This window comes from Dermacentor silvarum, chromosome 1, assembly GCF_013339745.2.
Source record: "Dermacentor silvarum isolate Dsil-2018 chromosome 1, BIME_Dsil_1.4, whole genome shotgun sequence".
In the NCBI taxonomy this organism is placed as follows: domain Eukaryota; kingdom Metazoa; phylum Arthropoda; class Arachnida; order Ixodida; family Ixodidae; genus Dermacentor; species Dermacentor silvarum.
Window position 1 is genome coordinate 217475856 of NC_051154.1, and position 72089 is coordinate 217547944.

The 72089-nt window shown below is 44.7% G+C and overlaps 1 protein-coding gene and 1 long non-coding RNA gene across 2 annotated transcripts; one reads left to right on the plus strand and one right to left on the minus strand.

The window, feature by feature from the left end:
- Positions 1 to 6636: 6636 nt before the first annotated feature.
- LOC119437002 (mediator of RNA polymerase II transcription subunit 27-like) lies at positions 6637 to 44647 on the plus strand (the record flags this gene model as incomplete). Its single annotated transcript, XM_049660069.1, has 7 exons — positions 6637 to 6735; positions 8962 to 9207; positions 13189 to 13295; positions 16764 to 16848; positions 41780 to 41821; positions 43487 to 43564; positions 44119 to 44647. Coding segments are annotated over 7 exons (726 nt in total), but the record flags the coding sequence as incomplete, so codon positions are not given.
- Positions 44648 to 48383: 3736 nt separating this feature from the next.
- LOC125942070 (uncharacterized) lies at positions 48384 to 53557 on the minus strand. The gene is made up of 4 exons (XR_007464768.1): positions 51441 to 53557; positions 50105 to 50179; positions 49916 to 49981; positions 48384 to 49722 (listed from the first exon to the last, which is right to left on the minus strand). It is a non-coding gene; the product is annotated as an uncharacterized LOC125942070 (long non-coding RNA).
- Between the last annotated feature and the right edge of the window lie 18532 nt (positions 53558 to 72089).

The following is a 72089-nucleotide window of genomic DNA, read 5'->3' on the forward strand; positions in this document are numbered from 1 at the left end:
ATTCCTTTTGACCTCTGACCAGTCTCTGGACATGCTCGACCTGTTCCGTCACCGTCGCACTTACGTAGCAGTCACTGCCTATTCGCGACAATTGCACAGTGTCCGGTATACTACGAAGAAAACTTAGTGGGTCCCCAAAGCCAAACCTTGTGTATGGCAACTCGTGCCCCTCGCTATCCTTAAATGCAAACAGGAAACTCCTCACCGTCAGCTGTCGCTTATCGGCATAAGCAGAGCGCGGATGACAGCCTTCGTTGTCTCCAGTTCATCCCCTAGTTCAGACATGCTGGCCGCTCTACAAGGCGCCAAGCCGCCGCATCTAACGCCAAGATGACTGACAATGCGCGAATGAAAAAAAAAGAAAAAAAAAGGGAAAAAAACAAACAAACAAACAAACTGCTCGCCAGAAAATGGAGCAGTCCAAAAGGAACAGGCAAAATTACGTCCTTTGTCCTACACGTCCCGTTGCCGAATGACACTCGATGGTCTGTGCCGCACGTGCCAGCACGGTGCCACCACCTGGACCATCATTGAAAATGACGTTCCATTATTCCTGATCTTTTATCCAAGCGCTGCGCTTCGGATGACTGTGTATAGAGAAAGTACTCTGCACGAACTATTCTATGGGCACAATAAATTAAACAGTGTTACAAAAAACTGAAAAGCTAGAAGGTGTCAGTCGAAAAACGCGCGAGCACTTCTTGCCACTTTGGAAACGCACACCAGCTTGACAGCAACACAGCAAACTTTCGGGCATTGTTTCGATTTCAAACACAAATGACAGACGCGCTAACACGCGGACATGCGTTTCACCACTAGTTTCCGATATGATTTAAGCCGTAGCTACCGTAGCGTAAACGGAAGTGTTGCCGTATAAAACTACGCTCGCTCTACGGCCTTAATTCAAATCAAATCTCCAAAAATAATTACGATCATTATTTTCTAATTCACCTAATATTACAAAATAGTTATTACTGTGGTGTCATAAGGGTCAAACACGGTAGTAGAGTGTACTAGAACATGGAGAGTGCCCGTAACGGCTGCATTTTCAATGCATTGAAAGTAGAGTGTACTAGACCCATGGAGGTAAATAATACTAAATACTAATAATAATAATAATAAATCAAAGTTTTTTTCCTTCCTTCATGACTAGACCATTGTCTTGTACACTCTAATTGCAAGTGAAGCCAAACGACCGTAACGCCGCTTGGGGCGCTGCGATCGGTAGCACACATTATTTTGCTTTATTTTGCGGCTTTTTTGGGGGGACCCAGAGCCCTAAGACCACCAGTGTAGACGAAGACGGACCCAGAGAGGCTCCCAAGATTCAAGAAACGTAGAATCGGTAGAAGAAATAGACGTAAGCACCAGGGGCAAGGTATTCTGACATAGGGTACATTAACATGCAAGGTGGCAGGAATAGGCTGAAGTGGGAGGAGATAGACGAGCAACTAAGGCAGGAAAAGCCGATGGTATACGGGTTTGTGGCGACACATCTTAGTGACATAGAGCAACCACCCTGTAATCCTGACTATGCATGGGAATATTGCAATAGAACAGAGGGAAGCAGAAAAGGGGGTGGAACAGGGGCTGCTCATAATTGCCAATTCATACTCATAAAAGTATGAATTGGCAAAGGGTCAAACAGGAATGCAAGGAGCATTTATGGCTAAAAGGGAAAGTGGCAGGAGAGCAGACACTCCCTGGCTTTGTATACCTGTGGACAGGAGCAAATGCCAAAAAGGAAAACAAACAAATGCTGGAATGCATATCAAGTGACATTAATGAGCTAGGAGGAGGGTGCGAGATTATTTTACTAGGAGACATGAACGCACACATAGAAGACATGGACGGGTACACAGACTCAGCAAGCAACATGATGCTGGATATGAGTGAAAGGCATGACTTAGTTGTATGCAACAGTACTGAGAAGCGTGAAGGGCACATAACATGGGAGGTAGGGAGCCTGCAGTTGATGATAGATTATGCACTAATGCCACATAGGATGCATGATAGGCTAAAGGTAATGAACATAGATGAATATGGCTGCAGAAGTCTAGGTAGTGATCACAAACGTATTAAGGTGAGATTTCGAAGAGAAATGAAAGTAGGTTGAAAGCAAGATGAACAACCAGGTGGGATATTTTACTCGAAAAAGCAGCTGGAAATAGCAACCCAACAAATTGAGGAAGTAGTTTCAAAGGATACTAAAACAGAATGGACATATGCAAATTTAACAGGGCTATTTGAGCTAGAGCTTGCTAAGGTATGAGTCAGGCTCAAAGGGAACAGAAGACGTAAACCCAAGAGCTGGTGAGATGAGGAGGTTAAGAAGGCCATAAAGAAACATTGGGAAACATAGAGGGACCACAGATATTCAAAGCAGAGGGGTGAACCAGAAGCTGATGTAGACAGAAAATGGGATAACTTCTTAAACTGTAGAAGGGAAGCATCCCATTTGATCAATGAGAAGATTAAAAGAAAGGGGACCCAATGGTTGTCAGAAGTAAACAAAAAGGATTGAAAAGCAGCGAAGAAATTTTGGAAACATCTCAACTCCTTGAGTAATAAGACTAGCCTAGAGCAGAGGTTTATAGTTACAGCTCAAGGTGTTCGGCTAGAAGGAGGTGAGGCAATGGAACATATAAGAACAATGTTGGCAGAAAAATTTTAAGAATGAAACATAGCATGTGCTCAATCAGGTGAGGATAGACTGGTTAGTGCAGTGGCTCCACTTGAACAAAGCGAGTGGGAAAGGGCAGAGAAGAGGGTTCCTAGTAGCACGTCAACAGGTCCTGATGGCATCTCAATTATGTTAACAAAGACATTGGGCCCAAAATCTAAGAAAGCATTAAGAGAGGCAGTGAGCAAAATGATAATGGAAGGTAAAGCCCCCGACGGGTGGAGACTGAGCAGGATGAGCATGATATATAAGGGAAAGGGGGACAAAGCCGACATAAACAACTACCGTCCCATACCAGTGACGTCAGTGGTTTAATTACAGGGTGGTGATGCAGATTATAAAGGACAGACTGCGGGCATGGGTGGAGGGCGAGGAGGTGCTGGGGGAACTACAAATGGGTTCCAGAAACAAAGAAGGTTAGAAAATCTGTTCTCATTGACGCAGTGTATTGAAATGCCAGAAAAGGAACACAGGTCCCTATGGCTCGCATTTCTGGATATCAAGGGAGCCTATGACAGTGTAATCCAAAAGGATTTGTGGGACCTACTGGGCACTCTAGATGTGGAAGATGGAGTAAGTAATCTTTTAAAAGATATCTATAAAAGTAACAAGGTACTTATAAAATGGGGAAACAAGGTATCTGAGCCTATAGAGGTACAGCAGGGGCTTAGGCAGGGGTGCCCTCTGTCAACTTTGTTGTTCATGCTGTATTTATTTACAATTAAGGATTAGAGAAAAAATTAGAGAGGAGCGAACTTGGCTTCAACCTTTCCTTTTTCAAGCAAGGAGAATGGATTAAACAGTCATTACCAGGACTGATGTATGCAGATGACATTGTACTTATGGCTGACAGCAAGGAAGACTTGCAGGGATTAATGGACATCTGTGGTAAAGAGGGAGATAGCTTAGGTTTGAAGTTTAGTAAAGAAAAATTGGCAGTCATGATTTTTAATGATAATCAGGGCAGCGAGCATAGGATACAGGAGATTACGCTGGAGGTAGTGGATAAGTACAAATTATCTTGGAGTGTGGATTAACAATGGGGCTGAGTACCTAACAGAACATGAAAAATATGTAACGACTAAAGGTAGCAGGAATGCAGCTGTGATGAAAAATAGGACACTGTGGAATTACAATAGGTACGAAGTGGTGATAGGGATTTGGAAAGGCATGATGGTCCCTAGTTTGACTTTCGGCAATGTGGACCTGTGCATGAGATCAGAGGTTCGAGCAAGGTTGGAAGTTAAGCAGCGAGGGGTAGGTAGGCTTGCTTTGGGAGCACACGGAAATGCACCAAATCAGGGGGTACAGGGTCACATGGGATGGACGTCATTCAAGGGCAGGGAAGCTAGCACTAAGATAGAATTTGAGGAGATTGAGAAAAACGGCAGAAAAGCGGTGGGCAAGGAGAGTTTTCAGTTATTTGTACATGAGGAATGTTGACACAAAATGGAGGAAGCTGACCAGAAAATTGTCAATAAATTTTTGGACTGCAGGAGGGGTGCAAACCAGGAAACAGTGGTTAAGAAAAAGGTTAAAGAAACAGAGAGGGCTCTATGGAAAACAGGGATGCAGACGAAATCAGCACTGGGAACATATACAGAACTTTCAAGCAAGAAACTGCCAAAGAAAATATCTATGATAATTCTAGGGGAAGCTCTTTGTTGTTTGAATCCAGGACGGGAGTATTGAGGAAAAAGATGTACCGAGTCAAGTACCAAGGTATAGACACGTTGTGTGGTGCGTGTGCAGAGGAAGAGGAAACGGCGGTACGGTGGCTAGATGGGCGTGATGGGATCTAGCCACCGTAACGGCGGAGCACCTCATACTTTTCTGTAAAGGGCCAACGCCTCCTTTACTAGGATGCCTGGCACGTCAGCGCCGAAGCCCCCGCTCAAACCTCTCCTGTTTACGCGCGCCGCTGCCGCGCAGCGGCGCTGTGTTCTGACACTATCGTGCGCCCCACCGGCACCGCTACGCCCGCGCAGTCTCGGTGGTAGCCCATTCGGAGTCAGTATTAACGTTCTAGGTCTTAGTTTTTCTCGGCGCCCGACGTGCTACTATTTATCGTGTGTCTTGCCGCTTCATTTCTCGGCCTAATAACCGCAGTTGAAGCCCAGCCACACGGTATTGCTGCGTGGCCTTTTGCATGTCAAGCCAGCGCGAGAAGCTCCCTGGCTTTTCTGTCTTGGTATATCTCGCGTAGTTCACGAAAAAAAAAAAAAAAAAAATGCGCGTGAGAACTGTGTGGCTTTAGTTAAGAAGGCAAAGAGAAACTCTGCTATGGATGGGTTGCTTTCCCACCAAGATAGGGGTGGCCTCTACTACCCGACAGTAGAACTCATTAGTTCTTTGTGGTCTGAAGAAATATGTGGAATGCTATCAAACCGAAAATCTCTCCTGAAACCTATGGATCAGTGTTTGTAGCGTAGCGTGAGTGTAATCGCAGTCTTGCCTGTGTTGAAATGTGAAAGCTCCAACGATGACCACGGCAGGCTTTTGTACAGCTCATATGAATAAAAATTCATGAAGCCGATATCTGCATCTAATAACATCGATATTGAAACTGCATATAATAACTGTAGACTTTGATGTTCTTTGTTTGTTTAGTGAAGTGATTTTATCGGACTGCAGGCATGATAAACTGTGATAACAGCGTTATGAATTGGGGAACCTTTCTTTCCTATTCCTTGCTTTCAATAATTGTTGGCTTCCTTCATATGTATGGCATAACGAACACCCTCATTTCCCTACCCTTAATTGTTTGTGATAGCAAAGCCATTTCCTGTTTTGCACGTCCATTAACTGTCAAAAATCTTTTTCATTTTTCTTCATAGCTGGGACTGCTGCTAATATGCATTAAACAGTCTCATACTTATTCCTGCCATAAGATGTTTACATAATCTTTTTTTCTTCTTTGTTCATAATTTCCGTAGCATTATGTGCATGAACCCATATTTGATCTTGCTTTGCATTCATGCTTTTTGTCTTTTTTCATATTGCATCAATTATTACCGTTCTGTGATAATGCGTTAATATCTGCAACATGCCCTTTTAGCAAAGAATATTTAGCCTGCACTTCTGCTGCAGTAAATAAACAGTTATTTTTATTTTACTTCATTTACTTTCTCGTTTCGTCTTCAAAACTACATAATTTCACTCTGCTGAGCTTTGCAAATCTTGAAGAACAAAATTTTTTCACAGTTCAGCGTTGCAAACCTTCGGAGAGGGACTGGAGCAGTGACTTTCTATTGCGGAGCAAGCGGTGCGTAGTGTCAGAAGTTAGCGCCACCTCGTGGAAAGCCGGAGAAACACAGCGGTCCCGGACGAACAATAGGAGCGCGGCCGACGTGCCAGGCATCTCAGAGTAGAGGAGGCGCTGAAAGGGCTTAACCCTACAGTGCAAAGAAACGGGGCTGATTTTTCAAAGCATTAGGGTTTAGGGACAGTGGAGGCAAAATAGACTTTAAGCGGGTAGAAATAACCATACGGAGGTTATCTGATTGGTGGCTAAAATCAAGGCAGGGGTGAATTTCACCCTCCACAAAGTCAGACAAAGTACAAAATGTGGTAATAGTCACGGCTAGGTGGCGTGTGCCACCGCCCGATTTAAAGGATTTAGCGTCATCCATTCATCCATCCATTATACGCCCCCTCGGCGACCGCGCACGAATACAAAACCATTACCGCGGTTTGCTGAGGTTTCTCCTCACTGTCCTATGTTACCGCTCCTACCTTGCTTCTGTGCGATCAGCTGTCGGAAATGCAACTGAGTTTTCGCTAACGCACTGTGCTCCAATCACGCTCGATTGAATCATGTGGATTGAAGATGTGTGCAGTAGTTGGCCGCAAAAATAGTGACTTGCATATTAAGGAACGTAATGAATATGTGGGCCCAAGTTCGCGGACAGTTGTTGCAACTGTCCCTACATGTTTCTGGCATTTTGACATGAACGGCTTTCCTCGAGGATACACAAATTTGCTCATCCGCCAGCGTTGTATCGCTAACCGTCAAAGAAAGGGCTTCAGCCTCGGTACGTACGTCGGCAAGAGTGAGTACTGTTCGTTAAAGAGGGCCGCTTCCTGTCGTAGTTAGGTTTCGCGCACAGTATCTGCACACTTTCTACCCCAACCAGCGCGGAAACTCACGCCCACTCATTTGCCTACGTGTCAAGAATAAGTGAATTGGCGCACACTTGAATACATGCGCACTATATACGCACAATAAGTGAAGGTAATACACCGATAGCGCACGAATGGTCGAAGCTGAATGTTTCGTGACGAGTTACTAGCGATAATACGCATTTGCTGCAAGGTATTACAATGTGCAGAACAGCTACGTTTCAAGATTTGGCGCAGCAAGAAGAAATCTAATGGAACTGAGAACAAATCTAACGGAACTGAGCACGAGCGATTAGGCAGAAAATGATCAGATAGTGACCGCACCTAGGAACCTTACTGAGTCAGAAACGTGACTAGCCGATGCTTCAAAATATTTGCTAGATAAAAAACGAAGACCTAAATGAGCGGAAAGTTTGGATAGCTTCGAATACATATTTAGCCCCGCTTTTAGAGCAAGCCATATACGCTGCTCGCGCCGTTTGGACCCAGCTTAATCAGCTCCGAAAGCGCTTTTGCAACTTCTCTGAAGCTGTGCCCAGTCAAAAAAAGCAGTTGACTCCAATTGGGAAATTTCCAATTGGTACCAATTGGAAAATTTCCATCGTAAATTAGTACATAACTGGGTCAATTGAACCAACTGGAACGTGACCAATTGGTTTTTGTCAGAAAAAGGTTTGCTATATAGCCTTAGTATTCCATGCATATATAGCTGTAACTCATTCCAGTTTCCTTGAATGGGTTCATAAACTGAACGTATGATTTCCCAGTTGGTTTGTTCTAGCTAGTTTATTCCTATTGGTGGTCTAATTAGACGCAGTTGGGAATGTAAGGTGCGCCTAGTTGGTTCAAACTGACAAGTCCAATTGGACTCGATTGGTTCCATCCCTGACTCAGTGGTAACCAATTGGAGGTAAGGATTTCCCAATGTGCCCAGTTGATTCCAATTAGCAAGTCCAATCGGCCCTAAATGGTTTCACTTTAACTCAATCGTAACCAGTTGGAACTAGCTAGGGATTTTCCAATCGGTTCCAATTGGGTCCAGTTCATTTCAATTGACAACTCCGATTGGTTTCTCCTCTGATCCAATCGTAACCAGTTGAAAGTAAGCATTTTCCAATTGGGTTCATATTGGCCCCAGTTGATTCCAATTGGAAAAGCTAATTGGAGTCAATTGTTTTTTTTTGACTGGGTCATATAAAGTGCGGAGATATAACTAGACAAAGTGAAAGAAATGACGGCTACTGGATGGGTTAATCAGTCAAGGTGCTATCATTCCTTTAGTTAAGTATATTGTATAGTCTTTCCAATTCTCAAATCAAAAAGAAAGTGAGAACTGACTCTGGAGTTATTAAATTAGACCATGAGATTTATTGGTGGCATTGAACTTAATGTAAACTACTACCATGAACAGATGATAGCAGTAATGCATACAAAAACCAAATAAATATGATGCCAATATGGCGCTATAGGTTTTGTGCAGCCAAAGTTGGGGGACACTAGGTGCTGGGCATACAAAAGAATGGAAAAATATATTTTTAAAAATGCAAGAGGAGTACAAGAGAATGCAAGCAGGGCATGGGGCTTTGATTGCGCAAAGATGCTTGGGCGCGCTATATTTAAAGCTCCCTATTGTCGTTTGTCTGACTGCTTACTAGGCAAAATAAGGAGAAGTGTTAGATGCAAAACTCTCATAGTGCACTTTTCTTTTGTCTGGGTGTGGTGTGAGGCCCTGAGCTGGAAGGCAGGGGGATACTCTTATTAAGGTAATCATTTTAATTTGATGTGGCCAGCAAAATGCTGCACTTGAATGCACCGCTGTTAAGTTGCACTGTCGTCTTTATGTACTCCTAGAGCTCTCCAGCTGACTGATAGTGTTATGAGTGCTGTAAAACAAGTTGAAACTACAAGGCTGTTTGTTGCGTGGTATTTTCTCCATTGTCTGTTTTAATCTGATCGGCATTTGCCACGCATAGAGAATTTTAGAATAGGGTATACAAATGGTCTGTAATTAAGTTGCGTACAGAAGCAGCTTGGGTTCCAGCAAGATTAAGCAGAGTTCGGCTTCTTACCTCGTGCATCCCCTAATCTAAAACGATTTAGATATGGCTGTATTGAATTTGCCCCAATTACATGTATTTTCGATTTGTTGCAGAAAGTTGGAGACCGCAGTTACGCTGCTTAGTTCCCCTATCGCACCACTGAATCTTGGAAGCACTGGCCACTTGTGTCAAGATCCTACTTTGGACAGGACATCCTTGTATACAGACATGGTTAAGTCATATCGGTGGTTTGACAAAGTACGTAAGAACTTGCTATTTTCACAGCCAATGTGGCTGAGAATATACCAGTGCAAAAATTCAAAGGCACTGTGTTTGCATCAAGGGACGAGTGGTAAAAATTTAGTTTTATAGCCAATCTGTTGAGGGGGTAGAAAGTAACTCCCATAGCTCATGTGTTGTACTTGGCTGTGCAGTTGTTCATTTTGAAAGCTGCCGTGGTAGCTCTGTGGCTATGGCATTACACTGCTGAGCATGAGGTCGCAGGTTTCGGTCCCGGCTGCAGTGGCCGCATTCCGATGGGGGCGGAACGCAGAAAAACGATTGTGTGCCGTGCATTGGGTGCATGTTAAAAAACCCCAGGTAGAGAAATTTAGTCCGGAGCGCCCCACTATGCCATGCCTCACAATCAGATTTTGGTTTTGGCATGCAACACCCCAGAATTAATTTTTTTTTTGCATTTTTGGATGTACGGGAAAGTAAAGTAAGTACACAGATGAATAAAAGTAGGTTGATGCAGGCTTTTCTACGTGATGAGCCAACATAAAAAAAGAAAAGAAAAATGTAAAATCGTTTAATTCTTCCAGTGCTAACCTGTGGGGCCTAGTTTGGGGATGACAAAAAGAAACCTGAGAAGAAGCAACTAGTGATGGAAAGAAAAATGATAGGCGTAACACTAAAAAATAAGATGATTACAGCATGGATTAGAGAGCAAACACGGGTAGCTGACATTTTAGTTAAAAGTAAGAGCAAGTAGTGGATTTAGTTGGCGGCAGCTCATGTGATGTGTAGAAGAGATAACAGATGGTTTGTTACAGTAACAGACTCGGTGCTATAAGAAGGAAAACACAGTCAGGGGCAACAGAGCTTTGTGTGGAGCGATGAGATTCTAAGGATCGGACACAGTTAAATGACTCGGGAAAGGGAAGCCGGAGACTGCCTGGAGAGGCATTCATCCTGTAGTGGACACATCAGGACAACATTTGAGATCTCATCCGTCTGCTGGCCCCTTAAAAAGGGGGCTCTTTATATTCCAAAACTGGGTTCAGTAACCATTGGCTCTGTTCTGCAAAATTCGCAGGGCTGTCTTGTTTGTGTAATGTTACACAGATACGCATTTACAATTATAGAACAAAGCCTGGAAAAGTCTGAAAAGCTTCAAGATCGAATGCATTGCAGTCGTTAACTTGGGGCTGCCGTGTCACTGTCCTCTTTTTTCCTGCCTTTTCCTCTTGACCATCCTCTGAAAACTGGTCTTTCCTTATAGGGTCCCTTATAGAGTATTTTCACGGAATGTTCTCACAATGATTTTATGACAGTACACTATGTATTTAAAAAGCTACAAGTGTTTAAACGTTACTCTCCTCTTAAGTTGCAGCTTTCCTGCTTAACTCGTATTCCATCAGCCATGCCTTGGTTGCCACACCAGCCGATTTATTGGTTGGAACTCGGCTAATGTAAAGTGAGAAGCGAAGAACGATGTCGAGGGGCATTGCCTAGGTGCATTGGAGGTATAAATGATTTTCCTCATTGACCTGGCAGTCATGCTGTCTTGAGCCAGGGATGACTGCGATGAACGATGATGAAGAGGCACGCTGTTCATTGTTTAACTTGCCGTTGTATGCTTTAAGGTATAATATAAAAAAAATAAAGAAGAAAGAAATACAGTCGAACCCAGATATATCGTACCCACATATATCGAATTATTATCTATATTGAAGAGCTGTAAAATCCCCTTGAAAATCCCATGCAAATGTATAGGGCTGGTGCACGCTTATATAGAATGCCCGTTCACCAGCACATTCGTTATATCGAACGCGGCACCATGCCAAAGACCTCAAAGTGCACTACCATGTGCACTTTGTGGTCTTCTGGCGTCTGGTATCTGGAGGTGGAGAAGAGAATCGCACGCCGGAGAAAGTACATAGGAGCGCACTGAGCTTGTGGCAAAGCAACACCACCTAGAGGAAACTCTAGGTGGCGTTGAGTGAAGAAGGGAAGGAGAAACGTGGCGATGCGTCAGCCGCGTCACTTGCGTTCAGGAATTGAAACATCACTCACTTTTTTTGGGGGGAGCTTCTTGCGCACCTCGTGTGTGCAGTCAGTTCAGCCCCATTGAGCTGTTCGGCCAGCCTACGTGCCGACTCGCATCATTTACCGGTCTGGCCATAAACAGACCGACGCGCATGCCCTCTCTCGGTCACCTACACCAAGTGACATGACTTTGTGGGGTCTCACACATGCTCTTGGGACAAAAGAACGACAACACAGTAGTGCAAACAATCAAAAGGGCATTTATTGCACCTTTCATACACTAATGCACGCTAGCCAAATTACTATGCATAGAACATTCACATGGGCGCGCGACAAATCAAGGAAGTCCGACTCACCGCGGCCGGATGGCAAGCGAATATATTCGCCCCATGCTATGACACAATCGCCTAGTCGTTCACGTGCACGGTCACGCGAACGGTGGCGCGTTCGAACGATCCGTGTTAGTCCATACCGGTGCCCTCCTCCTAGCCACACGAGACGGTCTCGCGAAGCGTGGATCGGCGCACGCGCGGGACGTCCGCATCGCTCACCGATCCCAACCCGAAGAGGAAGCGCCTTCGACCTCTTGCTCCCAAGCCACCCCGCTGTTCGGTGGCGCTAGCATCGAGACACTTGCGCCATCTCTCGCAATGCGCCGCAACCACCACAACCGCCGCCGAACTATAGGAGACGTGAGCCATGCGGGGAAAACAACATCAGGGGACGCGTGAGTCGCGCATTCCCACAACTTGCATTTCAGTTATCGAATCGGCGTTTTCGTCACCTGTGCACGTCAACATGGCTGTGGAGCGTCGCAAAGATCCCTGGATTGCGGCACTTATGGATTGCATTTCTGACACTTCAACAACACGCCCTTCACACGCTATCGGCCGCCAAGCTTCTCATTTCGAGTTGCGGGATGGTGTTCTCTATTGTTGAAGTTACGCTTCCGACGGCCGCAAATGGTTGTTAGTCATTCCCCGCCATCTGTGCACAGATGTATGCTCCGCTCTCCATTCAGATCCGCAATGCGCCCATGTCGGCCTCTTCAAGACTTACGCCAGGCTTTGCTCCCGCTTTTATTGGCGTGGCATGTATACTTTTGTGTGAAAGTACATTCGCTCGTGCACAGTGTGCCAACGACGCAGACTTCCTGCTCCTTGTCCTTCTGGTCCTTTGCAGCCCATTCCTTGTCCATCCCGACCATTCGACCGCGTCGGCATCGATCTCTACGGCCCTCTTCCATGCACATCAGCTGGCAATCGCTGGATTATTGTCGCTGTCGACCACCTCACCTGCTATGCAGAAACTGCGGCACTGCAAACAGCTACAGCCTGCGACATTCCGTCCTTCCTCCTGCATCACTTCATACTGCGTCATGGGGCACCGCGGGAACTTCTGAGTGACAGAGGGCCTGCGTTTCTTTCCGAAGTATTTAACACCCTTCTGGGGGGGGGGGGGGGGACCTTGTGCCATACCGTCCATCGCACCTATACAGCTCAAACGAACGGCATAACAGAACGGTTCAGTCGTACTTTGGGCGACATGCTATCCATGTACGTTACATCGGATCATACCAACTAGGTCCTCGTTTTGCCATATGTTACATACGCCTATAACACCGCTTCACAGGCCACAACAGGATTTTCGCCATTCTTTCTCGTATATGACCGTGAACCTACCTGTATGCTCGACACCATTCTCCCCTACCGGCCTGACCCATCAGAGGGCACGCCTCTGTCTGAAGCCTCCAAGTATGCCGAGGAATGCCGTCAGCTGGCCTGTTCATTCACGGCAGAAGACCAGAGTCTCCAAAAATTCCGTCGCGATGATGACCGACCTCTCTGCACCTACCATCCGGACTCACTAGTCTGGCTGTGGATACCTTCAAGCACCCCTGGTCTATCCTCTAAACTCCTCGCTCAATACCACGGTCCCTACCACGTCGCCAGTCAACTACGTCGTCGAGCCGCTAACGCCATCAGCTGACTTGAGGCGTTGTGGACGCGAGATAGTGCACGTCCAGAGGCTTAAACCCTATTACGACCCCCTTTTCCTCTCCTCCTTCTCCAGGGGGCAGTTGTAGCTAAGAAGACTGGCGTGGCCTACGGACGCGGTATCATCATCGGCCCGCTGATGAAGAGGGGCTTGTGCTCTCGGTGTCTGACGCTCACTGAGACGTTCGCGTTTCCAAGTTCTCAATAAACTGCATTACAATGGATATATTTCCCAACTGCCCAGACTGTGGGTGTGTTTGTACATTTGAACACATGATGTGGGACTGCCCCCACATACTCAAGGAACTCAAGGCGAAAATCAATTCAAGACAAGGCTTTTATTCCGCCATCAAAAGCACGGATCGTCACCGTCAGCTTCGGGCAATCCAAGGGGCCCATGGTGCGGCGGGCAGGTACTCCTTGCCTGTCCCAACGTGGGAGCGGCCCGCAGGGGGGGTTGGGGTAAAACCTGGCTCTCGTCCCTCGGTGTGCAATAAAGTTTTTTATCTATCTATCTTTTATGAGGCATGCCGTAGTGGGGGACTCTGGATTAATTTTGACCACCAGGGGATCTTTAACGTGCCCCCAATGCACGGGAGACGGGCGTTTTTGCATTTCGCCTTCATTGAAATGTTGCCGCCGCGGCCAGGATTTGATCCTGCGACCTCGTGCTTAGCAGAGCAACACCATAGCCGCTAAGACACCGCGGCGGGTAATTCTTGACTGTTCAAGCATTCATTCCTCACCTGAAATTAGCTTGCAAGTATGGCTGTACTTTACGTTACACAGTCATGTTGATGGTTTTTACAGTGGGGCTCACTGTTATGGGCTCACTCCCCTAGTCATTTTGATATCCGCCGCTGATGCTGGTGTCTGCCAGTGTTTGTCGCAGGAATCCCAAAGTGCTTTGGTGTTCATAAAGAAAAAAAAATGCAACGCCTTGAGTGCATTCGAACTCTGGTCCTACAGAGTAACAAATGGAGGTTTTTACCTCTCAGCAATTCCACCGATGCTACAGAAGAGAAAAATACTGGGCATGGAAAGCACGGTCACGCTGCTAGCTGCTATGATAGGCTTGCGCTGCGCTGTGCAGCTTACCTATAAACCAGCATTGACGTGAAAGAAATATGATTCCAACGGTAAAATGCTATAGGCAAGATAGGACAGAGGAGTACGAAATAACTGTGGCTCTCAACTTCACCACTGGGAAATGCTGCCTCCCCACTAATACCGCATGAAACTGTGCAAGACTTGCTAGACATAGTATTGCGCTGCTGCGGTTGCTGCAACAAAAAAGAATAATGCACCTGGATAGCAATGACTGGCTGATGCCACGCTCAGCAGCTGATCTATAGACCAGCACGAAGCTGAAAGAATTTAAATAGAGGCTACAGTAAGAAGTGAGAGGCAGGATTCAAAAGAGAGAAGCCATGTCTCTTCACTTGGTCATCACCTGGGCCGCGATTTTGTAGCGATGCCTTATAACTTATTCTATACGAGTCTTATTATCCACCGCTCACGGCCGGCTGATCCCGTTGATAACGCGAGTGGACCGTTGCTCTGACCACTGACAAAGCGCAATAAGCGCGAAAAGGCATTATTACCGGAAAGGCATCGCTACAAAATACTGGCCCTGGGAGGGCCCTCTCCACAAAAGATGATGACGTGGACTAGAATTGACATTGAAGAAAGTTTTCTTCTTCTCGAAGCAGACTGCTTGTGCATGTCTGTGAATGCTTACTCCAACCAAACTGGACATTGAATCATGCAGAACATGGTAAAAACTATGTTGTCCTTGCTTTAACAAAATCACCAATACTGCTCTGTGAACAGCCTCCACATGTTGCTGCTTACATGTCAATGGCCAGTATGAAATCATTATCATGCCCATTGCAGCTCATTTCTGGCTTTTATTTTGCATCACTAAAGCAGACGTTGGGTAGTATTTCCCCCACAGTCTCACATGCTAGAGTTTTAAGAAGGTTGGTTAATGTGTTTAGGGTGTAATACTTTATTGTAAGCATGTTTCATGATTATGTGAGGAGCCAGGAAAGCACAGAAATCTGAATATCGTTTGAGGCTCGTTATGCCGCTTCCTGTTACAAAAAATAAGCAATCTTGTTTAAAAATTGTTTGAAATGGAGAATGGCAGCACATATTACTGAGTTGTAGCAATATCTGATGCCTGACTACTGCAGTTTCCGGTGTATTAGTCACTTTTTTTTCCTGAATTTTTTTCGGCGGTGCATCTTATAGAACGGCGGGACTTATATACGCTTAAAAAAAAAAAGCTGCCGTCAAAATCGGATTGGATGCTATGGCCACACGAAGCATGCTGGGTTGACCTCCTTGGCAATTGCTACTGGTTGTGTGTGCACTATAGAGGTACCGGGTTCTCGTGATCGAGTTGCCGAGCGCCGTGCAAGAAGGTCGGAGCAGCAATACAAGCGGCGGCAGGCCGACCGCGAGTTGACCTACCCCGAAGTCGTTGCATCTGCGGATCGCTTTCAAGATACGGCGCGCACCGCTACGCAAACTATATGCAGCTGCTACCAGAGTACAAGCCACCCCTCCTCCCTCCCGCGCTGCCTTCCCGCTTTCCTCCCTTGTGTGTGATTCGACTCACTGTCTCACGCTTTCACTCGCACATACAGCATATGGCGCGTGGGGACATTGTTATCACCCTTGGAATTTATATGGAACATTGCAGCAACCATGAAGGCAGAAATGCGCCTGGAGTGTCCATATCATTGCTATCTCAATTATATAGGAATGGCACCCATACGCTTGCACGTGACCCACGTTCACGAAGTGAAACGTCGCTGTAATTTTTTGAAAGATCGCTTACCCAATGAACAGGTGCGTCTTGTACACTGGTGTGACTTATATACGTTTTCTTTTCGAAAAAACTGCCATTTTGAAGGGAAATTTATAGACAGTAAAATACGGTACTACTACTTTTTACTGACATTTCATGCATTTCCAGCGCTTTAAAGAAAGAGTAAAAATTGAGAAAAGAGGAAAGATGCAAGGACAGGTAGAACAGGACAGGTAGGTCCAGCGTCCTATCTGTCCTTGCGTCTTTTCTCTTCCTATTTCTTAAAGTGCTGGAAATGCATGAAATGGGTTGATTTTCCAACTAGCCCAACTGTCCGCTTTAAGTACTTTTTAATAGTTGTGTATGCCCCTTGGCAACCTTCAAAGTTTGAGTGTCTTCATTTGGTGGTGCTATATCCTTGTGCATTAGGTGCTCTCTCTCTTTCTCTTTTTACTGAAGATGTGTGCTATTACCTGCTCATTGCAATAGTGATTTCTAAAACTGTTGCAATACCTGCCTGCTCAGCTAGGCTCCTCCCATTGAGCATGATATTAAATAGGTGCTAAATGTAAGCCATAGCATTCTTATTTGAATTGACAACTGCCATGCTTGCTTGTCACACCTGCAAATGCACACCTGCACTCAGCAAAAGTGCAGGTGTGCATTTGTCCTTTAAATATAGCTTGTTTTCATGTTCCTCATGCACCAGTGTCCTGCATGACAGTGGAAAAATCTGAGCTGCTTTTGGTGGTACAGGTGGTGTACATGTGTGCCTTTCTTTCTCCATCTCCATGCCAACTTAGATTACACTGAGCTGGACCTTGAGAGCACAGAGCACTGGTGTGTCTTCGTGGCCTGATCATAGAATGGGTGCTGGTGAAGGCATTTAATGAAGACTTCTATACAGATGATGACCAGGTATTGCTTGCTTATGGGATGCATGCAATTCATTTGTGTGTTGGTGAAGATAGGCTGCTTAAGGTAATAAAAGGAAATGGTGCCTTTCTATGATGCAAAGAGCACATGACTGACACGAGCAACACCTAGCTACCAAACTCTCTAAAGGGAGCACCTAGTAGCGACCTGGCTAGGCCTTTCTTCCATTAGTACATACGTCCCTATCTTCAAATAATGCGTCATCTTTAGAACGTGCCAGCATCAGCTAACGTGCAAGATTTCTGATAAGTGAAAATTGTGGTTGTTCCTGTGCTAGTGAGCCTTCTGTATCATTGTTCAAGAAAGAGTTGGCATATCTTCAGAGTGATTTATAGACTTTTTTTACTTGGCACCATACATGCATACAGCCTTTGTGAAGAGTATACGGCCTACTCCGCCCCTTCGCCGTATGTATCGTTCGGCTGTGTGCTGCGGTATTTCTGGTATGGGAGTTCTTTTAATTTCCCAGGGCCTTGGAGTTTATAGCATACCATAGGAACTCCTTTAAACAGTATTTAGTCAGTATGGCAATTGCAGGCAACATAGCCCGTTGTGATCGTGTGTTGACCCCACGGAACCAGTCACTCGCAAAGAATGCGACAGCTAGGGGCATGGTAAACGAGCCAATGCCCTCGTCAGAGCCATCTCCAACTGCGGTGATTTATGGCAACCAGTTGGACACAGTCAAACGGGTTTGGGCATTTTGTGAAGTGATATTCCTTCAAACAATCTCATGGTGCCTTTCTGCCCTGTCATCGTTCGACAATGGGGATTTAGTGTTCATGGTGCATGACCTTTTCCTCGTTCGTGCGCCATGCCATGTGTGTGTATTGGGCTAAGCTGTCCTCGAATGAAAAGGCTGTGAACCTTCGGATTGGCCAAAGATCTTTTCACTCATTTCCCGACACCTGATTGGGAGAAGGTGATGTGACCGGGATGACCGAAGGGATAAAAGACGAGACAGACGCTTTGTGAAAGTTTAGTAGCTTTAACTTGAAGTGAACTTTTTCTCTGCATCATTGCTAAAAGTTTTTGTAAATATATAAACATTGTGTTCTAGAATGTCATGGATGTCGGGCCAAGGCCTATGATCCTTACTCTACGATGGTGTGTGAAGTTCCCACATTTGTGGACCCCCAGTTGCAACACCATATACTTTTGAAAGACTGTACGTACGAGGGACGTTCTGAAAGTAAGTTTCGTAATTTATTTTGTCAGGGACACTTTATTGCCAAAAAAATTACACCATGGCATCATGAACTATACACCTTGCACTATTTTTCCACATAGTCGCCACCAACATTCAAACATTTGTCGTCGCGTCTAATTAGTTTGAAGAAACCACTCTGGTAAAACCACTCGGTGCCCTGCGATGCAAGGAATTGTTGCACAGCTTTCTCCACCTCAGCATTGTTTTGGAAGTGACGTCCCAAGAGTGTGGCTTGTCCTGTACTCTAGTAATATTGTTTTCATTCGTGGATGTGGAGGGACGCCCACTTCAACCTCATCCTCCACACTCTGCCTTCCTTCACTGAACATGCAACACCAGCAGCCAGCCATGTGACGAAACATGACCTCTTCACCTTACACAATCTGTAGGCATTCATGGATGACAAACACATGTGTCCAACGTGCCCATTCATACCGGATAACAGCACACACTTCCATTCGCGACCACGTTGTCAGCACATGTCTGTCTGCCATCATGAATTGTACTCGAATAACCTTGGCCACGTTGGTCTGTTGCTACTCTCTTTTCTTCGGCGCTGTGTGCATGCGTCATTCCTCCTCCGCTGACGCTCCTTCCGTTGTTGAACCAGCAACGGGCGTGGATTCTTATTGCGATTGTTTGTTTCACCTAGTGTACCATGTTCTCCTTAAAAAAAATGACGAAACTTAGTTTCGGATTGTCCCTCGTATAGATATATGAAACTGGGATATATAGAATTATTGTCTGTATCGAACAGTTGTAAAATACCCATGGAAATCCCATGCGAAAGTATAACGCTGTACTACCATGTCTCGGAACTCCCGTTCACTGCCACATTCAATATATCGAACGTTGCACCACGCCCTGTCCCTGCAAGTACGCTTCTCCTAAAAGGAATGCGATCACATCTGCAGTTGGAAGTATTTAATCCCGACGTTCAAAATGGCATCGTTATGCCAGATGCTGTCTAACAAGAGATGCCAAACAAGAAGCGGGCCATAACAATCTATGGAGGACCTCATTTGGTCAAAATTATTGACTGCCTAGTTGACTACTTACGATTGATTGAAAAGGTTTGACCTGCATTTGAATAAACGTCGTCTTTTGCTTAGCTCTTCAGGCCCCAGTTCACACTTCATTTGTTGAGACACTAATGTTATTGAGCTGTAGCGAGTCCATAACTTTGGTACCAGCAGAAGTCACATCTTTGAAGCGCACAAAGGAACTTTTCTTCTGATGTAGTGGAAACAGTGGTGTCATCATACTTTTGTTTCAAGGATTAAAATTTTACCTTGCTATAGTGATATCGGACAAGAAAAGAGCAGGAGCGATATAGTGTGCAAGTGTGGCTTTAGTAGTTACGTGCACATTTTTATGGAGACAGACTCTCTTTTCCATTACAATTTGATCCTAAGAAAGTGAACAGAAGACTCCATGCACTCATTTGCAAGAAGGAGATATTCATGTTTGACTAATAAGAAACCATGCATAAAGTTTTGAAATAAAGCTTGAAATTTGGAGGGTTCTTGTACATAAAAAACACAGCTGCACAAGTGGATAGCATTTCTTGGTCCTCCAGGTTCACTTCGATTTGTGCTGCCAGTGTGCATTGCATAATAGCATTAATTGTAATTTGTGTCTATTTGAAAAATCAAGTTCGTTCAATCTGTCCTACAAAAACTCTAGCTAGTGCCGCAATTTGGGCAACTTGCAACTTTCACTGATGGCGGTGGTGACCCGCGGTTTAAATCAATCAATCAATCAATCAATTTTTATTATATCACAAAATTTTTTACATGTCCAGATATACAAAAGGAGGTCCCACAGTCAGATTGAATTGGGACCTCCTGTACCCAGTAAACATAGAAAATTACATAGAAAGCAACAGTGACAAGTGAAAAATGCAATTACGAAATACATGATAATAAAATGAAAATACAGGAAAAACGAAAAGATAGATATGCATCAATATATAGATAGTAACTGTATTATAGTGCAAAGCCTAGTACTATATGAACAAAGAAAAAAAAAAGAATTTAAACAAACATGTAGTACATTAGTTAGAACAATAGATACAAGGAAACGGATTAAACTGTACATTGTGACCCATGCGTATCATGTAACAAAAAATGTTTCAGTCAATGATTAAATCCAGGCGCGGATCCAGGGAGATGTCCGGATGTCCTGACCCCCCCCCCCCCCCTCAGATTTCTGTGTCGCCCCCTCGCTGATAGGGGGATTGCCCTGTCACAAAAAAAATATGGCCACCAGCATTCTTCAAAATTATCTTTCGTGAGTGCCAGTGGTATCAGCCATTTAGAAGTAAAGGTAGCTCGCTCACAAGCTTAGTTGTACTCCATAGGGGTGTGGTGTCGCGAAGTTGCCGTAGTTAATTTTTCTCATGAACACCTTGGACCTCCTGGCGCCGGCCGTGCCTTACTCGTCCCGTCGGTGACGTCGAATAAACGAGGGGACGTCCCTTTTGCCAAGCACGCCGATGTCCGCGCGAGCGCCTTCGCGCCTGATCAACTTAGTTCCACATTGGGGTGTCATCGGTTGCCTCATTTGCTGTCATCGGTTCCGCGACCAACCTGCTTAATGAAAGAGACCTCGCTGGAGTGTTCATATATAAATAATAACAACTAACAGCTAAACTAAGAACTATACGCCTAGGCAACTTTTTTTTTTTAATGTAGCACTCATTGTGATCACAGTTACACGTTGACATCTAATAGAAGCATATAGTACCGTTCGTACGCTACAAGTTTTTCATTGTAACTTCGCAGTTTTATTGCCGTACATTAGGCATAGTAGGGTCAAAGCCGCCGGATCCGTTTATCTGAGTGGGCGTTCTCGCGGAGCGGGGCGATGCCTCGAGCAGCGGCTGCGAAGTGGGGGAGCGGGACGTCAGCGGTCACCGCCAGCGCGCGGGCCTAGGATGGCATCGCGTGGTTAGAGAAACAGAAGCAGATGCGCGCCTTGTGTAAAAGGATGACATCGCGTGGGAAACAAAACATGAAGATGCTGGCTCACGCTCTCGGCTACTACGCCACATCGTTCTTCTTGTAGGTGGCGTCGTGAGGCTTCTAGTCATTACCCCCTCCTCTAACCACATTTTGGGCAAAATAAAGTTATTTCTCTCGCTCTCTCTCTCATACGCGGTGATTCGCATATCGTAAACAACCAGCGTAGTGGTTGCCGCGTTGGCGCGGAGCGTTACGCCCGTATTCAAGAACGTTCTTCAAGTCAACACAACACCTCGACTCAAGAGAGAAGATAGCACCGCCATCCCTCTACAGAAGTGGTCATTGAACTCCATGATCATTCACGGGAATTCTTCAGAATTGTCACGTCTTTATCACTCGAGAGGCGGCGCTGTGCTCAAGAAGGTGGAGTGGAGGAAGAGCTTCGAGTCGAGGGCTGTTTGAGAATAGGGAAGTTAGTCCTCCAAAGCAAACGAAGGTGTCTCAGCCGATCACAAAGAATCTTCTTAAGGAAATCAAGGTGTCCCAACAGAACTCCAAAGACGGACCCGTGCTTACGCATTTATAACGAACCTGCGACAGATCATCCCAAATTTTATTTTAAGAAACAATACAGGCTAGATATACCGGGTGTTCAAAATTAAGCTTTATGGCTTTCTTAAAATTAGGCACTGGGAGGCACGTGAAGACCACCTGCGCAAATAAGTTGTGTAGCCAGGGGGACACAAAGTGAGATAATTACTGCTGTCAGCAGCCGAATTAACTAAAATTGAATAATTAAGTTTTTATTGACTGCAGTAAGTGTATGTTTGTATTCAAAAGTTAGAGGCAGTCGTGTTTCTACACAGTTTCACTTGGAAGAATTCTTCTAGCATGTCTGTGCTCCGAGATATCCAACTCCAAATTTTAATTGTTGTTCGCATGATTACGCATGCAAGAGAGTGAGGATCGGCGCAAAGCTCCTCCCTGATGTGACGCGGCTGTTGGGTGCGGCGTTTAGTCTGACAACGCGGCGGAGGCATTAGCAAAGATAATAACTGCCCCCCTTCCCCTCACGGCTGGCGAAATAAAAAAAAAATCTAAAAACCCGTAACCGCTGTCGTAACACGCGACAGCGCAGCCTGTAAAGATGGTGGCAGCTGCCATGCCGAGATAATGGCGTGAGCGGAGAAGCCGGAGGGCAGTGCGCGTGCGTAATGGTGACTAGACGACCGGGCATGTTCCTTGTTTGGGCTACACAAATAAAGTGACTGCTGATTTCCAAGTATTGTAAGTTTGTAAGTATTGTAAGTATTGTAATCAAAAGCAACAACTGCACCATCAACAGCAGAAACCTTTTTAGCTATGCTAACGAATATTTCATTCTGCTGCTTTAACTTTGGTGTTGTCATGCACAAATCTCATGACAACACTTCACCCATCAAGATGTCAATGCCCTAAAAATGTTCAAAATTCCTCCCTTCCCCACCAACGCAAAGCATAAACCGCTCTCGCGTCGAGTCGATAACTCTGCGCAATACAATTGAAATTTGGAGTCGGATATCTCGGAGCACGAACCCGCTAGAATAATTCTTCTGACTGATACTGTGTATAAACACGACTGCCTCTAAGTTTTCAATACAAACATACCCACTTACTGCAGTCGGCAAAAAATAATTATTCAATTTTAGTTAATTGGGCTGCTCACAGCGATAATTATCATCTCACTTTGTGCCCCCCCTGGCCACATAACTTATTTGCACAGGTGGCCTTCGCGTGCCTCCCAGTGCCTAATTTTAAGAAAGCCATAAAGCTTAGTTTGAACAACCTGTATTATCAGGCACAGCCGCCAAGCACATGGCTGTATTGGGTAACGTCCTTTTCCTATAAGCTCGGAGAAACCGATACCAAGCTTCTCTATAGGGCTTCTCTTTCTGGGGTTTAACGTGCCAAAAGCAGTTCTGATTATGAGGCACGCCGTAGTGGAAGACTCCGGATTAATTTTGACCACCTGGGGTTCTTTAACGTGCACTATAACGCAAGCACACGGGCGTTTTTGCATTTCGCCTCTATCGAAATGTGGCCGCCGCGGCCGGGATTCGATCGCGCGATCTCGTGCTCAGCAGCGCGACGCCTGAGCTGACTGAGCCACCACGGCGGGCTACAGGTGTTGCTCTAGCCGTACAAAAGGCGGTTTTATCGTGAGCAGAAACGGTGAATTTCGGTAAATGATAAAGGCTACTATCATCATCATCGTCATCATTGACAGAAGCTGACCCCCCCCTCAGAAAAAACCTGGATCCGCCCCTGATTAAATCTGTGAACTTTCTGGAGTTTAATTACAAATGGTAATGTATTCCATAATTAGATCGCTGTGAAGTGAACAGTCTGTTTGCTGTAATTAGTACGAACTTTTGTTAAGATGCAGGTATTGTTTAGTGCGAACCGTGTCGAGTTGGTGTCCGTTAGAGATTATTTAAAAATTAACAGCGATGAGGTTTGATTGTATAATAGTGTGAAAAGCAAAGTGGCTCGGTTAAACTTGAACAAGGGGCTGCTACATCCAGAATGTTATTTGCATGTAGTAATTGTTTAGCATTAGCGGTTTGTGTACTTGACATTATGATTCTGATTGCCAAATTCTGGACACTTTGTAGCGGTTCTAGATGAGTAGTATACGTGTTATCCGATTATGCAGTAATTAATGTGTGAGTGGAAGAATGCGAAGTAGAGTGAACAAAGTAGAGGTCGTGAAAAGAAAGGCCGTGCCCTAATGAGAATTCGTATTCCATATGATAACGTCTTCTTGATAGCCATTTTAGATTACAGTCAATATTCATACCTAGATATATAAATTCTTCACTTGCTGGTATTTAATGGTCATCAGTGGAAACGGGTGGAATGCACAGTGTTGATTTTTGTTGTGATAAACATAAAATAAACTTAGTTTTAGTGGGATTGATGATAAGTCTGTTTATTTTGCACCAACCCACCAAGTTATATATATATATATATATATATATATATATATATATATACAGTCAAACCTCGTTAATACGTACCCGCTTAATGTGTAAGTCCGGTTTAAACGTAGTCGCGAAGATTCCCCCACCCGGTCCCCATTGAACCCCATGTATTGGCTGACCGCTTAAGCCGTAGTCGCTTGTTGCATTACATACGGTTAGTACGTACCATTTTCTTTGTTTTTATATGTTCACGGGCAGAAAATCGCGAAAATTTCAGTGGCGACGACAGGAGTTGCCGATCGAAGCGCGCAAAAGCATGGCCTTCGAGATTGGTAAACTACAATTGTCAGCGTAGTGACGTCACAACATGGCCACGTCGACGTATTTTTTGTTCGTACGGTTGTTGCCGATCAAAGGGCGCAAAAGCGTGGCCTTCGAGATTAGCTTCTGGTAGCCCGCAGGAGCTGAAGGTAGGGGAATTCGCTGTCACTTTGGAATCCAATCCAAGCATCGTAACGGCTCAAACGCCACGTTTCTTTATTCTTTTCTTTCATTCTCCCGTGTCCACCAGTGCTAACGGCAGTGGTGGTGTGCTTTTGCGTAGTGTTGTGTGCTTTTACAACGTTCTTTTGCGCGGCGTGTCCTTTTTTTTTTTGCATTGTTTGGTGCGCGTATTGTGCGATTTAATTTGCACGTGAAGACTGTTATGCCGTATCACGTTTTGAGTGTAAAGGAAAAACTGGAAATCATTCGCACCATTGAAAATGGAGCGAAGAAATCTGCGGTAGCCCGTGAGAAGCACTTGCCTCTGACGACTGTGTGCGGAATATGGAACGCTCGCGAAAAGTTGCGGGGCGGCTCAGGCAGCAATCTGAAGAGGTGCCGCATCAGAGACTCTGCTTTTCCCGAAGTAGAAAAGGCCCTGCTGCTTTGGTTGAAGAAGGCGCGTAGCATGAACCTGCCAGTCAGTGGACCCCTTCTGGCTGAGAAAGCGCTAACTTTCGCAGCTCAGCTAGAGTGTACTAGAATATGGTCGAGTGGGACGAGCGGCTGGGGCGGCGCATGCTTTGCATTGAGGCGCCCGACGTGGAAAAATATTGGGGCGGCGCTGCGGTCGAAGTGGATTGGTCCGCATCAAGGTCGCGCCGTTGGAAACTGCTGGCGATACTGCTCGGCAGGGTCATTCGTACTACTTCGCGCGCTGGTATTTGCGCTCAGATCGATCAAATGGGGTTCATAAATGCATATGACTTGTATTTATGCCTTAAGAATAAATTCCTTTCCTTTCTCTTCTTTATTTATTTTTTATTATTTTCTAATGCCGCTCGGTGATTGCGCGTGCATTGAGGCCGCAGTGTCGGCTTTCATTCTACTATATTATTGTACGGTTCCCTTTGGAGAAAAAAAATATTTTTTCTCGTTCTTCAAGCAGCATGTATCTCTAGTCTGTATTGTTGCGCATATAGTTTTCTATCAGTAGGTCTTGCGAAAAGCAGACGAAGCAACATATGTAACCTTCCTGCTTGCCGCTTCAAACAAGTAAAGCATATCTGCCCCATCGCGCGCCTTGTACTTAGATTTACGGGACTCATTGGTATAGATTAAAAAAAAAGTAAACTGCAGTGCAACATTCCAATCAAGTTTCCGCCTTTCTCGCGTAACAGAATGTGGAGTAATTGGTACGGGGTCATAAATTTACTGCAGTCGGACCTCGCGCGCCGAAAACGGTTTTAGTTAGCCATTCTATATGATAATCTTTGGCCGTAAGCCGTACGTGGAATTTTCTTTCCAGTCGATACTTCAAAAAATAAAAAAAAGAAAGAAAGCCTGCGCGGTAGCCTAATTAGTGCCTATATCGTGGATACGGCGTTGCGCTGCTAATTCGGGAGCTCGATCGCGGTCTCAATCCAGGTCGCGGAATTCAATGGGAACGAAATGGAAAAAGACTCGTGTACTTCTATTTAGGTTCGCGTTGAAGAACCCCAGGTGGCAAAAACTAAACCGAGTGCCTCATAATCATATCGTGGTTTTGCCACCGTAAAACCAAAGAATTTGCTTATATTAAAAAAAAAGAAAAAGAAAAAACAGGTGGCTGCTTTCTTCGGCTTATTTCTGGGGGTGTAAACAACATAAACTATTCTCGAGCCTGATTTCCCAGAAAAACATGTTACGCTCACCCTATATTTCATGCGTATATGTAATGCCGTTCCCAAATGTATGACCGCTCAACTCTGCAGCTTGTATATTATAAACGGCTGCGTTCAGTTATCCCGTGCACTATCATAACAACCATAATGAAACAAAGGAACGGCATGTCTCACATACACGTAGAGATATGTGCAGATCTGTTGCGTTCGTTGAAGAAGATAAGTGTGGTACCACGTGGGGCACTCAGCTTTAATGGGCTGCAAACCTGGTGAGACTGGACCTCCCGTCCGTTAATTCTCTCAGGAACTGCGCCCCTCCCCCTGCGCCACGACTCTCCGGCAGCAAAATCATTCGGAATAACAGTCCTCACTTGCATGCAGTCACTCACCTTTGAGATTTCAATAGTGCTGGCATGCGTTACATTCGAACGGAAATGACAATTCGGCGTCGTACAGTATATAAATAACACACACACATACACGCACACGCGCACACGCGCACACACACACGCACACACGCACACACACACACACACACACACACACACACGCACGCACGCACGCACACACACACACACACACACACACACACACGCACGCACGCACGCACGCACGCACGCACACACACACACACACACACACACACACACGATGGTTTTGCCTGCTATGAATATTATTTCTACGAATGAGTTTTATTTCTAGTATTCACTAATAAGTCTGTTTGTTACTGCACTTATTCCGGCCGGGAGTCCTCACTTTTTCAATTATTGCATTTATAATATTTGTAATTTTTCCCGTACATATATATATCGTAAACATATGTCTATGTACCCTTTGATTTAATTACCTAGAAATACATTGATCATTCTTTGCGCCACGCAGTTAATAAACCTGGTTTATTTCACTCTAATACTGTTTTCTTTGATTATTGTCCCTGATCAGTATCCACCTACAAGAAGCGCGTGTAAAATGACACGATATCAATAATAAAATTTTCTTATGTAGCTTCATGTTGCACAGATACCAGTTACTTTTGGAAGACAGTGGTAAAAACAGCAGTTCACCTGGCTAAAACTACACTTGGTACATGCCGTAAGGGGTCATGGGCGCACCTAAGCAACTAAAACATAAAAAAATGTACTGCACAGAGGTTCTGCGAGAAAAACTGGGCGTCCGCCAGCGTCCGCGTAGCGAACGCGCGCTCGCTAGCAGACGACGCGCTTGACAACGACAGCAAAATTGAAGACGTCGCGTTGTATAATCCGTGCCTCAAATATATATGTTTGGAAAAATAGTGTAAACATACATTTACAGTTGAAATAAAGCACTATTTTAAGAGCGTACTATGCGCAATCGGCCTCGGCGCTCGCAACGAAAGTACGTTGAATATGCCGCGGAGCGCGTCTCCGCCCCAATCCAGTTCGCTCGCAGCGCCCTCGCACTATTTTTCCACACGCGGCGCCTCAGCGCCAGAGCGCCGTTCGGCCCACTCGACCATTGTCTAGTACACTCTAGCTCAGCTGAATTGCACCGGTTTTGCCTGCAGCAACGGCTGGTTGTCGAGATTTAAAGCTCGCTACAGCATAGTGGGGAAAGCTGTTTGCGGTGAGGCTGCTGCAGCGGACAAAGAAGGCGCTGATGAGTGGCAGAACAACGAATTGCAGGAAGCCTTGGCAGCCTACGATGCCGCCGACATTTTCAATTTTGATGAGTCGGCACTTTTCTACTGCCTGCTTCCGGACAGGACATTGGCATTTAAGAATGAAAAGTGCACCGGCGGGAAACATGCCAAAAATCGGGTATCGGTCGCTTTCGGCGTCAACATGACCGGTAGTGAGAAGCTGCCACTGATGGTGATCGGCAGGTACGGAAAACCGCGTTGCTTCAAAGGCGCCCGTTTGCCATCCGATGTCATTTACAAGCACAACAAAAAGGCGTGGATGACTGCTCAGCTGTTCGAGGAGTATGTGCGCCAGCTGGACCGCCGTTTTGCTGCCAAGAAAAGGAATGTCCTGATCGTTCTCGACAATGCGTCGGCGCATGTCGATTTGGACAACCTGACGGCAATTAAGCTGCTCTTTTTGCCCCCGAACACGACAGCGCTCGCCCAGCCCCTCGATTAGGGCATCATCCGCTCAGTGAAGCAGACGTACCGCAAAAATCTGCTACGGAGGATGTTGCTCGTTATGGATAGCGGCAAAACGTACACCATAGACCTACTGGGCGCTGTACACCTACTCGCGCACTCATGGAGGGAGGTCCAGCCGGCAACAATACAGAATTGTTTCGCGCGAGCGCAATTCAAAATACTTGAAGGCGACGACGACGCGGACGGTGAAGACGCCGAGGACTGCGAGAACTTTTTGGTTGAAGTGCTCGAGCGGCAAGGTGCAGCAGATGAGGAGGTGAACTTCGGCACCTTCCGAGATGTCGACGGCGACGTGACCACCTCCCCGGACTTTTCAGACAGCGACATTGTTGCTGCCAACGCACCTCGTCCAGCTTCAAGCGAAAGTGAGGAGGACAGCGATGTCGAAGTGGACGACGGCCCTTCACTATCCGACGCGGCGCGTGCTGTGGCAGTGATGCGAGCGTTCGCAGAGAAGCGAGGCCTAATGGACAAACTGGCTGCTGGACTTGCTGACTTCGAAGATGCCGTCGTCGCGGCGAGGCCACCACGGCGGCAAGTGAAAATAACTGACTTTTTGCTGCCTGCCAGTGAATAAAGCTAGCGTGCCTGTGTGTGCGTGAGAGTGTGTTTGTGGGGATCGTGGCGTTCTTTTCTGGCTGGTAAGTAGCCGCTAAACCGGCACTGACGGTTAATTCGTACATCGCTTAGTGCGTACCCAAACGTCATTCCCGGCCAACTACGTATTAATGAGGTTTGACTGTATATATATATATATATATATATATATATATATATATATATATATATATATATATATATATATATATGCGCAGATCTATATTGGGCGTGGTTACCAGCGATGACAGACATTTATGAGAATTAAAAATTGTTGTGTCCTCAGCGTACAGTAGTGATGCAGTTGGGTAGATTGTTATTGTAAATTAAAAAAGGTATTGGGCAAGATGGATCCTTCAGCTGGTATGCCTAAGTTATTCTTTATGGGTTTAGAATAAGCATCAGAAATACTGACAATGTGATATTTGTCTTGTAAGTAATTGCGTAATAGTAGTAAAGGAAGACCTGTTTTATTGTGATAGCAATTATATGGACACTTCAACCGGATTTCTGCCGTCGGCGTCGCCGTCGCCGTGAGGTTCCCTATAGATAAAATCTTCGCCGCGCGCCGTATGCCCGAGCGGAAGCGTGCGGGGACGCGCGCTATCACGGAGAGCGAATGCACTCAATCTCCCACGCGCAAGCAAGGAAGCGGGAAGCCAGCGCCGGAGGGAGCGGGGGGGGGGGGGGGGGGGGCGCACTTCCACTCTGCCAACAACCGCGCTCGTTTATGCGCCGTGCATTCGCCGCTCAGTTTCCGTTGAAGCGATAGACCGCACGTACCTTCGCCACTGCGGCGTATGCGCTTGCTGCCAGAGTTTTAACGGTTGTTGTCTGCAGTCATTCAGTGTGATCTATTCATGTTTGTTTGTGCGCGCTCACACCACGCTTGTTCATTCAGTTAGTAATAGTCGGGCCACATTTTCCAACGCACGCTACACATGCAATGCTGCCCGGATCGGCAGTGTAGCGCTACAGGTGTGTCCCTTCGCACGCGCTGCCCACAGGAAGCGCTTCTCATCAACACCACTATTTCACACGCGCCTTCTCGTGGTCATCGAGTCTCTCTTCATGTCGGTCTACTTACGCCGCAGCACACCTGCTTACTTAATCAGCTCATGTTTACTACAATTCATATTGCTACCAAAGCCGCTCACCTTACTTCGTATGACATTGCTGTGTTGCTATCGCATTCATTGCTTCGCCCTTAGGGCGAAACTGTGACATTTTTATCTATGACTTCTAGTTTAACATTAAGAATTTCATTGGTAATGCTGTCGAAAGCCTTTGGAAGGTCTACAAATATGGATCCTGCAAGTTTTCCACCATCAAAGCTTTCTTTAACTGGTTGTTAAGGCATGCAAGTGCTAGGTCAGTTGAATAACCGAATTGAAATTCAAATTGGTAAAGTGTAAGAATATTAAATTTGTTTAGGTATTTTGTCAACTGTTTTTCTATTAGTTCGATAATCTTATTGAAGAATGGGAAAATGCAGATTCGCTTATAGTTAGTAATAACAATCACCTTTCTTAAAAACTCAAGTAATCCTACTGTACTTAAGTTCTCGAGGAAAGGTGCCTGTTTTGAACGTTAGGTTAACAATTTTGGAAAGAGTCCAAATGAAATTGGTTTAGAGATTATTTTACATGACCAGGATGAATGTTGTCCAGCCCAACGCTAGTCATTTTTAGATTCTCAGCCGCTGACATGCAACCTCTGTGGGGTGGTTAAAAATTAAATTATGGGGTTTTACGTGCCAAAACCACGATCTGATTATGAGGCACGCCGTAGTGGGGGACTCCGGAAATTTGGACCACCTGGGGTTCTTTAACGTGCACCTAAATCTAAGTACATGGGTGATTTCGCATTTTGCCCCCATCGAAATGTGGCCGCCGCGGCCGGGATTTGATCCAGCGACCTCGTGCTCAGTAGCCCAACACCATAGCCACTGCGCAACCACAGCGGGTATGTGGGGTGGTTAGAAATAAATAAAATTACTGGGGAAGGCGCTTTGCTGGATACATTTACTGTTCTGCTTGCGCAGGGGTGTTAGCAAAGAAAAAATTGCTGAAGGTTTGTTCGTGAACTAGTGATGTGATGAATGGTGTCTGTAGTATGGGAGATTGCTGCGTTCTCAGGCATAAAAAAAAAAGTGCGGGCAACTTGACCAACAATGCCTTTCCAAAGTATTCTGATAAAACAGATATAGTTTGCACACTAAGTTTTTTAAACAAAAAAGAGTTGTGAAAGATCAAGTGGCACCACAACAAAGCCGCACAAGGCTACTATACGCAGTGCGCCTCATAAGAAATGGATGCATCACAAAAGGTCGATCTTCAAAATGCCTGTTGCATCATTCCGAGTCTCAAGTGCCCAGAATTTACGCTTGCATTGCCAAGAATCGGATGTGCCTCCAGAGTCGCTCTTTCTGTTCGGTTGCAGAAACACAATTTTCTGACTACATTGTTTGCTTATGTGAGCGCAAACTGCACTTCGTCCTTTTCAACTTCACTACACAGTCGTAATATGCTGTGGCAAAACATGTCGAGTTAGATGTCTCTCCGCCAATGCTGAACCGAAAGAAATGTTACACTACGGAGTAAAGTGCAAGCAAAAGTTCAAGTAGTAAGCGTGCTGCTAAGAATTTTTTGCACTTAACTGAGCCACATGCATGAACATTTTATACTTTGTGACAGACTCCCATCGATGCTATAATTCACACTAGCGAATCGACATGGTGCTGCACTTGCAGCATTTAAGATTTTATATATTTAAGTTGCGGGTGCATTCACATACCCAAGATTTCTTCAATTATGTCAAAATCGTATTGTTTTCTTGTATGTACGCAATAACATATAACTGCAGAGAACTGTAGCGCAAAGAACTCTGCTCTTCTCGAAATGTACACGCTTGAAAAAGTCATGATCTTTGCAATGTCTGCCATCATGGATGTACAGCCGCGCTACCTATAGGCTGTGAAGGTTGTGAATAATCTGGCCATTCTTGGTGACTACCTAGGAGCAAGTCTGACTTAGGTCTCAGCAGACTGCATTAGTATTTTTCGCATTAGTGCCATGGTGGCGCAATACTACATGGGATATCCACACGTAGGGTGGGGAGCTATGGAAGGAATGACAAGTGTGTGGAATAGAAGAGTGAGGGGGTAATGGAGGGAAATGGGGTGCCCTGGTTGTACATCCTGGCTATGTCTCTGGGTGATTATGATCGGATGATGATGACTGCACGGGATGACAATTTGCAGGATTTCTTAATGTTGCACTGAGAGCCCTGTATTTTGCAGCGGAAGGGGAAAAACATAATTTCCGTGCAGCTGCACTGTAGCTACATGTTCCTGTCAGGTGCACTTGATTCACTAGCTTGAGAAATTAAAATTTTAATGCAAAAGAGAGAGAAAGAAAAGGGAGGGCCTGTAAGTTAAATTATTGTGCATCGGTAGACTGTGTATGTCAATAATTAGTGCTCATCTGTTTAGCATCCCATTGAGAAGTATGTCTAGAATTTCGACGCCTGCTCCTTTTTTAGGCATAAGGAGAAACACCACAGTTTGCACCAGTATTGTCATAAAAGAGAACATTTGGGAGCAAGATGGCTTCCAAGCTCCATGGCTTCCGAGCTTGATTGACCTTTATACTTTTCACATTATCTGTTTACAGCCACGACTGTGTCCAAAGCATCTTGCTTTGAAAGCATCTCTCTTTATGACAGGTGTTTTCAAGGAGTGAACTGTACACTCTGTCATTGTACTGTCCCTTTTGTCACAAATATGTTTAGGTCTGCAGTTCATGTGCCCCCGTGACTGCACAGATCTCACATCACATTAGAGGAGAGAGCAGCAGCACAGTCTATGCCACTTTCCTTTCCTGACCTTTCGCCTTGAAGGTCTTTGGGTGCACTCAACAGCTGTATGATGAATTAAAAATTAAGAGCTTCCTGTCGTGATGGATCCTGTCGTGATCCATCACGACATCACTGCAGCAATTGTTAAAAGCTAGAGCAGTGTGTGCTGGTGTGATGCTAATATACTACTGTAAACTGCAAAGGTAGCAGGGATGTTTTGCACAGCTGTGTTTACGGGTTGTGCTAAAAGCTCAAGGTCCAGTTTCTTCAATCGCACAGTTCACTTGCACATCCTGAAATGGTTTCCGGAGCTGTCAGTATACTGCAAAATTCATTTTATGACTTTAACAAGCAGCAGTTGTGGGACACTGGTTCAAATCAGTTTAGTTGTAGTGGTGTGGCATTCACACAGCGCTATGCGCACCTCATTGGTCTTGAGAGCAGCCTAAATTGCCACCACTGCCACATACCAAAGACACTAGTGCACATATTCTGCGTCTGCCCAGTGTACATGACTGAGCAACAAGATTTCGCCTGTTTACTGGCAACTGTCATTGAAAGACCATTCTTGGAAGATTTTATCCTGGGTCCTTGGCTTTAAAGTCCCTCAATTAATAAGTGTAACGCCATCTTTGCCGCCCTCCTCTGCTCTGCACTCGTTTTTCACTCCGCCGTATCTCCGCCTCAACAGTGGCATCGCCAACACTGGTGCAATGTAGCTGGCGATCTTGGGTATTTTTGTGTCTGTTGGGTGTTAACTGGAGCCGGGTTTTTACAATTTGATCGCAAATGATTTTGTTTTTCTAAGAAAATATGCCTTTAATGTTTACTTAAACGTTAGAAAATCTAAAGTGTGTGTTCTCTTGTTATCAAGTAGAATGATTGCATGGAATACGGGCTTAAAGGAGCAACGCCATGCTAGACTTTGTGCAAGTGTCCTTTTTCTCTAATTTGGTTGCTGGTCGAGTGCAGTTCCAAATGCTTGGTACGAGTAAAAAAGCTCTCCGAAAGCAGGGCTGTCGTGGCACTCGCATGCTTCCAACCGTACCTCATCTGGCGTGGTGTGCTTGTGTGCATATTGTGCTTAGTTTTTGTACAACTGTTAGTGTTAATTTACTTTCCAACGTCCCTGCACACTTGACGCCATTGACAGAACTTGGATTTAGTATGACTACAAAATAGGACACAATTCTACAAATGGGGCACTCCAAAGCTTGTAGTTGACAATCTCTGGAAGGACAGTGGCATAGTCGCTATGGCATTGCTCTGCCAAGCCTGATGGCGCGGGATCAAATCCTGGACACGGTGGCTGTATTTCAGGGGGGGGGGGGGGGGGGGAATGCGAAAACGCCTGTGTACCGTGCATTGGGTGCACATTAAAGAAATTCAGGTGGTCACAATTAATTCAGACTCTTCACTATGGCATGCTTCATAAGTATATTGTGGATTTGGCACGTAACACCCCAGAATTTAATTAATTAATCTCGAGAAAGTTTGTGCACAGCACCATGGAGGTACTCTAACTTTTAGTTCAGATAACGAGATCATAAAGGCAACTGTTAAAGTGCGAGCATAAGTGCATTTAGTTTGTTATTGCTTGTTTTTAATAGCAGTCACTGCATTTTATGTGTGTGTGCCATATGGCCATTTCCGACAAAATGCTGTCGTCGTCACAGCTCAGTGGGCACTGCACCTCTGCAGTGTGGGTTCACTTAGGCGTCAATCCTCGTAATGCTCATCGGGCTGTTTCGCTGTGTAGTCGCTTTTGGTGTGCAAAAAGAACAGCTTTGCACCGGCAACCCTATGCTGCGTTTACCTGCTTGCCAGAGACGATGAGATTCTTTCTTTTTACGCAGGTAACCTTTCATGCAAGTCTGAATCTCTTCTGAAAGTACCTGAATAGAAAAGTGTATAAAATAGCTGATGCTCAGCATTGCAACTGCAAATGCTTAGTTACTACTCATGGTGTAGCCACAACCTTGTAAAAAGCACGTTTGAAATTATCAATATACTCTCGAAACCCGCGATAATGAAATCCCACGACTACAAAATTCTCGCAACAACGAAATATTTTCGTATCCCCGGCGAATACCCATAGGATTCAATGCGTTTCGTACCTCTCGACAACGAAATGTTGCTAGACTGCAATCCCGCAACAACAAAAATTGATGGGATGTTTCCCCACACATTATCTACTCGCGCAAGGTCAGCAGACTCCAAAATACGCTCAAAATCCCTTTGTTTCACACTTAAATTGCGTTAAGTATCACCACATTGCACTTGCGTGGGCGCTGCCATCTTTGTTTATAAAAACGGCACGGTGCTGGAAGCACCTGCACACGCCGGAAGTTGTCATGGCCAACGTGTTGCTTGTTTAGACTGCTTTTTCCACGGCTGCTCGATGAAACACACGAGGTGTGGCCTGCCACGTCATGTGGCGAAGTATGGGTGGAGCTGTGAAGAAAAGTTGACGTTTGCCGCCGCTTTTTTAGGGTTGGCGCAACTGCTACAGGATGCTTTCCCTCCGGGAAGGCGCCGTGGCAGAGATTTCTCGTCTCGCTTGCACGCCTTTTGTCCGCACACTTAGTAGTATAAATGTCTCGAGGTCCTTGTCGTGTTGCATGTGGCATTATGCCGCGCAACTGTTGTGTGCTGCTGTGTGCTACTAACGCAAGAAAAGATGCATTAATCTAGTGTCATGAGTTTCGGTGCGACGTAGAACGCCGTAAAGCACGGCTGAAAAATATTTTGCGATGGGGAACAAGTGGCAAAGGAAGCATTTGGGACCCGAGTGACAGGTTTTTAATTGGTGTGTTCGCTTCACTTCACCGACGGCCACACCGAGCAACTGTGTAAGGTGTTTCTAAGCAAATTGTTACAGCCGCTACTAGCGAACTGGACCATGGACCTGAATGCAACTGTGGAGTGGTTAAAACTCGCCTACAAGCCTCTATATTGGAAGTAGTACAATTTTAAATCTGTTGAATGAGGCGTTTTTTCGTGGCTTCACATCCTGTAAATAAAGAAAATAACAATTGGCACAGCCTCCCTCGATCTTTTTTCTTTTCACCATTACAATTGCTCTATTGACGTTGAAGAACTTTTTTTCACTGCATCGTCTTTACATAAATGTGCTACACATCGGCAATGTGACTGAGTGTACGATCTGTTATAAACTGCTATCTACCCCATTTTTATAGAAAGGTGAAACTAAAGAAATCTAGCAGAAAATGGTAAGGTCTTGATGAGGGCTAGTTGGTTCATGATTTAGAACTGAGGTTTAAACAGTGCGAATAAAACAACTACAGGAAGAAACAAATACAACAAACAAGCACTGACTGCCAACTGGAAGTTTATTTGAAAATCATCAGTCATTTATACTTTTTCCAGCATAGGCATGCGTACACCAGTCATATAAACATCCGCAAAATCAGCAACATCATAACAATGCGAGAGGGAAAATTTACACATTTGTCTCCTTCCTTTCGAATGTGATATGCCTCTACTATTTCTCTTTCCTTCTTACTTTTTCCTTTCCCTATGAATTTTGTCTTTTTCAAAATGGGAGTGCATGGACACTTTTTGCAATGTACCGCTAAATTACTTCCATAGCCATTCTTCAAGTTATTGTTGTGCTGATGAGCTCTATCATTGAAACACTGTCCTGTTTGTCCAATATAATTTCTGCCACAGCTCAGCGGTATCTGATAGATAACGTTGCGCGTGCAGTCAGTGAAACGGGATTTATTATCTATGGTGCACAGGTGCTTATTGAGCGTTTTCATACGATTGCATATTGATGAAAGCTTGCATGGGGCACTGAAAAGTAAATTAACATCATGTCTGTTGGAGACTTTCTTTGCCGAGAAAACTTCCGACAAAAAAGGTAGCTCCACGTCTCCTGCAAAGTGCATGTTTCTTGCTGGTTTTTTTTTCACATTCCTTCTCGTGGACACCGTAACTGTATTGCTCGAGGCGGACACCTGAACTATGCCAAAGCACAAGCGTGCATTGACGACACCACCCGGAAAGTGCAAAGTGCGACCGTGCAGCACGCCCGCGGCATATCCCCGCTAGTATGGAGGCTACATTTCTCCGCGCGCAGAGGCTCCAGAAGTATATCTTATGAGTGGGGGTTACGTCTGGGGGCTCATGTCGCATCGTGTGGTTCACCTCTCTCTCTCGATATATATATAATATATATATATATATATATATATATATATATATATATATATAAACAACCATTGACGAAGAGCAGTGCAGAGAAATGTAAAGCTGCGGTCTGATTTAAATCGTGCTTTTCTAGGAACAGGCATACACCGACCTTTACTATCTTCTTGCTTTTCATGGGCTTGGTTAGGGGCAAGGAAAAAGGGAGAGAACGAGAGGCATCCTAAAGTCGTGGCGCTGTGAAGTGCTCCTGCAAGGGCTGCAGAAGAGAGCGCCAGCCTGCCCCTCCTTGAGAACCATGTCAGCAGGGAAGATATGTTGAACTAGATGAAAACACGGAGCGCTCTCGATGCAGATAAAGCACCGACAAAGAGTCTCAGAAGTCACAAGCTTCTATAAAATTTTGTTTCGTTTGTTGAAGGAAGGTAGCAGCCTTTAACTAGTCAAAGGAGTCGCTAGCCTCACGGTTGCTGGGAGGGGAGAAGAAGGGGAGGTGGCGGTCGGAACAGCTTTGAGTGTGGGGTCATGCCCCCACTGGTTTAGAACCTCTGGGGGCGGCTGCGCCCACTTCCCCTGCGGTTCCGGAGCGCCTGTCCGCGCATGTAGTTTTCGGAACTCATGCACTGCGGCATTCGCTCTATGCGCCTTGTCATCTGCTAACCTACTGCTTCGGCTGCCGTGAATGATACATGGAAATCTAAGAATCCTCAGATTTCGCAATATTAGTTTGTAGTACTGAGGCATTGTTAACATGATAAGGAAACTGAATAATGATCGTTATTCTGAATTTTGGCATTAAGTTTTCGTTTTGCTGGCCATTTCTTTATTTGTACTGTGTTATTGCACGATAACGAAATTCTCGTGATAGCTAAATTTTTCAGTATCCCCGCCGATTTCGTTATTGCGGGGTTCAACTGTAATGGATTTATCCTCTACCTAACTGTAAAACAAATGCGCAGACGTGGCGTCGGCTGGAAGTGCATGCGGTAGAAAAGCCTGTAGTATCCACTGCAATTTCGGTGAATTCTATTTACCCTACAAGATATACAAGTATGGCGGTCTGTTAAAAGTGTGTGCTCTCACTTCGGGACATCTGAATTATTTTCACTACATGCTTCCTTACCAGGGGCGCGAAACGAATGGCTTCTTTTACTATATTGCACGGCAGCCCATCACGGTGAGCAGGAGTTCCCAGGAAGCCTTTGCGCGACACTTTCATGACGGAGGAACTGCACATGGTGTGGGCCAATGTGTATGCATGCAGCTGCAACAGAAATGGCACCGGAGAGCCTTTTAATAAAGTGTGCGCTTTTATTCTGAGCAAAAAATAATAAAATCAATACGACGCACTGTCACGATGGGGGTAGGCAAATAGGAAGGAGGAGGCGTGCCACTCGAGACCGGAGAAAGGATAACGGCGGAAAGGGCAAAGGATGGCGCTATTTTGTTTATTAAGGGACTTGGCCTCACCCAAGATATGTTACAGTAACAATACGGGCCATGCTGCAATTTCTATACGACACAGGACTGGACTCAAGAATGTGATTCAGCCATGCGACAGTGTTGACCAGCATTATTTAGATACAGTTTTGAACTAATACTGTGGCAGTCTCGATTGGTTCGGTGCGTCACACTCATATTTTTCTCATCATTGTCCTTTCGCACCCTTTTCCCCTTCCCTAGTGCAGACTAGCAGCTAGGTTGAGCTCTTAAGCTCAGGTCAGCCTCTCTGCCTTTCTATAAATAAATTTACTCTTCCTATTAAGACAGCACGAAGCACCAAGCTGCCTGGAGCTGCAGTTAATCTAGCACTTATACTAGGTTGAGCACTTAAGCTCAGGTCAGCCTCTCTGCCTTTCTATAAATAAAATTACTTTTCCTATTAAGACAGCAGGAGCACTAAGCTGCCTGGAGCTGCAGTTAATCTAGCACTTATACTCCATTTCCTTTAATAATTGGTGGACAACACTGCAGAATCTGCATGGGTAGTACGGTCTAACAAATTTATCTATCTGTGAATTTTGTGTTGATCAGTCTGGATTACAGAAACTTTCTATGGAATTACCTTCACATAATATAACTATAGCACATGTGGTTATGTCAAATAACATGATGCTTTCATATTTTGGCTTCCAATCTGTGATGCACTATGTGTTGGTTGTGGCAGTGCAAGAAGTGCAGTCACATGAATGTGCCACTCCAAGCATTCCATGCTGAATAGCTTTAGATTTTTGGCATCTCTATCTAATAGTATGTAATGACTACAACATATGTGAATAAGAGATTGAGTCGCCTGTCATATTCACATCTACATACCATAAATGATGCAATAGGTTTTGGTCATAGTGCAGGTAGATGTGAAAAGTCAGATTCCACAGTGGTTCCTACTATATATGAAGCGGAACAATGAAGCGCCTTTATAACAAAGCACTTGGGACTTCCAAAATTCTTTGTTATAAAGGTAAATTCGTCATAATAGTTGTGCACTGTACTGTGTGCAATACAGTAGGCTAGCATGTTTAACAAAAGAGAACTGTTATATAAAGGGCTACTAAAGAGAAAAATTACTTGAGCTGTATTAGTAAGTGACCCGTCTACCATACCAAAAAAGCCACTCTTACCATGAGAGGAGGTTTGGTAAGCCAGAGAAGGTGCAAGAACAAAAGACTGGTGGTGACGCCACCGTGAAGTTTCTGCACCAGCTTGCCGTAAAATCATATAGTTTGACAGCGTCTGCTCAGGCCTAATTAATCTATCATCGGTAAAGATGGGATAAACTGTATTCTAAAGGAGCTAGAGACTTGAGTTCTGCAAGTTTCGGGAACATTTACAGGGCTACAACGGCCAAAATGCGAAGAAATACCTTGAAATCCGTGACGTCACACTGACGTACTGATGCTTGGCTTTCAGCGCAAAATTCAAAAAGTGAATAGTTGAGCTTCATTTTCTTGCCTTATAATCAACCTATTACTGCGAAATCGTTATCAGTCTAAGCTGATTTAGTGTTTCTCTTTAGTGTCCCTTTAACACGAATTCATAGGATACTTAGTCAAATAAGTCGCAAAGTTTTTTATGCGCACTGCGTCCGGAGGAATGTGCAAGTGCAGCCGATCTTATGGCATTGAGGCCCAGAGCACACTCCGCGGCGAAACCCAGGAACGATGCTATGTAGAACTGCAGAGCATTGAATGCCACCATAGCCTCCATCGTCATCGAAATTCTTGGTTCATAAGAAGCTCTTAATCATTGATGCCTTCTTTGACGATCGCCTTCTTCCTGACCTTGTTGGCTTCAGACAGCGTCGTCTGTCACCAATTCCATCGAATTGTCATCAACTGTGACACATACGTCTGCCGTCACACCCACCGCTGTGTTGCAACAAGCGGTGTATGAGTGGAGCAATTCCTGGAGCTGTGTAGTACAACTGGAATGCGCGCTGTCATCAGCACGCTCGTCAAGCACGCCGCTGGTGCTAGCGCTGACGGCAACTTAGTTCGCCACTATGTGCAGTCATTGTTAAGCAACAAATCAGCCTTAGGGGACACCCAGATGCCTTTGTCGTACAGGCATATTCGTTTGTAGTGGTCTTCACTGTATAGGCATCCGCAATGCACATGTTAGAAAGGGATTTGGCCCAGACATATGACATCCTTTGTTATACAAGTAATTTTCTTGTAGATTTGTAGATTGTACATGTTTGTATAGATTGATAAGTGAAGAGAACACTCCATGATTGGGTCAATTGATTCAGAATTGCCTTTGTATTCACTTGATTTGCGTTTCAGTGCAAACAATTTCAAATTGTTTCAGAAATGTATACTCTTCATAAAGGAAATTCGGATGTGTTGTAGAATGTCTTTAGTTCTGACAGTTAATCTGGAGGTGCTTGACCATAATATTTTGGAGAACACAAATCTTCAAGGAAAAATAGACCCGAAATTGTGGTCTGAAAACTAAGAGCTCAGATTACTTTTGTGCTCTCTTAAAGGGGCCCTGAACCACTTTTTATCGAAGTGAAGAAAGGCATTTGAGGTGAAATTAGGAGGCCGTGTTTGATTGCCAATAACTCCGCTTCTGCTGAATGCATCGAAGTACTTTTTATGGCAAAGTATTTTTGAAATAGCCTATTTCAGAAAGTGCTTGTCTATTTCAGAAATACTTTGCCACAAAAAGTACTTCAATGCATTCACCAGAAGCCGAGTTGCGTTCAGTAGAAGCGGAGTTATTGTCAATCAAACACGGCCTCCGCTGTGCTCTCGTTCCTTCTTCAATGCCTTGCACTGTGAAAGCTATGGCATAGTGGGGCGTGGCCACAACTCGCCGCCTTCGAAATGTCACCGTGGCATGCAGTTAAAATTTTATTTATAGACGCCATGACTTCAGATTTTGGTGCCTACGACGCACTAAACGTAATCCAAACGTGGTTGTCCTCAGCAAGCCACAGTGTGCCTAACCAATGGACTTGTGGCGGTACCCCGCGGCGGCCGCGGTATCTATGCTGCGTAGCAGACCACGGCTACCAATAGTAGCCACATATGGGAATACGCTTTATTGCGAAATAAAGCGTCCAGAAGAGAGTGAGGAAGAGGTTTCTGTTTGAGAAGAGAGCATTTGAGATAAAGGTGACTTCGCACTTTGCTTGCACCGCGTACGACACGCACCGCGTACGACAACAAAACTTGGCCGAGATGTTCACAGCAGTGCATGCTGCCCACGGGCTATGTTATTTCACCAAGCCTGAGGGGTGGTTCAGGGCCCCTTTAAGACACTGCTGTTTCCAACGATGATGTGAAAACAATTCTCTCTCTCTCTTTTTTTAAATATTTATTACACTTCATACATCTTTGCAGCTCGACATGTGGTCGAAGTTTCGGTACCAGGTGTTTCAAAAGGTGGGCATACTTTCTTAACCTCCTTAATGCATTTTTGTACAAGCATGGACAAAATAAAAGTGGATGTTTACTTGAACTGACTTTTCTTTCCTGCTTTAATATGGAGATGTTGGTTCAGTAAGCCTGGTATGAAGCCTCAAAGTGTCCAGTCGGTCACAAATAATGATATAATTCTTTAGTGTAAACGATTAAGAATGAAGGCCAGTTCCAGTGTGGCTTCATGAATCATAAGTGTAATTGTGGCAATAGCTGCTAGCGCTGTCACCATGAACCGTTGGCGATATTGTAAGCTTCAGGTGAAGTGTGGTGGAGGCTGCACCTCTTCTTCCAGTTTAGCAAGGTAGGGTCTTCAGTCGTTACCCTGAAAAGAAAAAGTAATTTTTTCAGAAATGCAGTAAAGACCATGACATTATTTAAGATCAGTACATACAAATATATTTGTTGACTGCGTGTTGCACTGTATTGGGAGATTCGTGTTCATACTTGCGATAGCTTAGTCCCATCAGACATTTTTGTCCCTGAGGTTTGTAGTATGTGCCTGCTGCATAGTATAATACTTCGGCTCAGCAAAGCCATCACCCGCCCCTCCCCTCTGGCAAGAGGCTTGAAAGTTGCACTGCGCTGGCATGATCAATTATATAAATGATGCATAAGCGACAGAGGGGTGCAATGGTACTGAGATGAAAAAAGACAAAAACTGGCAGCCGTTCTACAGACACAGAGTAAGAGGGAAAAAATGTCTGTACTGGACACAATCTTCGGTCATCATGTGGCAATCTCAAAAGCAGCTTGAGGAGATCCAACTGTGTTGCCAAACATGCATGGATATTTCTAGTGCAGCATTCGTTTACAATTGTAATGAGCTGCATCTCTTGGGGAATGAAGTTTTTCGCTTGTTTTGGGAACAGTTTTGCACACGCTTTACTGGTTACTTGGGCTAGTTTTGCTATGACTGCCGTGTTGTTGACTTGGCTGCATCGCATCAACCTGGAACTAAAAGCTTGCAGCTACCGGATTTAGGAATACTCTTTTCTTTTGTGCTGATGGCCTTATTAATGGAGAACTTACTTCTCGCCTATGGACCTGGCTTCGATTTGCAATGCTGTCCTCATTTTATTTCTGATCGTAGCACACAGCAACTTTATATATTGCTGCTGTTTGATATGACCTGATAATGCTTTGCATCATGCACTTACGTGAGAATTTTAAGACTATCCTACTGAGATATGAAGCAATTTATGCATTAACCCTTTTGGTGTCAGGTTTTTCAAAGGGGACACACCTCCAGTGTCATTCTTTTCTCGGATCTTATAAAACGAACACAGTGGTTTATTTTTTAGTTATTCAGAAGAGAACAAATGACATGGATAATGGCAAATGCACTCTTAAACACAGTGGTGGAGAGTGGAGAACATGCGGGTACGTCAGTGACATGGTGGGACAGAAACACATAAATGTACTGGTACGTCAGTGACACTGGAAAGGTTAAGTAAGCACGTTTGATGTGGATGGCTTGCTTTTTACATTTCCAAACTGCTAATTAAGTTAGATTGATCGTGAGCTACCTCAGTTTCAACTTTTGTGTTTACAAGCTTACTTAACTGCTACCGTGCCTTGCTGCATCATGACTTCTGTTGTTATGTATTTTCTCTCTTTTTTTCGCAGGTGGCAGACCATGCCAATGCAGCAATGCATCATTTATTTTCTCTGCAACTTCCTGACTTGGCCGTTGAATCGTTCCTGGTGAGTGGCTGGTACCACTTGGACTATACAGGGCATAGGCCATTTATGAACAGGGGCTACAGGGGTCTATTATGGGTGTTGGTCCTATTTGAAACATTGTTCAAAGTATTCTCTGCACTGCTGTGTAAGTTTGGAAAGTACCTCTCCACGAACATTTTAAGCTGATAAGCCAATAATCAACTGGAATGCCGACCATAGACAATAAGAACCTCTCGTTCCAATTTTTTTTACCTTTGACAAAGAAACTTATTTGAGTATGGTGAAGTGTGATAGATGGGACATAGTTAGGCGAGACATACAGGACAAGTACTTGTCTCGCCTTACTTTGTTCTGTCTATCGCGCTTCACCGTACTCAAATACGCATCACCAACTGGCCCAAAATTCTACTCTTACAAGAAACCTGCATGTATCTTGTCAGAGAATAGGCTGAACTTGCTTTTAGGCATCTGCTTATTTGATGTGGAAAACGAATGAAAACGAGGTTTCAGAATTGCTTCACTTTTACAGATATTTCCTATTGAGATATAAATAAACTTTTCTTCTTTTGCAACAGACGTGGCTCCACAGTTACCTGCACCTGTTCTCAGCACAACATGCCACCAACATGGAGGGACCTGTGTAATTTGGATGTTTACCACGAAACCTGCAGGCCGTGAGCATTCCTTTGGACCACGTCATGTCTTGAGAGTTCATCTGATTTGAGTTGGCTGCTTTAGTTCAGCTTTGCCAGAAGACAGAGTATATGCTGAACACTTCTTAAATAGGCAGCAGGGTCATTCAACCACATTGAGACAACCTGCCATTGCTGCTCGAACAGGGGACGTATTCTGCAACGTTCACATCGGCGATAGTTCACCTTTTGCCTTCAGGCACGTGCTGATTGGCTGGTAGAGCAAAATTGAATGACGTTGGGCTCAACCAGCCAATCAGCTCATCCAATTTTGCTAAAACAGCCAACCAGCGCGTGCCTGAAGGCGAAATTGTCGCCTAGGCGGACTATCGCTGAAGTGGAAAATTTCGGAATACGTCCACAGATCTGTATGTACATGTAATAAAGAACTTGCAACCACATGTGCACACATGTGTCCTTATGTGCCTTGCCTTTCTCTCTTTCTCCTTAGCATGCTCTTTGTAGTGCTGTTTGATCAGGTTTGCTTTCATGAAATGCAGATATCAGAAGTAATAACTGGCGCCACTTAGACATGTTCACAAGATGCTGCACACACACATATACAGGGTGTTTCAGTGAACACTTTCAAAAAATCCTAAAAGTAGGTTTTTTGAGAAAAATAGGAATTATCTTAAGGAGCAAGCTTTCTAGTTCGGCGGACGTCAGAAATTATGAGAAACATGCGAATTACTTAGTTAATTAACTAAGATTCTCTAACAGACTTTTTAATTAGCAACGTTTGGCGGTTATTGCTAATGGCGAGTTTGTAGCTACGGGGACGACGATGCCGTATAAGTTTTTAAAGCAAAGAAAAAGTAACTCTGTAAAGCCCTGCAGCCCGCGAAAATCAAGTATTTTTTTCCCGCATGAAACTGAAACGCGGCGAACATGGTGCGCCGGAAATCTAGTGCAAACGTAACGTCCGCTGATGACGTGTTGCGTTGACTGCGGCGCCCAATTCGAAATGTCTGTGGTGATTCCCCAGGCTAGGGAGCCTCAACGCTCAGCTTAGACCACGGCTGGTGTTATTTTTTCTTTCGTTGGCAGGGGCAAGAAAGAGGCTAGCCATCGCCAACTACACGATCACCCGCTTTGGGAGCCCTGGCAGGCGTTGCCGGCAGGTTTGCTTTTTTTTTCTTTGTCTCGACCACGTCTGACGTCGCCACCTGACGAGCTAGATGTAAGGCGTCGCCATCCGTACATTTACTCGTTAGGTTCATCTGTTGTTCTTTTATAATCGCTGCGTGTTAGGAAGCGCATGAGACAAAGGAAAGGTTCGTTTGCGGGCCAAGGAGGACGTTCGCGGCAGTGGCTGCATGCTGTTAGTTCTTGTGGCTTGTAGCGCCAGATTTACAAACGCGTTGAAGTTTCCCGATAAAGTGTGTGTTTTTGGGGTTCGCGTGCGACATAGCCATTGCATTACCACTGGACTACCATTGCACTACCATTGCATTACCAGTCCATTTGAGGATCAAGGTTTCAACGCCGCAGCGTTAATATTGTGCAAATGGCCGCGCCAGCGCAACTCCAGTACTCCGTTGCCGAGGAAGTGGACATTGTGTTCGCTTATGTGAGCGTGCAAAAGGACGCGGAGCTGGCATCGATGCTGTGTGCTGCCCAAGATGCAACGAAAAAAAGATAATGCGAGCTGTGGTCTAAGCTGAGCGTTGAGGCTCCTGGCTGTCGCGTGCAAGCTCGCCCCACTTTTGTATCGATATTTAATTGGTTTAGGACCACTGGATCAGTCCATGCACAGAAAAGGAAGCGACCAGCCAGTGCAACTGATGATTTTGACAGGGATGTACTGGCATACGTAGCTGTCAGGCCGGAAGCAAGTGTCAGGGAAATTGCCAGCTCATATGGAGCGAGCCCAGCTTCAGTTTGGAGGTCACTTTCAAGACACAGCTACCACCAATATCATGTGTGTCTTCACTAAGAGCTCACACCAAGCGACTTTCAAAAACGGCTCGATTTTTGCAACTGGTGCCTTATTCAATGTGAAGAAGATCCAGAATTTCTAAACAGAGTGCTTTGGACCGACGAGGCCCAATTTTGTAGGTATTCGAATGTCAATTTGCACAACGCACATTATTGGTGCGATTAGAATCCACACTGGCTTCGTGAGCATAAGCACCAGGAGGTGGTCAGTGAACGTATGGTGCGGCATTTATAACGGCCTTATTGTTCGTCCTTACTTCATCGACGGAAACCTTACAGGAAAGAAGTACACAGAGTGCGTTTTAAAGGGCGTCGTCTCCGAGTTTGCCTCAGAGTTACCACTGGCTGCGCTGAAAAAAAAATGTGGTTCCAGCACGACGGAGCCTCGCCGCATTTTTCTTCGCCAGCTCGTAAATTTATTGACGAGTCCTTTCCCAACCAATGGATTGGACGTGGTGGAAGGCCACCCTGGCCGCCTAGGTCACCCAATTTGTCCCCCTTGAACTTCGTTCTCTGGGGATATGTTAAAAATGAGGTTTTCAAGAAGGAACCAGCCAACATCAAGGATATGAAGCAACGTGTGAGAATATCCCTCGACAACATTTCCAGACTGATGCTTTTATCTACTGTGAACTCCATGAAAGAGCGCCTTCGTCTGTGCATCGCAATGGACGGAAAACAATTTGAGCACATCATGTAAATATTCTGTGTTGTCGTCCAAAATGATATTACTCTCGTGGAGTGTCCGAATAGGCCTACAACCAAATGAAAGATTGAAATAAACTATAATTGTTCATTAATGTTTGTTACATTACTCAAAACTGCTAAACATAGTATGAAGTCAAGATTTCCTAATCCTAGGCCAGCACTTACAACAAATGGGAGCGTAGCTGGTACGAAACAACGTCGCGCTACCATGCCAAGAAGTTTACAGCTACGGATCCCTCGTTTATTTTAGCTGTCAAGCCCATACCACGTAAAAATAACTCCTGTCACAATATCAGCACCGCTGAAAAAAACTCTGCACAGTCACAAAAGCGAGGCTTTATTCTTTCAACGAAGCTAGCGTAATGTGAATGGAAATTAAAGGACTGCTTCCGGAGGAAACTGCACTGGCAGAGCACCAGGCCAGAGCCCAACAGCATCTTAAAATCGACAAATGCGTAGTTGGCGATGGTTAGACTCTTTCTTGCGCCTACCAACGAAAGAAAAAATAACGCCAGCCGGGGTCTAAGCTGAGCGTTGAGGCTCCCTAGCCTGGGGAATCACCAGAGACATTTCGAATTGGGCGCCGCAGTCACCGCAACACATCATCAGTGGACGTTGCATTTGCACTAGATTTCCGGTGCACCATATTCGCCGCGTTTCGGTTTCATGCGGGAGAAAATACTTGATTTTCACGGGCTGCAGGGCTTTACAGAGTGACATTTTCTTTGCTTTAAAAACTGATACGGCATCGTCGTCTCAGTGGCCACAAATTTGCCATTGGCAATAACTGCCAAACGTCACTAATTAAAAAGTTCGTTAGACAATTTTAGTTAATAAACTATGTAATTCCCATGTTTCTCATAATTTCTGACATCCGCCGAACCTGAAAGCTTGCTCCTTAAGAGAATTCCTATTTTTCTCGAAAAACCTACCTTTAGGATTTTTTGAAAGTGTTCGCTGAAACACCCTGTATATGTGTATATAATATATGTTTATATATATATTCGCAAGTTGAGCATATTGCAGATATATTTAAAACATCATCATCAAAGCAAAGTAAATGGTGGGTTCAAAATTCGTATTACTATGTGGAAGAAGGCTCCTGAGTCACTGTTGATAGCATATACCGACTCCCAACTGAGTGGAATGACCACATTTGGTCAGGCCTAGAAGTATGAAATGACGTCTTGGGGGCATGTTTTCGTATATGTTTAGGCCGTGACATGAAGAAGCGGCGGGTGTCTATCTATGTTCAATTTGAGTGTCTTGTGCAAATTATTTGCAGGACCAATTTTCAGTCACTCATGTGCCGGGCTATACATTTCTAGGCAGAACTAATTTCTATGGATGTTTTTAATCCCTGTATCACTTTGAATCAGTTTAAAAACCCCAATATCTTCCCGCAAAGCTGTTTCCCCTAAAATAAAGCTGTGGCTTGTAGGGGTAACTGCACTACTGCCCAAGGAACACGACATAGATGAAAGACACACACACTCCAGCACTGTTGTCCTCTGAATTGTGATGTTAAGTATGCAAAGAGGGGCCACTGTAATCTCCGAACCAGAGTCTTACTGTAGTTCAGCAACTCTTACAAGGGCGGGCCATTTTCTTCAGCCACACTTTGAGCAGCTTCTTAATCTTGAGCTTTTGCTAAGTATTGACTCACTTTCATAGATAAGATTATATTGTTAAAGTCTTTTGTGTAAAATATGCTTCAAATTGGACTGCGCCATGACACAGTATCGTTATGACGAAAACAAAATTTAGCTGAAGCTATGAGAATCGGAGGTTTCTCTGTAACAGCATGGGAAAGGAATTGTTTGCTTCATTCTAGTGGTGGCTTTCCTTCCAACATTACCCATTGAAAGGCAGATCCTTAAAGCCCAAATATGATGTCATGTGTGATGAAATATGAAGAGTTAATGTCTTATCAGCATGATAGCATCACATACTACTTCATGCTATTAAATAATTCTGCAGAACTGTTGTGCATTACAAGTAGCAGTGCTGGTGACTCACGTACAGGCATCACCAGCGGAAAGCCTGACCCTGGAGCCAATGTTTCGTTAGGGGGGACTTTGCCTACAAGAGAACAAGTCTGCTTGTTGAAATGTTGGCTGCATGCTGAGGCTTCCGTTGTGCACCCACTGTTGATTGATATACAGTGGGCAGTTTTTGGAACAGATTCTACAGCCATGGCGGCCTTGTTCTCATCAATGAGCAAAATAGTGTAGTGACAATTCAAATCTGACTCAGTTGTAAAAGCCAAAGACAAGTAATTCATCATAACCCTACTGAGATGTGCTCTCAGATGAATTGCATGGAATTCAGCATATAGGGCAATTTTTCTATTCCTTATGCATATATTAAAAAGCTATGTGCACAACCATGGACTGTCACAAATGAAATGGGTTGTGTGTCTTTCCTGTATTTCATTTTGTAGATTATTCCTACGAAATATGGCAGAAAGGGCCAATAAAATTCAGGTAAGAAAAAAAGGAAACGGCAGAGATTGGTCTCGTGTGTATTCATCAAAGGCAAGAAATTTGGGTATTTTTCTGATAAATTCAAATCTACAGATGTTTAACACCAAATGTTGTTCTGATCTTGTTGAACTGACATCTGAATAGCGACCTACATTATGAATAATACCGCATAATTTGCAATATTTGGCAGCTTTTTGTAAAGTCATTTACAGTGCAAAAGTATGAAATGAATGCCTGTTCTGGCTGGGCAAAGGAAGCCATGAAAGGTTAAGCAGTCTTCACTTACGTTGCTCTCTTCCGTGTCCTGGCCAAGGGACATCGAATGTGGGTCAAGGATGGTGACCGCTGTTACCATCTGCACATAAGATTGAGCAGTCACACACTACTACTACTTGGTTTTTCAATTTGTATGGGCTTTCTGCATGGGCTTATTTAATTGACCGCTTACCCATACGTTAAGTAGTTTAGAGTACAAAAGGAAACTAGTGTTCGTTTTTATCTTGACTGGGTAAAATTTTAAAGAGGTTAGGATGTATAAGTTCACTTACATTGTTTTGCTGTAGTTGATCTATTAAGAATGAACCTGGCCATTCGTCACTTAATGGTGTCTTCTCCTGCATGTAAGTTTGTCAACAAAAACTGAGTGTCTGCCAACATTAAATTACTCATTTTATGAAATGGCAACTTGTACAGCACTTTTGTTGTTGCATTACAGATGAAACTGTTTTTTCACTCACATTCCTTTCTTCTGCTTCTTCTCGGTGCAAGAATGAATGCAGCCTGTGTATTTCACTTTCCATTGGCATTTCCACCTGCACAGAGTTGTGTTAAGAAAGCTTGGGAATCTTTGGGTATTTGGTTGTTTAAAGGAACACTAAAAAAAATAATAAATCAGTTTAGTCTGATATAGTATTTCTTAAAAATACTCTATATTCGTTAATTTCTCAGTAAGTGGTTGTTTACAAGAAGAGAAAAAAAAAAAGCTTGCATTTACAAATTTCATGCAGAAACCACAGCACCAGCACGTCAACGTGGTGTCACTGATTTCAAAATATTTTCTCATATTTGGGTCATTGTGCCCCTTGTAAATGTTCTCGAAACTTGCTAAGTTCAGTCTTTGGCTCCTTTAGAATACAATGTAGTCCATCGATGCCTATAAAAAATTAACTGGGTCCAAGCAGACACCATCAAAATAGGCAATGTCATGGCTTGCTGTTTTGGAAACTTAAGGTGGTGTCCCCAGTCTTTCGTTTCAGCGTCTTTTCTAGCTTAGCGTGCTCTTTCTCACAATAGCAGTAGCTTTTTATTGCGATAGCAATTATATGGATGCTTGAGGCGCATCTACTGCCGATGTTGGGCTGTCCCGCTCGATGCCGCATGCGCGGCTCGCGTATGGAGGATTAGAGGTTCTCCAGAGATACGGAGTACATTTAGCTGCAAAAATGACGAAATGAAGCGGGTGCACCATCACTGCTGCACTCAATGCCTTGTTGGCGGAGCCAGGGCAGCGCTCTACCTTCCACTACTGGTGCGAGTGTTGTGCGCACGCCACTATAAGCACACCAGCGTTCCTGCTGATCTGCTGTGTGTATGCACTGCTCTGAGTGGAGTGGGCAGTAAACATGAAGCTAGTGTTATCCAATATTTCACTGGGTGCTGACTAACGGCGATGATTTACTGCAGTCTTATCTCATGCACCATTCAGCTGCGCTGTTTTCAGCACCACTCGTGGCATTCATGCCACCGTTGTGAGATGCCTGGTAACTGGCAGGGTGCTGTTTCTTCGGCAGAGCACGAGTTGCCTTGCGTGCTGCGTTGTGCCAACATGTCGCCCCCGAATATTCGAACACCGTTCGAGGAGTCCAGGCGTAACGCTAAACCTTGCTATCGCTGTCAATGCCTTGACAGTTTCGCCCTTTCAGCAAAATTAGCATACTTTTTTGTATTCTAGAAAGGCAATTTACTAATACAGCTGAACTTATCTTTCTCTTTAGTATCGCTTTAATGCATGAGAGGGCAAACTTGGATCCATATATGGAGGCATTGAAGATGATGAGGTGCCGTTTAACTTACATTGGTTCCTTCTTCATCACGAAGGACTGCACTTGACCAGCAGTAAGATGCTGGCATCTCCTGCACATGGGTTTGTTAACAAAAACTAAGGAACTGCTAGCATTGTGTCATTTGTTGTGCGAAAAAATGCTACTTTCACACTTTTGTGAGAGCGACAGAGAAAAAGATATGGTTATTACTCACATTGTTTTCTTCCTCAGTGCCATAGAATGGACATTCCCATCGCTCATTTACCTGCACGTGCACAAATGTTGGTTAAATATTGGTTGCTCAAAAGAATTCTGCAGAGATTCGGCTTATGGGTGTAGATTTCTTGAAAGGAAAAACTGCCATCCCCCTGACCCCTAATGATGGTCCTGAATTTGCACGTTAAATAACCCCAGGTGGTAAAAATTATTCTGGAATCCCCCACTATGGCATGCCTCATAAACGTAGCGTGGTTTTGGCACATAAAACCCCAGAATTTTTTTGGTCCTAAATTCGACTTGTAGACCAGAATGAAATTCTTGTCAGCTGTGAACTTTGCTTTCTGAGGACTTCGTGCAGGCTTCTTTCATTATGGTACAATCAGGTGGATGGCAATTTTCCCATTTTGAAATTGACCACCCCAAGCTGTTTATTGCATGAAAAGGCAAACTGGATAGTTCCTTACATTTCTAAAGGAGTTACCACAGGTGAGTCATTACTTATTGTTGATGTTGCTTGCAAATGGACTTTTTTTAGCAAAAATGGGGCACATGCTGGAACTAGTCATGTAATGGGTAAAAAAAAAGGACGACTTGGCAAATTGTTACCACCCAATTGTGTTCCTTGCATGGTCCCGAGTTCAATGCAAAAATAATAAAAAAGTATTGTTGGTACTATTGGTATAAGCACAGCATGCTATTTTTATGGGCGAGCGTAGATGCCTCGTCTTTCAAATCGGCGATATTATGTTTGTCCCCGCGAGGGAAGCGGGCACCGGAGGAGGAAGGTGCCTAGAGGTGGAGAAGAGAATTGCAGCGTTCGCGCTTTCCATTTGTGCTTCGACGCCGTGGTGCTCGCTGTGCATGTTTGTGGCGTCTCTTCTTTGCATGTGTAGCAATATGCGCTTTCCCTGTTACACAACAGGCGTTGCATCGTCAAGATTTTACTTTTTCAGATGAATAGCTAAAATTTATAAGTATTCATTTTTTATTTATTTTGTTTATTTCTACACTTCAGGAATTATGAATGTGCTTTAGAAATCGCGTTTTACTTTTGTTGAGTGTCAAGGTAAATTCATGAAGTGCATGCTTTAATAATGGTCACATACAAATAGATGATACAAATGGACGAATCTCATGGCGAAAACATTTTTCGGATTCTTCAACTATAAGTGGAGCTATCACATCGATACCTGCCTTTCTCTCTCTTTTTGTCTCTGCTAGTGTGTTGGAAATTACACAGCAGAGAAGCCAAGAGGGCAAAGCCCTGGCCAAAAGTTGAGTGTCGCGGCGGTGAAAGGGCTCTCGTCACGACACCCAATGGCGGCCGCAACCACGAAATCTGCTCGCAGTCACGAAATCAGCCAGTAGTGTTGGTGGGTGGAGCTGCCTTTAATGAAGCTGCATGGCAGCATTGCGGTAGCGAGAGCAAGCGATTTTTTTTGCTGTTTGTTTCACGAGATAGTAAATTCCCTGCTGCAAGTAGTGCAGTAATACATATTTGGTTTACATGTTCACAGCAGCCTCTACGACAGATCGGCAATGTTTTCTTATTGTGTTCAAAAAGTGTTTCAGGGCCCCTTTACAGGGTCCCTGAACCACTTTTTATCGAGGTCAAGAAATGCATTTAACGTTAAAATATATACCATTTCAGAAATACCTTGCCGCAAAAAGTACTTCAATGCGTAGATGCTCTCTCGCTATGCCAGGACTAGCATCTGCAAGCAACATTCCTTCAGTGCCTTGGGATTGCGTCACTGTGGGATTGCGTCATGTTTACATCACGAGCCTCCCTCCCTGACTCACTTTTTTTGTTGTCTTTCCTTTTTTGCTGTGCGGCACACTTCCAGTGGCAGAATTGCTCGTTCTGCATTGCATGGTTTACGAAAGTCATGAAGAAGAGGCTACTGTGAGCTGAGCCTGATTTGCTGAGAAAAGGTGAACATATATGTTCATAACCACCTTTCCTTATATTCACATGCTTGCTTTCTTCACTCTGCTTTGGAGGAAAGCTTGCCTCCTTTATGTGGAAATATATATATATATCTTTTTTTGCATTGAAAGATGTGAGTCACTGACATTGTCTTTTTGGGGAGGGGAACTGTGTTAAGTGCATGTTGACACCATGTATGAGAAAAATTACAGAAATTTGGACTTCACATGAAGATGGATATTATATGCTGAGTGAAACAAGGCAAAAAGCAGTAAGTTGTACAGGTCTTATGAATTACATCTGAGGCGCTTTAAATATTAATCTTCTCAACAAGGTTGATGTTTAGGCAAAGGTAATAGAGTGCATTTGTTTGGGTGCTTAACTGGAGCAAACAGTAGCTTTTGCCAAAACAACAAGGCACAGCAGCTTTTGACAAGATTGAAAAAGCCCTGTACAGGTGCTTCATGAATATCTGTGCTAGGAACATTCTCATGTACAGTCCTGTACTTAAGTTTAAAGTTAAATGGCTTGCTGTTTGGTTCCAGTGAGAACTTCCCTGGTAAATGCAATATAGGCTGGTTTCAACATTTCAAGAACTGATATGGCATCGTCAGCAAAACTTTTCGGCCACTGTTTATGCTGTAAACTTTGACTCTGCAGAAGAGGCTTTTTCTCTAAGCCTCCAGGTTGTCCTTGTTGAGCGCTTCCGTTCCATGATGATTCCGCATTCAAGAACCATGGTGGGCACAGGTGTGATTTTTCTGTAGAAATCAGTGGTACATTAACTCTTTTCTTACCATGGGAAGATTAGCCATTTTTGAAGGCTTTATTATTGTTTTTTTTTATATTATCATGGTTACAATGTCATGCTATATATCCATCGAAAGCTAAATAAATGTACTTTCTAAAGATTTTAATTTTAAAAACAAATGTTAGGGCAAAATATGTAAACATTATTTGTGAAAAACAAAATTTATTGAAAAATGCATAAAACTTTTGCATTGCTATGCTGATAACATAAAAATAAGAAACAGGAAAAATACATCTGTTACAATGTAGGCTTGTTGGTTCATCTTGACTAAAGGCTGTTGAGCGCAGTGAAACATGAGGACAAGAGAGGGCACATAGCGCCTCTGCGTCCAATGTGCCTTCTCTTTTCGTCCTGTTTTCCTGCGCTCAACCACCTTTAGTCAAGATGAAATATACAAAATACATCAATTGCGTATACACGTGAAAGTTTCAGCGTTCTCGGTCATAAGGAACATGTGTTAAAGAAAGTGTTTTCTGCCTAGTGGAAACTGCCTCGTGGAAACTGTCTAGTGGTTCTGAGTGTTCTGAAGGTCTCTTCCGTCGTCCGAACTAAACTCTGATGGAACTCCATTCATCCTCCGAGTCACTGCTACTAGATGCATCCAAACAATCACTTGAGGATGACATATACTTGTGAGAACAACGTTGTTCGCGTGAAAGTCTGGAGACTGAAGGGTCTGCTATCTTCGCGATCAAACAATATTGTTACGGGGAGTATTTAATTAACCGTGACCGGCTAGCGCTTGCCTAGACAAGACTGCACAGAGCGCACAGGTTCCAGCAGGTTTTCACTCCGACAAGAGAGCCTCTGACCCAGCCCCACTACAACGTCTTTGTCTTTGCCATTGCTCGTGACATTATCCCCGGCCGATGAAGCACCGTCCCGGTGCTTGTTGTGATCAAAATGGATTATCACAGTTGTAAAGTTTGAGGCGGGAAACATGTACGATGTCAGTTCGCGGTGCGGCAGTCGATGAGGTGGATGCCATGGGAGATATCTCATAGGTGACAGGAGTCACCTGGCGCAGCAGGCGATAGGGTCCGACGTACCGCGACATTAACTTTTCACACAGGCCGACGCGACGAGATGGGAGCCAGAGAAGGACGAGAGAGCCCACTGGAAAATCAGTATCCCGGTGTCGACGATCGTAGATGGCCTTTTGTGCGGTCTGCGATGACGTGAGCCGAGCGCGGGCTACTGTGCGCGCGACGAGCGCACGCGTGATGACATCTTGCGCATAGGAAGTCGTGGACGTGGAGGCCGGATCAGAAGGGAGCAAGGTGTCAAAGGGTAGTAAGGGATGGCGTCCAAAGAGAAGATAGAAGGGTGAGTAGCCGGCAGTTTCATGACGCGATGAGTTGTATGCAAATGTGACGAACGGGAGCGCAACGTCCCAATCATGGTGGTCATCGGAAACGTACATGGAAAGCATGTCGGTCAGTGTACGGTTTAAGCGTTCGGTGAGTCCATTAGTTTGAGGGTGATATGAGGTCGTGAAGTTGTGATGAGTAGCACATGAGCGAAGTAGATCGTCAACCACACGAGACAGGAAGCAGCGACCGCGATCTGTGAGTAGGTGACGTGGAGCACCATGTTGGAGGATGACGTCGTACAGTAGGAAGTCGGCTACGTCTGTGACGCAGCTGGTTGGCAACGCTCGAGTAATTGCAAATCGAGTGGTATAATCCGTAGCGACTGCAATCCATTTGTTGCCTTTCGTGGAAATTGGAAAGGGACCCAGCAAGTCCAGGCCCACTCGATGAAATGGCTCGGCTGGAACGTCAATTGGCTGAAGGAGACCAGCGGGTAGAGTCGCAGGTTTCTTCCGACGCAGACACAGGTCACAAGATGTTACGTAGCGGCGAACGGACCGATAAAGGCCCTTCCAGAAAAAGCGTCGTCGTATGCGATCATAAGTTCTGGAGACGCCTAAGTGCCCGGAAGTGGGGGCGTCATGAAACTGGATGAGGACATCCCTGCGCAGATGATGCGGGACAACGAGCAGGAGTTCTGCGCCGTCGGGGTGCATGTTGCGGCGGTAAAGAACGTTATCCTGAAGCAAGAACATGTTGAGGGAAGGGTCGAGGGTGCCGGATTGCAGACGGTCAATAAGAGAGAGCAAAGATGGATCTCGACGTTGTTCGTCGGCCACATGGGTGAAGTCTGTTATCGCCAAGACATAGGTGTCGGGGTCCGTTTCAGTGGAGTCGGATGGTTCAACGGGATGGCGGGAGAGGCAATCGGCGTCATTGTGTAACTTGCCAGATTTGTACACTACCGAGAACGTGTACTCCTGTAATCGTAATGCCCAACGGCCGAGCCTCCCTGTGGGGTCTTTGAGTGTTGAAAGCCAGCAGAGCACATGATGATCTGTTATGACCACGAACGGCCGTCCATATAGGTACGGACGGAATTTCGCGACAGCCCAGACGAGAGCTAAGCACTCCCGCTCAGTGATTGTGTAATTCTTCTCCGACTGTGACAGAAGACGACTAGCATACGCTATCACACGGTTGGCTCCGTTCTGTGTTTGGGCGAGGATAGCACCAATGCCATGGCCGCTTGCGTCAGTGCGAAGTTCTGTTCTAGCAGCCGGGTCAAAATGAGCCAGCACAGGTGGTGTAGTGAGGGCAGAAATCAACGACGCAAAGGAAGACGCTTGGTCCGCGCCCCAAGAAAAGGCCGCATCCTTCTTGAGTAGGTCCATGAGGGGTTGAGCAATGTCCGCGAAGTTGAGAACAAAGCGGCGAAAGTAGGAGCAGAGCCCAAGAAAGCTGCCTACTTCTTGAGTGGACCGCGGAACTGGGAACTCGCGGACGGCACGGACCTTGTCAGGGTCTGGTTGGACACCAGTAGCGTCGACTAGGTGTCCAAGTAATTTGATCTGGCGGCGCCCAAAGGTACACTTAGACGAATTGAGCTGGAGGCCAGCCCGGCGAAAGATGTCGAGAATGGCCGACAGACGAGGGAGGTGGCTGTCAAAGCTGGGTGAGAAAACGATGACGTCGTCCAGATAACAAAGACAGGTCGACCATTTCAGACCACGTAGAAGAGTGTCCATCATGCGTTCAAAAGTTGCAGGAGCATTACACAACCCAAAAGGCATAACCTTAAATTGGTAGAGGCCGTCGGGTGTGATGAATGCGGTCTTCTCGCGGTCGCGGTCATCGACGGCAATTTGCCAGTATCCCGAGCGGAGATCTAGCGACGAGAAATATTTGGCACCATGGAGGCAGTCGAGCGCATCATCAATTCATGGGAGAGGATACACATCCTTCTTCTTTACCCGATTGAGATGGCAATAATCGACGCAGAACCGCCAGCTGTTGTCCTTTTTTACAAGCACTACAGGGGATGCCCAAGGGCTAGAGGAAGGCTCTATAACATCTTTATCAAGCATTTTCTCTACCTCCTTTTGGATGACTTCGCGCTCAGAGTGAGATACTCGGTAAGGGTGCTTGTGAAGGGGGCTGGCGTCTCCAGTGTCGATGCGGTGGGCCACTACATGTGTACGTCCTAGTGGACTGTTCGCAACATCAAATACGTCCAGGTACGAAAATAGGACACCACGGAGTGCTGCACTTTGGGAAGGTAGGAGGTCGGGGGATATCATTTTGTCCAGAAGTGCCTGGGTTGGCGCCGGTATGGCAGGTTGCGTCGCGGTCTCAGCGTCAGCAGCGAATGCAGAAACAATACATTCTTCCAAAGGTGACAGTTCGGCTAGTGAAATTCCTTGAGGAAGAACATGGGCCGAAGTAGAAAAGTTGAGGACTGGAAGCAACGTTTTGTTGTTGGCAATAAGCACTACGGTATGGGGAAGTGCGATGTTGCGCGAAAGGATCAGATCTGTGAGGGGAGCGACCACATATTCACCATCAGGCACTGGGGGAAACGGTGACATAAGGACGTAGGTAGCAGCCTGCGCGGGTAGTCGTAGAAACTCCTGGGAACGTAGGCGAGCGTTACTTGATGCGGTGTCATCAGGACACAATGGCAGTTCGAGCCGCAAAATGCCAGAAGAACAATCGATGAGGGCAGAGTGGGCGCTCAAGAAGTCAATGCCAAGAATGACATCATGTGGGCAAGCGTCGAGAACGGCGAAGAGAACTGAAGTGTGGTGGCCGGCAACAGTAACGCGGGCAGTGCACATGCCAAGAACAGGTGTTCGGGTGCCGTCAGCTACTCGCACAGTAGGAGAGACGGCAGGTGTCAGCACTTTGCGTAGGCGGCGTCGGAGCGTAGAACTCATAACAGATATGTGGGCACCAGTATCGATGAGAGCAGTAACGGGCACGCCGTCGACGAGAACACCGAGCAAATTGTGTCTTGAAGTAGGGGTCGATAGAGGTTTTGCGGTCCTTGTCGTCAATGCAGCCTCACCTCCCGGAGCTGCACTGGCTAGTTTCCCGGGTGGTGTCCAGAGGAAGCCGGAGAAGGAGAGCGACGGCGTTGAGGGGAGCGCGACTGGCGACTCTGAGGTGACGGCGATCGGCTGGACCAGTGTCCTTGTGCGGCAATATCGGCGTCGGTCGATTCTGAGCGCGAAGAAAGACGGTGAGGATCACGGGCCGGGAGTTGGTCGTCAAGAAAAGATGTGCTGTAGTACGGGCCACGATCTTGGCGGCGGTCACCGGGGAAACTTGGTCGGTAATTCCGACGATTGCGGCAGTGGCGTGAAATGTGGCCGACGCGAGAGCAAGAAAAACAGATTGGTCGATCGTCAGGCGTCCTCCACTCAGAAGGGTTGCGGTAGCGGGGTGTGAACCGGGGAGCGGAAGCGGCAGCAGCAACAATTGGGGCGTTGTGGTGTTCAGTGGGAGGACCGGACGCACACATGGGCGGAGGGGTGTAACTAGGCGCATGTGGAAATACGACGCCCATATTGGCAACCTCCTGACGTACGACGGCCTGAATGAGAGAGATTGTCGCCAAATGGTCGTGAGCAGGTGCCTGATAAGCGGCTGGGGCCATGGCTTCGAGCTCCTGGCGAACAATCCTGGCCAAGTTGTTAGGCGGCGAGAACGGAGGGGGCGCCACGGGATCATCGCACGAGGATGTCGCAGCTGTATTCGGGAGTCTGTTAAAGCGCTGAGTAATCCACCTGCTTTTGGCTTGTTCAAACCGCCGGCATTCAGTGATAATGGAGTCAACCGTGGTACAGTTCTTACACATGAGGATGTTGAAGGCATCGTCAGCTATGCCTTTCAACACGTGGCCAACCTTGTCCGTCTCTGGCATGTCTTTGTCAATGGTACGGCACAAGGCTAGTACGTCTTGAATGTAGGCGACGTACGACTCCGTGGACGTCTGAGCTCTGGCTGCCAGCTCGTGCCGGGCTGTCATTTGGCGCGCGGCCGATCGGCCAAACAGTGCACGCATCTTCTCTTTGCATATTTCCCAACTTGTAAGTTCTTCTTCGTGCGTGTTAAACCACACCCGAGCCGTGCCCCGTAGGTAGAAAATGACGTTGGCAAGCATTAGAGTCTCATCCCACCTGTGGTGCTTGCTGACGCGCTCGTACGAGAGGAGCCAATCGTCGACGTCTTTGTTGTCCGTGCCGCAAAACGTGCCGGGGTCGAGGGGCTGCGAAAGGACCATGGTCGGCGGCGCCGCAGGCGCGGGCTGCGATGACTGCGTACTGTCTTCGGCCATGGAGGCGGGAGAAACGTGGCGTCCGCTCCGAAGATCCAGGGCCGGGTGGAATAGAGCCCGCAACCTCCACCAAAAAGATGTTACGGGGAGTATTTAATTAACCGTGAACGGCTAGCGCTTGCCTAGACAAGACTGCACAGAGCGCACAGGTTCCAGCAGGTTTTCACTCCGACAAGAGAGCCTCTGACCCAGCCCCACTACAACGTCTTTGTCTTTGCCATTGCTCGTGACAATATGAATTGCGCTCTTTGTATTATCGTTAGAACTCGCTGCTGATTGAAAAAGAAAAAAAAAATAATACTCGAGAAACGAAACTTTAGTTCTTTGACAATGGACAACATGGTGCAGCAAGTCCATAGGAGCGGCGGTAGTCTTAAAGTTTCGTGCAGCACATGTGGGACATATATTACCCATGCTGTATGGGCATGGTAAGGAAATGAGTAATGAAAACACACTTATCGGACACATCAGCTGGATTACCTGCAGACGCAGACACTACTTTCAAGACAAAGTGCAGATCGAGTGATGTTAGCTAATTAATAGGGATGTGTGAATAATTTAACATTTATGAATATGAATGTAATAGTCCTTGTTATTCTATTAATATCGGATACAAGAATTCACTGTTTAATGTTGTTGAATATAAATTTCTGTTGGAATACTTTAGGGGCAACAACAGTTGTTGCTATCTACAGGAAGAAAGGCTGATGCAAGTGAACACTCTTACAAGTGAATCTGCTGCAGGAGAGCTGCGATTGTTGCTCAGAAGCACCAGTGCCTGAGTGAATGTATGGAAGAGATTACTTCTGCACAATACTTTCTAGTCGTTAAAAAAGCATGCTTCACCCTAGACTGCCTAGAAATTCGTTGTTTTAGGCAATGCAATGTATTTGGTCAATCTCGTCAAGTTTGAATTCCTTTAAAATACTATCAGGTGCTGTAGTAGTATTATGCTAAGTGCATTCAAGAAACACAACACTTCTCTATGTGCATTTTGTGGTGTGCTGTTCCTATGTTTCGTTACTGTCATTGTCATTGGTGCATCATATGTGATCATAACCTTTTAGTCATTTCTCATTTACAAACTTCTCAGTTGACCTGACGTCTAGTTAATGTCAATAAATGTATCAAATAACATAACTAAGCCTTTCTTTTTATCCAGCAGATGACGTAACCTTTATGCTTCACTTTCTTTAGAAATTGTAAATATTTGGCATTCAATTCGATATTTGAAGGTCATTGTTCTCAAGTAATTGTTTTCGATTAGAAACTTTTGCTGTTCAAGTATGGCTACTAATAAAAAAATTTCATTGATTAACTTTCACTTCGGAGCACATGTCCTATTTGCAGAATTGAAGCCAAGTTGTAATGAAGTAATGACCACAATCCCATGCTTAGCACTAGTTTTGACAAATATGTCCTCAACATCTGTGGCCAAAATTCATTGATGTTTCAGTGAACACTTATCAGCACTCCATTTTCTGCCTTGGATTTCTTGAAGAGATGGTAATTACCTGCATGAGGTAGCTAAAGATTCACGAGTTAACTTCATTTTTTGCTTTATGGATCACATTGTAATTGCAAATTAAGTTAGACCTTGGCCAGGCCCAGCATTGATGTTGCATGCATTAACAGTCACGTCTTATTTCAAGAGCATTGCAAACACCCTGAAATACCCAAGCTCTTCAGAGTCTCATAATATGACCAGCTCGCTTTTAGAATAGATTTCATGCAGCAGCTCCTTGTATTTGAGGACATGCTAACTGTTCACCTCTCAACGCACAGCACAAGCGAGCCAGAATGTAAAAGCACCAGAACTGAAGGAAGTGCTACCAGAGCAGCAAGGTATAAATCAAAATAGTATATATTTTTTTAATTGCAATGTGTACTTGTGCTTCACCAGATTGAAGAAGTGCCTTGCTCTATGGCACATTGGCCACAAGGATTGACTTGCCTTATGATAGCTCAAGAAGTTTTTGAGCTAGAACTTTTACTTTTGCAACGCTTTGCATGCATTGATAGAATGGGGAACATTTAGTATATTTTGAATTGAGCCGCATCTATTCCTGGCGCGCACACTTGTACCGGCATGTGGAGCAAGGAGGCGCGAAGAGTAGCAGTGATCTGCAAGGAGGTGCGTGCACATGTGAGTGGTACAAGGAGGCGCTGAGCCAATAGCAGCAAGTGAGCGGGCGCGTGGGGATGCGTGCGCGTCAGTGACAAACTCTGCGACCTTGGGTGGCCTCGCGTTTGTCTTAGGCTCTGACAGGCAAAGAAATGCTTCGCATTTAAATATGCCTCAGTTCCGCCCGAAAGATGTATTTGTTTGACATGTAGACTTAAAATCTGGTTTGGACAAGTTCTGCGACATCATTTTTTATTTCATGAAACAAATTTTGCATTCTTAATGAAAAGCCACTTTAACACCTATACCATTTAAAGGAAGATTAAAGGAAGGAACCATTGCTATGTAGAACATTCTATGCTAAACTTACTAGTTTCCTCACAAAAAATTGTAAACCAAAGCCACATGAAACAGGCATTTTTCCCATGGTAGGGAAAGAGCTAACTTGTGATTGTCATTTACAATCAGCCAGTGGTAAAAAAAAAACAATGAAGCTTTGGGAATTCTATCCAGCTTTATTTACTTTGTTTCACTGGCTTTGGTACTACTATACTAGGGCGATATTCTTGCGCGATCACTTTCGGAGATATTTCAGCGTTCCTGGCATGCTGTCTTAGCATAGTTGGCACAGTGGCAGAACGCTGTGGCCTTTAGACACCAAATTCGTTCGGTGCTATGGTCTCATAAAACCTCGCGAAAGTGAAAGTATCTCTGCAAGCGACTGCACGAGAATACCACCCCTTGTTATTTCAGCTTGCATTAATAGAAGATTTGTGTTGCATTAATGATAAAAAATATTGCCAGCTAGTGTGGGGTAAGGCTGATACAAAGATTATTTGTGTGCATTATATATATAGTGCTTTGATATGGTAATTTTCCTTTACATGGAAGTGACAATATCATTGTGTATTCAGATTAGTTGTGTGCAATATTTAGGCTCTAGTGCTTGAAAGTAGTACTGGTATGGTCAGCTGTACAGAGGTGATATTTCCTTTTCTTGTAATTTGTTTTATGTAGCTTAACCTGTGGCTCTGATCTGCAAAACAAGCATGCTGGGTCTAAATGGAACAACACAATTTTTTCACTGGTTAATCTATGAATAAAGTTGGAAGCTCTGGGTTGGTATTCTTGAGGGATCACCTTCAGATATATTTTCACTGCCATGCCATTTCCTTCACTGCCCTCCGTGCAACTTTGCACGTGACGCATCTGCGTATACGTTCGACAATGTTTCTGGCACTGGGCCAAGCTTGCTAGCTTCGCATAGTGCCAAGAGTGCTGTTGGCTGTTTACTTTGACGTGTCCAGCGCCAAGTCTTGCAAAATCTTCTGAAAGTGAAATTATCTCCAAAAGTGATTGCCCAAGAATATTCCCGCTGGTACACCTGCCAAGCAATCAATGTTGCAACTGTGCTGGTGGTTGGTGTGGCATATTACTGTTAACTCATGCAAACACTAGATGGGCTGCAGGAAGGAGCCTTGATCGCACAGTACAAAAATGCCACTTGGATACCCCCTGTATCTTATAAATCAAAGAATATAGTGTGCATTATTCTTACTTACATCCAGTTCTTGATTGAAGGGGATTAACACTGGTACTCTTCGATGCACTGGTCTGTCCTGCACATTGATTTGTTAATAAAAATTAGGCATCTGTCAGAATTAGGTTGTTTAATGTGTGAAAAGGCAACTTTGATGCTTGCTCTCACATATTAAGTCACATATTATTTTACTTACATTGATTTCTTCTTCTCCGTTCTCTTCCACGTTTTCATCATCTACATCTTGCTCGTCTTCCTGCTCCTCTTCATCACTGTCATCACTTTCTATGTCTTCATCGTCATCTTGTTTCTCATCGTCTTGCTCATAGTCTACATATGTTCCTACTTCATCTTCGGAATGTTGTTCATCTCTGTCATGTTGTTCGTATTCTTTGTATTCTCCAAAACAAGATTGGCCATCACTCTCTGATGTTGCCTGCACATGAATTTGTTTGGCATATTACTGTCAACTCATGCAAACACTAGATGGGCTGCAGGAAGGAGCCTTGATCCCACAGTACAAAAATGCCACTTGGATACCCCCTGTATCTTATAAATCAAAGAATATAGTGTGCATTATTCTTAATTACATTTAGTTCTTGATTGAAGGGGATTAACACTGGTATTCTTCGATGCACTGGTCTGTCCTGCACATTGATTTGTTAATAAAAATTAGGCATCTGTCAGAATTAGGTTGTTTAATGTGTGAAAAAGCAACTTTGATGCTTGCTCTCACATATTAAGTCATATATTATTTTACTTACATTGATTTCTTCTTCTCCGTTCTTTTCCACGTTTTCATCATCTACATCTTGCTCGTCTTCCTGCTCCTCTTCATCACTGTCATCACTTTCTGTGTCTTCATCGTCATCTTGTTTCTCATCGTCTTGCTCATAGTCTACATATGTTCCTATTTCATCTTCGGAATGTTGTTCATCTCTGTCATGTTGTTCATATTCTTCGTATTCTCTAAAACTAGATTGGCCATGTCTCTCTGATGTTGCCTGCACATGAATTTGTAACAGAAATTTAGTATTTGCCATCATTAAGTTGTTTAATATGTGAAAATATGCCTTGTTTGCTTCTCCCATTCTAAAGGAAGCATCAGAAATTAAAGGGGCCCCGAACCACTTTTTATCGAAGAAAGCCATCTGAAGTGAAAATAGGCTATTTCAGAAATACTTTTCCGCAAAAAAGTACTATAATGCGTTCAGCAGAAGCGGAGTTATTGGCAATAAAACATGGCCACAGCTGTGCTCCCGTTCCATCTTCAATGCCTGGCACTGTGAAGGCTACGGCGGAGTGGGGCGGGGCCACAACGCTCCGCCTTCGAAATATCACCGCACCGGCTAGAATAGCTTCGCGCTGGCTAGAATAGCTTCATTTGTATACATTTGCTCACGCTCTGGCTGCGTGGTCGTGTAACGCGGCGCTTTCCAATTACCATCTGTGTTTTTTCCTAGTGTTAGTTTTATTATTGCCAGCATTATGAGGACAACAAACCTTGTATGTTAAATGTATCTTCCAGATAATCGTCCAGTGCCTATGACTCCTTAACTCGAGGTCGCATATTTGACCTCTTCGTGGCGGCCGCTTTTGAATGGGGGCGAATTGCAAACACACTCGTGTGCACCTAGATTTAAGTGCCCGGGTGGGGGGGGCTAAAGAACCCCAGGTGATCAAAATTAATCCCGAGTCCTAAACTACGTGCCTGATAATCATGTGGGTTTGGCGCATAAAATGTCAGAGTTTATTTTTTACATATATTTTTATATTTCATATAACCCCATCTCTTGCGGGCAGGGACACGATCTTGTGACTCAGTCTTAAATCATCGCACCAAGCCAGTAAATGAGAATCATCACAGCTTTGAAAATGAAGCACGATCGCAGGGCTCATGCGCGAAATTTTGCTTTGACAAAAGCGGCATTTTAGTTGAATGCGAATTTCACATTTTGCTTGTAATTCCAGTAACTTGGGGTTCCAAAAGTAGAAGTTTTTCTGACAACAAGTCTTATTATTTTACTGAGAAGCGGTTTACCTTGAACATTAGTGGGGCACCACGCGCTATCGTTCCCAATTGCCAAGCATGCTTTGCACTATTTTCTTGTAAATAAATTTCATTACCACTTTCTCATGCAGAAAAAAAGATTGTTTGTTTAGGTTAGCATGATACTATTTCCATTCAAAGCACTTTGTCACTACTGAAGCCACTCGGAAAACATTATCTTATCACCGTAATAATAAAAATATGTTAAAAATGTGGAAATGCTTGTAAACATTTCGCCAATTATGCGACTGCCTCCCCCACTCTCCCCTCCTTTTTTTTGTCTGTTTAGAGCTCCGGCAATTTATTCGGTATAGTTCCCAGCAAACCTAAACTTATCAATTTTCTTGTTTTAGTTTTGAATAGGTATGACCCGCTCACAGAGCAAAATATATTGGAAACGGTGATCTAAGAAAAGCTTGTTGCCTGCTTTTGTTAGGCGATAGCACTAATTATCATTGCTAGACGAATCTAGCCCGGGGAATGGGCACGCTACCCACGGTAGGAGCAAGGAAAGAAATGCTTACACTGAGCTGACTAACATGCAGGGGCGAGCTGTGTCACGGTGGAAGTAATTCATTTTAATTAAAAATCATTTGAAGGGCAGTACTGGCAGCACAAGACTAGGTAATTTTGTTTTGCTCACTAATTTTATCTGCCCTGGTATCAAATGTTCCAGACCACCTTTTGCTGCAATGCTGCTAAAGCAGTGCATGCATTAACGTACCGCAGTGATCACCTAGTTTCTTGAGAATGGCATCAAACCTCTTTCATGATATGCTTAACGCGTTGGGCAGCAACAAAATCGGAATCTCTGTGGCAAACGGTGTTGGCGACCGAACACGCAGCACGCGCTCAACAGACAAACATGCTATTACAGCGCAGGCACCGTAGCTAAAGGCCAAATCCCACAGTTCATTGTAAAGAAAGGGCCGACAAATAATTGTGAGTGCGCCATGAAAACGGAACAGCAATGGAGAGAAGCCAATGCCGTACACGTACGTATACACACGGAGACTAGCAGACGATGCCAGGAGCCACACTGATCGTCGTGACGACTACTCGGCTCGATTTCACAGTGAATCATGTCCTGGAACATTCCATACATACTTGTCAAAAAACCTGTAGACTTGCATTACAAAAACTCGAGCAGAGCAGGATGGCCGACAGCTTCAAGCTGCCTTCACGTAGCTAGCGAGCGCGCGGCACGGCAGCGGAGTCACCCCATTGGCGTCACATGCGAGAGGGCACCACTCATAGATCTTGGGGCGAATATACTCTGGAGCGACATCATTGCCTAGCTTCGCCCCCGCGCTGCTGTGGGGAGAAGCTAGGCAGAGCTACAGCGGAAGAGCGAGCGGCGCTGCTGCAGAGGTTAGGCAAGGCGTCGCTAGGTGACACTGTGGCAGAAGCGGCGGCGGGGCAAGGAGGTGGCGCTCCTTTGTTAGGCGATGTTGCTAGGCAACGCAGTGAATCATCTCTCGGCGAGGTTTTTTGTCCACGACGGAGGGTCTAACAGCTGGCTTAAACAGCTCTGCTGTTAAAACACAAAATTGCATTTTGCAAAACTTCCGTTCTCGACATAAATTATAAAACACGTGATCTCTCGACAGCCAATCGGAGAATCAACATGGCGGATAATGGCGGCCGTTCAGCCGCCATGCGTGTCGAGAATAGATCCCAGGACACAATTAGTGCGACTGCCTTATCACAGTGCTGTGGTATGTCACTTGCAGTAGGATATTATGCGATTGGCGCATACAGAATTAGAACTGAGGTGCAATTCGTAGAATCAGTTTTGAGCAGACAAGTTTGGTGCAAGCTGGATAGGAAGAACAAGTGAACTTTACACTGTGTAGCGGCCAAATGCAATGCACTGTGCAAGTTACACTGGTGATAACTGAAACCAATCGCTGTCTTTTTCTTTTCATATTTACCGCGAAATCTTTGTACAGGACAATGTCTTCGTGTTGACACATCATTCTGCTCACCTTTCTTTGTTTCCGTCTGACCTTGCTGTTATCCGCAGTGTCAGCAGATTGTTCATCACTTTTTGCGATGGCATAATTCTGCGAAAACAGGCGCTCGTATAACCAATCACACTTTTCCTTCATCGTCATATTGGGGTCCCCGTCCTGTTGAAGAGAAAAGGTGACAGCTCAGTTTCTACCTTGTATAGCGACACATTTCAAGCCACATCTCTCTGGCTTCACCGAGTGTGTACATCTTCAGTTCCATAGCTTTAGAGGCCTTGTTTCAATTTTTATGATGCCAGGGTATTGCACATTTACTGGTCACATAAGCCAGCTTTTTGGCTTGCAAACAATACACCATGGTACAACACCTGCACTACTGGATTGCTAGCCTTGCAAAACCCTGACTTCGGCTTCACAGTCATTGTGGACCAAATTCTTAAGCTGATCAGTTTTCACCTTTGCCACTTCGCGCTACTGTTTAACTACAGACCTCAGCTACAGCTTCCTACATTAGCCTTGTAGGATGATGCAAACAACTGAAAAAAAAAAGGCTAGTTTAACTGGATTATTCAACGTCCAGCTTGTAAAATCTTGTTTCTTGGTGGCTTCAATAAGTATAACATGCTACGATTGACAATGGAGCAGTAATGCTACTAGTAAGACCAGCTGAATTTTTAAATTTGCGAGCGGATATATTTTCGGGTAAAGATCCGTCTTAAGGGGGGATAGTAGGTCATTACCTTCAAAAAGTGCTTTTACAATTTTGCTAGCAAAAATACTTCATTAAATAAGAATATATCCCCCTAATCTGATGCCGAAATGAGCACTAGAAGTGCTCCAAACGTGGCACCAAAATTACCTCCCCTCTATAATGATGGGCTTGGCTTTATAACGATTTGACACAACTCCTTGTTCAAAAGAGCTATGAATATGCAAAAAATTGCTTTCTTTGCTTTTACAATTGAGATTTGAGGCTTTATAACCGATTTTAGCCTTTTAGTGCTTTGAACATTAAACTAAAATGGAATTACTGACCGTTGGCGGCAGCGCGCTATTTTGTTTGTCAGTGATTTCGTTCACCGTAGTTCAAATTCTCTAAAATTTTTAATGCCAACAGATTTGTCGTGTTCACCTGCTACACTCAGAAGACAGGACTGTGTCATTCCTAATCAAACCTGATAAAAAAACCTTATTCTGTGGAAACCGGTATTCTACCCCGAAGCCAACAACATGGTCAAGCTGCACTCGAGAGAAAAGCTAGACCAAATTGCTATGAAGAATTTTGCAGTAGAATGACTGGTAAATGATGTGGGACACTATGCCGCTGAGGTATTTTGAGCTTGATGGTTCACAATTGAACACTTAATCCCAATTTCCGGAAAACACTGTTTTTGCTGACCAAATGATTATTTTTTCCGCAACTAACAAACTTCTCTGGGCGAGATTTTGCTCAATTGTTGGAATTTATCTAATGTATCTACTGAACCAAAACAGTTATGTTACCTTAAGTAGATGTTTTTCAGTAAAAAATTTTCTTTGCCAAATTCCCCCAAATGGGGATGGCAATATTGAAAAACATATTTTGAAGTGAATTACAATGTGAATGATATTCTTTTAGTTCACTCAAAAGCCCACTTTGTGAGCTATATTTGACAAAACGCACTAGTTGCATTATTATTTTCTAAATGTTCCTTGACCAAAGTACTAATATGGATAAATAAATAAATAAATATTTTATTTGTAGATTTACAGGGTACAAATATGGGCCTGCCCAAGCCAACAAAAAGCTTGCGGGGCAGTGCCCGGCAGCAAGGGACAAGTCAGAGCATACACCACTGCCGGTTCACATCACAAAAATAAATTGGACTAGATAACAGGCAGGAAGAAAAGGAAAGAAATCAAGCATACAAAACAAAGATAACAGACTTTACGTCTTTCCGACTGCCTAAAGAGAAAACACCAATTGGGAGGTCATTCAGAACGCTTGGCATATAGAAAGCACGAACACGTTCACCTTATCTAGTCCACACTCTGGGCAAAATGAAATGATCTCGTGGATGCAAGAAGGAACATATGGAAGGCAGAATTCATTATTCCACAGATACGTAAGAATAACACTTTCTGGAAAACACGGGGAATGCAGGAGATGGAAATTTAAGACGATGAGCAACACGAGAACAAGGTAAGAGCAGGGGCCAACGTTTTGACAAGTGCACTTGTCTTTTTCAAGGCGACATATGCTATCCTCGGCACATTATATATAGGTAGCGTTCTTCTAAATGGGAGAGAAGGTAAGGCGGGTGGGCGAGGTAACGAGAGAGTGTGTTAGCGGCGAGGCTGTAGAATTGAAACGATAGAATTGAAAAGAAACATCCCAATAGGCAATGAAACTCCGGTGGACATCCACTGGTCAGTCAGTTTTGGACATATGGATGTCCGTCGGAGATCCACAGAAATCCACTGGATTTACTACGGACGTCCACAGGACACTTATGTGCAAGAAAATTGGCAGTCCATCGAACGTCCGATGGCTGCCAAAACCGTACATTCGGACATTACAGGGACATGCAAAACCATACACTTAGGCCTTTTCAGTACATCCATTTGACATCCACAGGAACCTATTATTGAAACTTGGGGATGTTCATCGGACATACTTTGGTTTATTTGCTTTACCCAATGGGCATTTTAACTCCTCTGGACGTCCACTGGACTACCGCTTCTGGATATTTTGCTCACACGGCTGTAGGACGTCCGCAGATCTCCGAAGGATGTACGGTGGACTTCCGCAGGACTACAAGGCGCATAAAAATTGGCAGTCCTAAGGATGTCCCGCGGATGTCTGCAACGGATACACGTATGTTCCATGGATGCAGGAAATACTCTAGGAAAAAGATAATAAAAATATTTTATTGGTTTCATCTTATTGAATTGTGAAACGACAGACCTGACACACTAATATAGCTGATAGTCTGTATTGGTGTCGACAGTAGCGCTGTGTGCCAAAGTGGTTTCTTCTACAAAGGTGCATGAATTGTTTATTCTGAAGTGAATCTTTCTACGTGAACCCTCCCAAACTTCGATCGTTTTGGCAAGGCAACAGTAGCAACCACGATCAGCACACACAGGACAGCTCTCATACAACGAATCCGAATCGTGGCCTATATATATAGCCCTGACTGTTGTACCCTTACAGGTGTGCTGGCGGGCAGCTATAATCTCTACGAAATTACGCAGTGAAACAAAAGGTACCTAAATATCCAGAGTAGAACAAATAAACAGCTTGGAACCCATAAACCCTTTAATAAAGCGATGCCTTTTCTGCCTTCATTCTCGATGTTTGGCGTGTTTGCTTGGTCAACTTCTTGCCAATACAAGTTTATATCATGATCACTACTTCTATTGTATCTAGACTTATAAAACATTTTATTTGTCCAATACAAGTTTACATCAGTACTTCTATATTGCTTCAATTGGGACCCATAAAACATTTTATTTGTCTTGTAGAACACTGTATTGCCCTGATACGGGACCAGAAAAAATCCTTATGGGACCTATACATTCTGCTATGGGACCTGTAGGTTTTCTTATTGGACCTATATATTTCGTATAAGACCAACAGAGATGTCTATTGGAATTTTTTCTAGGTAGGGTATAGTTGATGTTTTCATTGCTTAATGTCCCTCAGACATCCGTACGACAAACCGTGGACCACTAATTAAGGTATGCCTGCCGGATGTTCGTTTTTATTTATAATCCGCTGAGTTGCACAGCTGGTGTAAACATTAGCCCTCTGTAGAATCTGTGCTGCAAAGATGATGCAGTATTGATTTGTACCAATGGAAATACAACTTGCTCACCCATGAAACACAGATTCCAAAAGCAAGCTATGTTTACGCAAAAAAAGGACAGACAAACACTTTCACACACATTTTTATTAATTTATTCAGATTTTGCAGCACTAGCCAAAAATTGCGAGCTCCCAAGTGCTGCAAGTGAAATGAGATCAGAGAATATACGAGTATTTAATATATTCTCTGATTACTGAGCACTGTAAGCACGGAAAAGTTTCTGTGGCGCTGCAAGCAAAAATAATGAGACGGTCACAAAAGCTTGAGAAGCTTACGATCACGCTGTGCATTAGAACCTGTCCATAAACCTGCCTCCGTTAGTACCTGAATGCTCTCCAAAAGAAAAAAAATGGCGGGTAGAATTCGAATTTGTTTTAGTTTATGCTGCATGTTAACAATTGACGACTGGCTGATATTTCGCTGAGAAACGTTGATGTCTATTAAACAAAGCTAGATGTGGTTCACATAGCTTGAATGAACTCGACGCCGGTTCTGCATTGGCATTTCCAAACGCAGAAATGCTCAACAG